Raw genomic sequence first — 58,587 nt, 5'->3', positions numbered from 1 at the left:
AGGTGAAATGATGCAAAATTTATTTTAAAAGACACATTTTTTCCGAGCTACAAACATTAGGCCAAAGCTGATTTTAGGAAAGAAGTAGATAATGGGCTGTCTTGTGAGACAGCAGCCATGACACACAAATTTTGATTTGACCACAGTCTACCCTGAACAGCTCAGTGCTGATCTCCAGTTCTACCGCTCTACTGTGTTTGTACATCAAGGATGAAATTCATTCAAGTGCAGAGGACCCATATAAGGTCCTATGCACCATTTAGGTCCTCTGAATTCACTGGGTGGGGAACCAAGCCGTGCAATGTGCCCTCTCTGCTAGCTCTGTATTTACATAGGTCTACTGTAACCCAAGCCCTACATTGGGGATGCAGCAGGCAGTGGCTGCTATTCCAGCTCTTAGGCTGAAATAGTAGCAATATAGATACAGAATGGCAGCCTCATACCTTGCCCATAGGTTTTGAGGTGTGAATTCCAACCTCTCCAACCTTCAGCACATCAGCCCATTTATTCTGTCTGGTACAGGAAGAAGTAAATTTCACTCTCATAACAGAAAAAGGGGAATAATTAGAAATAATGGAGCATTCCAGGCAAAATCTGAAATTTTACAAATCCAAACCACCCAAAAACACACAGAATTCTCCATCCAATCTGACAGCCCATGCTAGAATTAATCGAGAAAACAGATATTAAAGCATTAAGTACTGAACAAGAAATAAAAGTAATATTGGATATAGTGGGTCACAGGTCAACGCCTCATGTCTCACTGGTTGTCTAATGAAAATACCTCTGCAGTAACTTGTCTTTCAACCTAAATTTTGATCTTAATTCTGTAGTTGTAATGTTAGCCTCACTTTCCACATAAAAAACACAACAGTAATTCTTACTGTAGTAAAAAGAACAGATCTGGTTCTTAGAACCTTGGGCAACTACATAAGTAACATAACACTGCTAATAGTACTTCGATATTTTAGTTGGCTATACAGTGATGAGCCTCAGTTGCATGTTTCATGAAGATGACTCGTACATCCTTTCTTTGAAGGCATCAAATTACAGAACACATTTGGAAGGGAAAACATGTTTTACTTAAAACATTTACAGAAATATCATTAGGATCAAGGATGTATTCCTGGGGAAATAGCGCTTCTGAGTTGCTTTAAATTATGGTGGTGGTCCAGGATATGTGAAGATTGTCCTTTTTTTGCCATTTTCTGGCAGTGTGCTACTGTTTTAAAAAATTGGGCCCAGATCCTTTTATGATGTTTGATGCCTTGCAAATGCAGATAAATCATAATGGTTACAGTGATAATTAAGAACAGCTTTGTCTTAAAATTCTAGAGCCAGATTGTTGTTATTCTTCTCCATCCCCCACAGATTGCCATATGGAAGGTCTTTTCTGTGCATAGATCTCTTTGTTTCTGTACAAAAGTAGGGGGTCAACCCTGCTCCATGGCACACATCCTTAATCTCTGGTACATGGAAGTTCTCTGCAGGGTTTGGAAAGCAGAGCGGCAATGTAAGATGTACATTGTCCCTCCACCAACCTCATGCAGAATCTGCAGAAAAGTTAATACAGTCTGAGACTGCAGCAGATATGGGAATCCATAACAATCTACATGAATTGTAAGATATTCAGATTTCTATCCACCTTACTTTAACTGATCACTATTCTTTGAGAAGTTAATGAAGATAAATTTTTCACCTGGGAATTTCCTTTCTTTTCCTTTTTATTTTTTAAAGGAGGAGCATCTCATAGATAGGATCGGGTGGGAGAGATCAGGGATATATTTGTTTTATCTGGGGAGAGCAGTATAAAGTTGTGAGAACAGAGTTGAAACTGTACAAACATTTGTCTATGTTGAAACCCAACATTTGCAGGAATCAATCTGTATAATGGGATGGGCTAAATTAATGTACAACTGCTACTGGTGCATTCCCCTTTCCTGCACCTTAGTGTAACTCTTTGCTGAAATACAGGCCAGAGTTCAGTCTTTGCAGGATTTTTTTGGAAAGCATCCCACATGGGGTTCAGCAAAATTTTTCAAATAGTTTATTCCATGAAAAATGCAGTTTCAGTCAGCCTGAAACTATTAATGAATTTGCTCAATAGTTTTGGTCATTTTTTAAAAAAACTAAATTTACATGGGGACCTTGGTACCATTCACAGAATGCACAGCTGAGTTAGTGAAGTCCCTTGGATATCCTTTAGCCCAGTGGTTAGGGCATCCATCTGGAAGAGGGAAGACTCAGGTTCAAACCTCTGCTCTGGTCTGGAGCAGAGATTAGAATCCAGGTCTCCCCTTCCCTCACCTGCATTCCAGGTGGGTGTCCTAACAACCAGGCTGTAGGCTATTCTTGGGTGTGTCCCTCTCAGTTTGTCATGTTGAAACTGTTCCACTTTGTATAAAATACTTGAATATTCATTGGGACAGAGATTTGAACATGGGGTTCCCACCACCTGGGTGAGTCCCTAACAACTGGGCTGTGGAATATTCTGTACTGGATTTTTCTCAATCTCTCCTGTTGAAGCTGTTCCACTCTGTAGAAAATATTTGAACAGTTTCTGGGCCAGAAAGAGAGAGAATTGCTCTATATCCCTTTTGTTTCTGTTCCCAACTCTGACACTGACCCACTGTGAGAGCTAAGAGAAGCCACAAATTACTGTAAGACAAGCCACTTAACCGCACAGTGCCTCAGTTTCCCCTATTTATATATTGGATATGTTAATGATCTGCTAGAGTTCAGACACAACACAGAGAGATATCCTGAGCTAGCATCTGATTAGGTGCAGCTAACTCCCTTAAAAGAAGGGTGGATTAGTTCTAGGCAGAAGACAGCAGTACGAGCATTCTGTGTTCTAGAAGTCAGGGCAAGGAGTGCTGAGGAAATACAAGAGCGACCCAGTTTGGTTTGTATTTTGTCGTTTTGAGTCTACTACTTTTAAACCGTGTGGAAGAATGCAGGTAGAAGCTTTTGCCAAGTTGGACATCATACAGAACCCGTTCAACAAAACCCAACCCAGAAAGGGTGACTGTCAAACACACCTCAGCCTCCAGTGGATTTTTCTTGTCACTCAGCGACTGGCCTTGCTACAAACCCAACATCACCAAGACTACTTGCCCATACTCCCTCCAGCCAAGGAAGACTGGCCCTTGTTTTGTCTGGAACTTCTGCAGTACCCCTATATTCTGCTGGCCCAGGAAGTGAGGACCTGACCTTGGACCCAGATGTTAGTCTTCCACATGACAGCATGTTGCATTACCAGTAGCCTGCCAGGCCATTATACTTCAGAGATGCTCACATTGTCCTGCTGCATCTAATTATGCTATTATAATGCATAACTAGTAATAAACGCTGCATTGTTTGAAGTCATTACAACTTACAATGTTGTTTTTGTAGGGGTGGGTACAGGGAAGTTGATTGGTTTAGCAGTATGGATGGTAGATGACACTGATATTTATCCTTCCTCAGAGAGTGAACAAGCTAACTTTAAGAAAGGTCTTGAACTAGCTAATACACTAACAAAACCAAACAAAAACGTTTAATCTAAGTCAAACTCCTATGATAGAGAGGACAATGTGTAATAAGTACTATTACAGCAATAACTTCACCACACCCATCAGCTGGTTGATCAAAAGGTCAGCCAAGCAAGAGTAAGGGTTTTTTCCTCCTTTTGTATAGTTTTATCTGTTCCCATAAGGAGATTATTTTCAGAATATTTACATGGATTTGTCATAGTTGCCTCCCTTGGGTGGCCCTGAGAAGAAGTTATTCCACAACAAGCTAGAACAGGAATGTAGTCAGTTACAAGAAGAGCACTGCTTGACTGAACATACATACTGAACTGTCAGAGAGAAGCCGACAACTTAACAATTGATATCAGTCACTGGAACTTTAATAAGAGTGTTTCTTCTGACTGTTCACCAGGCTCTTGATTTAAATTGGGGCTAAAAAACAAAGTGGTTCACATAGTCTGAACACAAATCACTTCCTCTCTCAGATAATCAGGCTGGAATTGCATGGTATCTCATTGTCACAAACGCACTAGTTCTCCCAGTCAACCATGGAGTCTTCCAGGAAAGACAAAGTGAACAAAACTTGAATACCTAGTGTAAAAAGAAAGAAGGGAAAAATTAAATACAGGTGTTCCTGCTACATTATGAAGAAGCAAAAGAGGGCACGAACCCACTTTTCCCCCACACCGAGGTCATTTTTACAACTCCAGTGCTATATAAACAGCTAGAACCAACTTCAGTTGCAAACTGCAGCTCAGATTGCTGTAGCAGAAAAGCAGTTCCCCTTTTTCTTTGGTCACAGACTCATGAGCTATAATTGCGTAGGAAGAAAACTAAGGAACTATTTCTGCAAGAAAAAGGAAATAGAAGTGTAGAACAAAGAGTTCTACAGCACTAAAAACAGGCAATAAGTCATTTATTCAAGGTAACAATGAAACACCCATTCAAGACAAGCCATTAGAAAAACTTTTAATAACAAATTGTGCAAGAAGGAGTATGCCAGTTCAACCAAGAAACATTGTTCAAATACAAATCCCCTTAGATCTCAACACAGTTCAGAAAGGATCAAGAGAGATGGGGCAATGATTTTTCATGGGGAGAGAAAGTTGCCACCCATCAACAACCTGCTCCCACAAAGACTGCTGTGCAATTTTTGATATTTTTAAATGTGCCTGTGCTCAGGCAGCCACTTCCTAAGCACCTCCTCATGGCCTCAGGTGGCTTTACAGCATTCTGCCTCAGTTTTCCCTCCCCAGGGTCTTTTCTCTCTCCCAGGAATTCACAGGGCTCAGCTCTCCAGCGAGGTCAACATCAGAGTTCCATTCCCTTTCAGGGTAACAAAAGTCCCAACAAAGAAGTTCTTTTGCCCCACTTGGGCTCATCAGCTTGTCTTCTGGCCTCCCTGCTGTGGGACAGAGCCCTAACTCCTAGGTTGCTTCCCTAAATCCCTCTCATAATCTCAGCCTTTCTAGGCTGATTTAGATGTTTCTACAATGCTATGGATTAGAGGTTATTGGAGTAACCAAACAATGTACACTTAAACATTTCAGGATACACAAGAATAATGCACAAACCTGTTTAGCAGCATTAGTTGAAAGCTCAAAATGTAACATGATGCAGTTCTTAAAACTGCTCTGAAAAAGATGTCATTTGTGCCAGTCCAACTACTTTCCCACCCAATCCTGTGAATAAAATACTCTTTTGGGAGGATCTAAACGTCTCTTATAACCTCAAAAAGAAAAGGAGTACTTGTGGCACCTCAATTTATTTGAGCATAAGCTTTTGTGAGCTACAGCTGAGCTGTAGCTCACAAAAAGTTATGCTCAAATAAATTGGTTAGTCTCTAAGGTGCCACAAGTCCTCCTTTTCTTTTTGCGAATACAGACTAACACGGCTGTTACTCTGAAACCTGTCTTATAACCTCAGTTTGTGGATTGGAGTATAAGACATAATTAATGTTTGTACAGGGCTTTGAAAACATAATGTGCCATACCAGTGCTAAGTATTATGATAAAATTATCTTAATTTGCATAATATACTAATTTACACTGCAAGTTGCCTATTTCTTTTTCAGCTAAATTATCTGACAATAATTTCTTATTTTTGTATGGCTAACTCTATCACTTCTACCATTTCCAATCAACACGACCAGCACAACGCTTACATGATGAGGATCTATTGTGCTGAATGTCCATGGTCACATTGTACAGCTTTATTCCAGGCCTCTGAAAGCTTCATAGGGTTATCACTGATCTGGTGCAGCCAGGTTAATCGCTGAAGACTGCAGCTGCTACCAGCCTGTGGCTGGACAATGTCCCCTCCTGACCTCAAGTGTGATCTTCTGGGCTCAATTTGCGAGCACTTTATCTCCGATGGGGGCTACATAACCAAAAAGTGCCTGCCGGTGGTGACAAATTATTTCTATCCTCTCAAGGGCAGTTCTCAATAATATCTCCCTATTACTGATAAAATCAAACCATCTTATGCCCTGTAATTGCCGCTACCAATGCATATAAAATGCCTCCAGCCTCCTGATGAATTCTTTAAGCAATGTCCATGTTTCAGATCCATATAAGAAGATTGGAAGTACACAGGTATTCTTCCACACCCCACGCCAAAATTCTGAATAAAAGATTTTCCATGGGTGCCTTATGTTGTACTCTTTCCCACGTTCCTCTTAAGACTGAAAACCCTACTCACATCATGAAATCTAGGCCTTGGCACACATTTTTTTCTTCATGAAAAAATGCCCCCCTTGTCTTTTAGTTTACTTTTATATGGAAAATGTTGCTATCTGGTTTTCATCAAAAGAGGAAGATGGAATCCATGAAGATCCATCTGTTTCTGATGCATTCCAGCTACTAACTTCCCTGTGTTCAGCTGTAAATATAAAACTAATCTCTTTGATTTATGGTAGGTTGTCTTCAATACATTATATACACACACAAAGCTCACTATGAACTAATAAAGCTATTTCTCCTGGTGGCTGGAAAGGAAGGAAGAGACAGAGATTGTTGTTTCTATTTTTAAATACTCTTCAGGCACTCAGACACTATGTTGATACAGGCCATATAAGTACTTAGATCGGGGTGGACAAACTACAGCCTGGGTGCCGCATCCAGCCCTCCAGACGTTTTAATCCGGCCCTCAAGTTCCCACCAGTGAGCAGGGTCCAGGGCTTGTCCCACTCCAGTGCTCCAGCTGGGGAGCGGGGTCAGCCCTGCTCCATGCGTGCCGTGGCTCCACATGGCTCCCAGAAGCAGCGGCATGTCCCCCCTCCTGCTCCTACCTGTAGGGGCAGCCAGAGGGCTCCGCACACTGCCCCCGCCCCAAGCACGGCCCCTGCAGCTCCCATTGGCCGGGAACCACGGCCAATGGGAGCTCCAGGGGCAGCGCCTGCGGACAGGGCAACGCGCAGAGCGGTCTGGCTGCGCCTCTAAGTAGGAGCTGGACGGAGGACATACCGCTGCTTCCGGGAGCTGCTTGAGGTAAGCGCTGCCCGGAGCCTGCCCGGGCCCCAACCCTGATCCCTTTCCTGCCCTCCAAACTCCTCGGTCCCAGCCCGGAGCCCCAGCCTGCACCCCCAACCCCTCATCCCCAGCCTCACCCCACAGCCCATACCCCCAGCCAGAGCCCTCAGCCCCTCCCACACCCCCAACCCCCAATTTTGTGAGGATTCATGGTCCTCCATACAATTTCCATACCCGATGTAGCCGTCAGGCCAAAAAGTTTGCCCAACTCTTGTGAGCTGTTTCAATAAGATTTCAGCCCACAATGGTGGAAATCTTGTGAGTTTAATTGATCTAGGGTTCTCCTCCACCACGAATGGCCACTATCACCAAGATCAGCTGCTCTTATGAGATTTCCACCATTTAGGACTAAATATTGGAAGAATAGCTGTTCTTGTGGATCCCAACTAGAAAATAGGCCTCTTTTGGTTTTGTTTATGTTCTGAAACTAAAATTTTACAGGTAGGTTTGGATCTGTACACCCTGGAATTTGAAAGGGGGATTCAAGATCTCAGTTTTGTTCCATTTGTAACATAATTGCCAGGATAAACTTGGGATGGCAGACTCAACATGGCAATGATATTATATGTACATTTCTTTTTTCTGTTTTTAAAATGTATTAGATAAAAGGAAAAGCCAGGTAATATCCCTGTCACTATCTTATCCTAGGGTGACCACCTACTGATAAATGAAATAAAGGATAAATGTATTAAAATACCAAATCTGATTTCTATAGTATAATATAGATTTCTATACAAAATAGTTTGTGTGCTACAAAGTCACACACGATTATTGCTGCAGCACAGGACAAAGTACATCATATAGTGACTTAGTATAGGATAAGGGTATTAGGCACCAAATATAGTACGTTCCTTAAACTAAAAGACAAAAGGTCATATATAAATCCCTTTCTCCTACAGATCACAGGGTTACTCAGTTATAAAACCTTGGCAGCACAGAATTAAAAGTAGAGCACTTACAAATCAAAGTGGGACTATCCTCTAGATAAAAGCTGTATCCTGCCAGTTTCAACCCCAACACCCAGATTTTCACTGATTCAAGAAGTCTAGCTGCTTCCGTTGCATCAAAAAACTCCAGAGTCCAATGCATCCTGGCATAACAATGCTGCAAAAACTTGGAACAGTTAGATTTTGTACCATGGTACTTTGAGATCTGTTTTCTTCTGGTGGATTAGGACATGCTGCATATCTATGTACTAAACTGAGATGCTAAAACTGGGGGAAGGGATAGTTATGCGGCCAAAATTAGCCATACCAGCAGAATACAAACACCAAATTGAAGTTAAATGTAAAAGGATGTGCTCAAATCCAGATTTTTTTTTGGCGGACTAGTCTAAAATTTGGCAGGATGCAGGCATTCATGGTATTATTGTTCCGGGATATATCAGAATTTTTGTTTAAGTGCAAGAACAGCAGCTACACTTGTTCTCAGTCTCTGGCGGGCGAATGGGATTGTGACCACAGAGCGGCTGGTTCCGTTTTGCAGTGGGGCGGTGCCCGTATGACCTGGGCTGGATTGAGGCCAAGCAGCGACTAGTTGTTTCCTCCATAAAAGGGAAGGGGATGGGGGCGGGGGACACAGGGACAAAGCCCGCCAGGAACCAGTTTTTACTTTTCCCCCTAAACAATGCATGCCTCCGAAGCGCTGCAGCTGGCAGCTCGGATAACACAGTAAAAGACGGGGGGTTTGCACAGCCCTGTTCCCCTCTGCAAAGCACCGACGCGCGCGCACCCACCCACCCACCGTGGGGTCCTCCCAGCACCTTCAGCCGTGCGCATGCGCACTGCGCACTTAATTCAACCCTCCTCCCCCGCCCGTTAATAAACCAATCACGTGACCCGTTCCACCTCCTTGTCCTCGTCGTTTGTTTGTTTGGCTCCAGAACGCCGGTGAGGGTAGGAGGAACACGAGAGATAGACCCCGCGCCGTTCTATGACGTCAGTGTGCGCCAGGCCGCTCCCTCCGCCCTGTTTGGGCATGATGTAGGAGCTTCTCCGGGAGCTCGTGTTCTATCGGTAGAACGCTGGCGGCTGATGTGTCGCGCGCCCCCACTATCCCCGGAGCGCTGCAGTCCGCGGGCCCCAGGCTGCGTTCCCAGGCGTCTGCACTAGGGGCTGGTTGGCCCTGCGGCTTCTTCTGGGGTCTGATCAGCCCTGCTCCTCCGGCTGCCGCGGCAGGTGATTGCCCAGGTGACTCGCCGTGCTGGCTGCTTGGTTGCAGAAGCAGCAGGAGGTTCTGCAGTGCGTGGTTGCGCAGCCTACTCGTCCGTCTGGGATCTTGGTTAGGGCAGTTTGGTGTGTTATAATTGGCCTCCTTTGGCTGCTGTGCATGGGCCTGTGTGGGTCCTGCCAGCCTTTGTTTTCTTGGTGGTGAGAGGAGGGGAGCATGGCAGCCTCTGGGTCGGAAAAAAGCAACAAGAAGAAAACAGAGAAGAAACTTGCAGCCCGAGAAGAAGCGAAACTGCTGGCGAGCTTTATGGGAGTCATGAATACCATGCGAAAACAGGTAGGGCAGGAGATACAGCTGAAGAAGTAGAACGTCCTGTGTTCTCTCGCTGTTCGTGGTGAAATCTGCCCTAGGAGCCAATATCCAGTGTCTAGTAGGCAACTTAATCATCTCCCAGTCTTAGTAAACTGATCTACATTAACCTCAAGTTTCCCAGTAATCATAGTTAGAACATGTCCTCATTAGTCCTGTCCTTTGTTTTTGGTTGCATATGTGGGTTTCTACTGAGTAAGCACCGGAAACTGTAACCAAGTAATCTACACGAGATCTGAATTCTTGTTCCCATTTTACAAGTATGCAAGTAGTTTTCCCAAGGGCACACATCTGGTCAGATGTTGAACCCAGGAATCTTGCTATCCTACCTGTATTCACTAGACAATCCAACTTTGTTTGATCTTTAATAGATGAGATGTCTCCATGTCTATAGGGTGGTTGCCTAAGACAACTTTCAGTGTTCTTGTGTTAAACCAATATCTGCTCTTAAATATTTTAATAGGGGTAATTCACCAATTCAGAGTTTGAGCCAGCCAAAGCTAGTTTTTCAACTAGGCTTCAGTATCCTTTATTAAACGACTATGTTCATATAGAATAAACTAAAAATCTTGTGGAGCATCTAAAAATCTTTTAGGGATGGACAATTTAATCCTTGCACATGCTTTGGGCATTCTAAAAATAATAAATAGCTGCTGACATACTTATGTGCTGTGGCACAATGAGCATCCTCCTGTGTTGAAAGTTCAGTTATTGTTATGCAGTGCTTGTTGCTGAAAAGAAAACAGGAAAAGTTATTGCAGTGGATCCACTTTCTTATCTGAGGACTTCTCCGCACTGAGCCAAAAAGTCAAGTTTGAGTAGAGGGCTGAGTTATTTCAGGTTGAAACTGTACTAACACAAAACACTTTTTCAGGTTTCAGAGTAACAGCCGTGTTAGTCTGTATTTGCAAAAAGAAAATGAGTACTTGTGGCACCTTAGAGACTAACCAATTTATTTGAGCATAAGCTTTCGTGAGCTACAGCTCACTTCATCGGATGCATTCCTTGAAGTGAGCTGTAGCTCACGAAAGCTTATGCTCAAATAAATTGGTTAGTCTCTAAGGTGCCACAAGTACTCCTTTCCTTTTTGCGAACCCTTTTTCAGAGACTGTTGGAATTGAGGTGGACATGCACAATCAAGATTTTATGCTTGGTGTAGGTGGAATAGGTGTTGAGTGTGTTTTAAAATGTATTCTCCCAATGTGGAGGAGAAATATGCCTCTTCTCAACTGAATCAGTTGAGACTCTGATAGAATTCTAGGTGGCAACCCTGCAAAATGTTGTTTTTTGTGCTACATGTCTGCTCTGACTGCTTACCTAAGAAGCCCATGCTTGTGTTTATAGCCTGGTAGGTAGCTACTGAGTTTACCTCTGTTCTTTTGAATTGCTGAATGCTGGCGCTAGATTTGTCTTCAGGTTGATCAGCCTCCTTGGCCAATAGCCTTTTGGGTATCCAGGCTGGCTGTCACTTGATGAACATTGTCCAAAATCATGACTCTGGAAGTGGCTTTCAGACAAAATGGCAGAATTCAAGAAGTGCCAGTCACTACTGGAAAAAGATTAAATTATTGCAGGTTTGGTCCAAGAGCATCCAGGATAACCAAAATGACTTCCTGATGCAAAGGAAGACCTATTTCTTTTTTAATGTGAGGAAGCGAATCATAGAATAGAAATGTAGGACTGGAAGAGATCTTGATAGGTCATCTAGTCCAGTCCCCTGCACTGAGGCAGGATTAAGTTTTAACTATAGAGCCCTGCAAATCGGTGGATATCCGTGGACCAAGTTTGCAGATAGCGGATCGGATGCGGATACAAATTTTGTATCCGTGCAGAGCTCTAATTATCTATATTGGGGTAGTCAATTATTTTTTGTCAAGGTCCACATTATTTTGGTCAAGTTAAACCCAAGGTCCAGACTCCAGAGACAATAATAATAAAAATGATAATAAGAAATAAATAAATAAATGATTTCAGGGTCCGTTCAAAAGCATTTGGCAATGTGGATTTGGCCCGCGGTCTGCCTGTTGACTACCCCAATATAGACCATCCCGGACAGGTATTTGTCTAATCCATTCTTAAAAACCTCCTGTGACAGAGATTCCACAATCTCCCTAGGTAAATTGTTCCAGTGGTTAATCACCCTTATAATTAGGAAGTTTTTCTTAACATCTAACCTAAATCTCCCTTGCTGCAATTTAATCCAATTACTACTTGTGCTGTCCTCAGAGGTTAAGGAGAACAATTTATCATCCTCTTCCTTGTAACAACCTTTTATTTACTTCAGAACTGTTATGTCTCCCCTTAATCTTCTCTTCTCCAGACTAAACAAATCCAATTTTTTTTCAATCTTTCCTCATAGGTCATGTTTTCTAGACCTTTAATCATTTTTACTGCTTCTCCTCTGGACTTTCTCCAATTTGTCCACAACTTTACCCAAGTGTGGTGCCCAGAAGTGGACACAATACTCCAGATGAGGCCTCTCGTGTCTTGCTTACAACACTTCTGCTAATACATCCTGGAATGATGTTTGGGTTTTTTTGCGGCAGTATTACATTGTTGACTCATATTTAATTTGGAATTCACTATGACCCCCAGATCTTTTTCTACAGTACTCTTTCCCAAGCAGTCATTTCCAAGTTTGTACATGTGCAGTTGATTATTCCTTCCTATGTGTAGTTCTTTCCATTTGTCCTTTTTTAATTTCAGCCTGTTTAATTCAGACCATTACTCCAGTTTGTCAAGATTATTTTGAATTCTAATCCTGTCCTCCAAAGTTCTTGCAATCCCTCCCAGTGGGATACCATCCACAAACTTTATAGGTGTACTCTCTATGCCATTCTCTCTATGCCATTATCCAAATTATCTATGAAGATATTGAATAGAACTGAACCCAGGACAGATCCCTCTGGGACCTCACTCAACATGCTCTGGCAGTTCGATCGTGAACCATTGATAATTACTCTCTGAATTTAGTTTTCCAGTCAGTTGTGCACCCACCTTACAGTAGGTTTGTGTATATATTTCTCTAGTCTGTTTATGAGAAGACAGCCTTACTAAAATTGAGATATGGCATCAACTGCTTTCCCTCCATCCACAAGGCTTGTTACCCTGTCAAAGAAGGATATTAGGTGGTTTAACATGATTTGTTCTTGACAAATCCGTATTAACTGTTACTTGTTTCTTATTTTCTTCTTGGTGCTTACAAGTTGATGGTTTGTTTGTTTTATTTTCTCTATTATTTTATGGGTACTGCAGTTAAGATGGCTGGTCTATAATTCCCTGGGTTGGTCTTATTCTCATTTTTCTAGATAGGTACTATATTTGCCCTTTTCCAGTCCTCTGGTATCTCTCCCATCCCATCCTCCATGAGTTCTCAAAGATAATAATTAGTGGCTCAGAGATCTCTTCAGCCAGTTCATTAAGTATTCTAGGGTGTCAGAGTAACAGCCATGTTAGTCTGTATTCGCAAAAAGAAAAGGAGTACTTGTGGCACCTTAGAGACTAACCAATTTATTTGAGCATAAGCTTTCGTGAGCTACAGCTCACTTCATCGGATGCATACTGTGGAAAGTGTAGAAGATCTTTTTATACGCACAAAGCATGAAAAAATACCTCCCCCCACCTCACTCTCCTGCTGGTAATAGCTCATCTAAAGTGATCACTCTCCTTACAATGTGCATGATAATGAAGTTGGGCCATTTCCAGCACAAATCCAGGTTTTCTACCCCCCCCCCCCCAAACCCACTCTCCTTATCTATAAGCTATTACCAACAGGAGAGTGGGTGTGGGGGGGAGAGAGAACCTGGATTTGTGCTGGAAATGGCCCAACTTGATTATCATGCACATTGTAAGGAGAGTGATCACTTTAGATGAGCTATTACCAGCAGGAGAGTGAGGTGGGGGGAGGTATTTTTTCATGCTTTGTGCGTATAAAAAGATCTTCTACACTTTCCACAATATGCATCTGATGAAGTGAGCTGTAGCTCACGAAAGCTTATGCTCAAATAAACTGGTTAGTCTTTAAGGTGCCACAAGTCCTCCTTTTTCTTTATTCTAGGGTGTGTTTCATCAGACCCTGCGGACCTGAAGACATCTAACTTGTCCAGGGGCTTGTCTACGCTGGCACTTTACAGCGCTGCAACTTTTTCGCTCAGGTGTGAAAACACACACACACACACACCCACACCCCCCCGCCCCCGAGTGCTGCAAGTTTCAGCGCTGTTAAGTGCCAGTGTAGACGGTGCACAAGCGCTGGTAGCTATTCCCCTTGTGGACATGGTTTTTTAGCGCACTGGGAGAGCTCTTTCCCAGCTCTGTGCCGCGTCTACACAAGCCACGTTAAAGCGCTGCTGGAGCAATGCTTTAACCTTGCTAGTGAAGACGTGCCCTAAGTAATTCTTAATTTGTGGGGTTTTTTTTCCTATTTTTGCCTCAGATCCCACCCAATTTATGCCAATGTTCACTCTTAGTCATCCAATCACTGCTAACCTTTTTGGTGAAATCTGAAACAAAGCAGGCATTTAAGACTTAGGCCATCAATGCATTTTCTAGGGGAACATAAATCAGCGTTCACATCCCACTCCTCATCAGTACCCCCAACCCAGGGAAGCCAACCAGCGGACCAAATTTGTCGATGAATCCTGGTCACATGCCTCCTGAGGCACATTGTGCATATGCTAGGACTATGTTTTCTGTAATTCTCTCCCTCCTCACTAAGTAATGGGCCTACATTGACCCTGGTCTTCCTCTTGCTTCTCATGTATTTGTAAAATGCTTTCTTGTTACACTTTATATCCCTACGTAGTTTAACCTTGTTTTGTGCCATGGCCTTTCCAGTGTTATCCCTATATGCTTGTGGTGATGTTTTATATTCATCCTTTGTAATTTGATCTAGTTTCTACTTCTGGTATGACTCTTTTAAGTTACAGGTCATTGAAGATCTCCTGGTTAAGCCAGCACAATGTCTTACCATACTTCCTGTCTTTCCTATGCAATGGGATAGTTTGCTTGTGTGCCCTTAATGTCTCTTTAAAAAACTGCCAACTCTGTTTAAAATAACCAGCCAATTCCACAAAAGCTAACTTAATTCTAGGATTCAGGTGCCATTGAGGATAGAGGCCAAAACCACAGCTGACTCAACAACCAGAGGTAGTGTGGTGACTGGAACTGGGGCATGAACAGCCCTTTGGCTAGGTGTTGTGCAGTACTATGTTTACTAATAGAAAGTATACTCCTCCAGCATGAACCTCCCTAAAGGTCCAATCCAGCTCCCACTGATTTATATGGGAGTTGGATCACTCCCCAGGTTGCCAATAACTGACATCAGGCTAGTGAATCAATTAACTTTTGGCCTTCACATCTTTCCCACTGTCCCTTTCTGTTCCCCTTCGCCCATCATCTGTGTGTTACTGTGGTGGGCCAGAAGTTATGAATTGATGTTGTAGAAGTCAGGGTTTTTTTTCCACACTACACTTGTTTTTTCCAAATAACCAAAAAAAAAAAAAAAAAAGCTTGCTTAAATGGAGGCTATATGCTGAGTTCTGGTACTCAATGCAAATTGAATTAATATGTTCAGCAAACCAGTCCTGCTTCGTAGGCAGACTAAAAGTATTGTATCTGGTTGTCCACATGTATGCTTTTGTTTGTTTTCATTTGGATAAACCATTTTTCAGTGTCTTACCTTCAAGTCCATAATTCAGAGGATGTGCCTTTCAGTTCTGATAATGTAGTACAGGTGGAGAGCATCTGGTATTAAAGTGGCTTTTATTGTTTATGTAGAGTGCCATTCACTCACAGCACCAATTTGAGGCCACTGAATGGTGCTATCCCTTGTTTGTAAGCAATTTGTGGCAGGGAACGTTTTCTCAATACATGTGCATCAGGGATCTCAAACTCACAGGCCATCTGTGGCCCACAAACCTCCCCAATGCCCTCAAAATAGTATCTGGGGTTGGGGAGGAGGGAGTTTGGGAACCACTGATGTAGAAGGTATTCAGGGTTAAGTTAGGAAAGTAGGTGGAGCCAAAGAAAATGAAATGCACATGTGCGGCAAGACGAGGGGCTAGTCTACACTGGCAATGTTAAAGCACGGCAGCACTTTAACGTGGCTTGTGTGATCGCAGCACAGCGTCCACACACCTCCACAAGGGGCGTAGCTACCAGCACTGGTGCACTGTCTACCCTGGCGCTTTACAGCGCTGAAACTTGCTGCGCTCAGGGGGGTGTTTTTTCACACCCCTGAGCGAGAAAGATGCAGATCTGTAAATTGCCAGTGTAGACAAGCCCTAAGGCTCTGTTGAAATGTGGATTTGCTCTGTATTTTCACAGTAATTTGATGGCTCAAGGGAAATGTTGTGGTCATTGAACCTGAGCTGCACCCATGCACTGTAAGTTCAAACCCTATCCTTGTCAGAAATCTCTATGCATGTTGCCACTGTTGTCTCTTTCAAGGTGGCTTATATATTTTTGGGAAATAAGCCCTAAGTAGTACAGCTAATTTAGAAGGGGTTCTAACTTTTCTGGGAAGTGTGTCTCGTTGCTCTTCCACATGTGAGCTGGCAACTGGGGGACTCTATCCCTCTGTGGAGGTCTAAGCCCGTTCTCCCTGCCCTGAGGTGTAACTATTGTCTGATGCTCAGAACCACTGAGTGGGAATGAATGTGTGTGGAAATATTTCTCCTCCCATAAAACTACCAATTGTAATTTAAAAAGAGACATTGTCAGGATTGGGAGGCTCCAAATATGACATCTTAAAATGCTCTAACAAGTGCAAGCGTGTGTGTGTGTGTTTGCAATAGAGGATAGAAGGCTTTGTATTGAAGCTGAAATCAGTTTCCTTCTCCTAGAGGGTTTTATTTAATTTTGTTTGTGTTCACACGCTCCATCCATCTCTGGGGTAGAGGGGGAAGGGTAGAGGTGAAGGAAAGCGTTTTAAGAGGAAAAAATTAACTACCATCTTTGAGTGAAAAATCTGACCAAGAAATAAAACTCATTTGTATAGAAGTCCCACCTTCTCTAGGTAAATTTCAAACGACAATGTGCTTATTTTTTATAACACCAGGGAGGGGTAGTCCACAACAGGTCATGTTTCCAAAGTGTTGTGCAAAAGTGTTGGCAGCTTTTAATATTGTCACTAAAAATCTTGGCTTTGGTCCCTGCTTGGACCCTACCATCTGAATTAAATGCAGAATATTACAGTTGTGCTTGTCATAAATCAGACAGCATTTCTGTTAAGCCAAATGTGTTCAGGAGTTTCTAATTCATCTGTAAAAGAACTTGCTCTGAAGCTTTGCCTACAAGGTCTTGGGTTTGGAGCAACTTTTTTAAGACCAAATTTGGTCTTTATTGCTTAAGTATTTTAAGATACAGATGTGCGAGGAGACTTTTTCTGGTGTACACTTGTTACTCAAACAACTTTTTTTTTTTAAACATATGCGTTATTTTTATGAATCTGTTGTTGTAGCTGTAGGTGCTTCTGATCTGTGGTGTTTCCTGAGTGAACCAAAAACTACTAAAAGAGCATTTAGGGATCTGATTGAAACTCAGATAATCGGATATTTAAACTATCGTTCTGTTTTCCCTATCTGGTTCTGACTATGCACACTTCCTTCCCACAATATTAATGGGTTGTTTCGGTTTAACTTTTTTGCAATAAGGGAATCTCCTTCCTTAGAGGTTTTTAAGATCAGGCTTGACAAAGCCCTGGCTGGATGCTTTCGTTGGGGATTGGTCCTGCTTTGAGCAGGAAGTTGGACTAGATGACCACCTTAGGTCCCTTTCAACCCTGATGTTCTATGAACTTCATGTACCTCAGAATTAAGTTCTAATGCTAGACAGCAATAGAATCATAGAATATCAGGGTTGGAAGGGACCCCAGAAGGTCATCTAGTCCAACCCCCTGCTCAAAGCAGGACCAATTCCCAGTTAAATCATCCCAGCCAGGGCTTTGTCAAGCCTGACCTTAAAAACCTCTAAGGAAGGAGATTCTACCACCTCCCTAGGTAACGCATTCCAGTGTTTCACCACCCTCTTAGTGAAAAAGTTTTTCCTAATATCCAATCTAAACCTCCCCCACTGCAACTTGAGACCATTACTCCTCGTTCTGTCATCTGCTACCATTGAGAACAGTCTAGAGCCATCCTCTTTGGAACCCCCTTTCAGGTAGTTGAAAGCAGCTATCAAATCCCCCCTCATTCTTCTCTTCTGCAGGCTAAACAATCCCAGCTCCCTCAGCCTCTCCTCATAACTCATGTGTTCCAGTCCCCTAATCATTTTTGTTGCCCTTCGCTGGACTCTCTCCAATTTATCCACATCCTTCTTGAAGTGTGGGGCCCAAAAGTGGACACAGTACTCCAGATGAGGCCTCACCAATGTCGAATAGAGGGGAACGATCACGTCCCTCGATCTGCTCGCTATGCCCCTACTTATACATCCCAAAATGCCATTGGCCTTCTTGGCAACAAGGGCACACTGCTGACTCATATCCAGCTTCTCGTCCACTGTCACCCTCTAGGTCCTTTTCCGCAGAACTGCTGCCTAGCCATTCGGTCCCTAGTCTGTAGCTGTGCATTGGGTTCTTCCGTCCTAAGTGCAGGACCCTGCACTTATCCTTATTGAACCTCATCAGATTCCTTTTGGCCCAATCTTCCAATTGGTCTAGGTCCTTCTGTATCCTATCCCTCCCCTCCAGCGTATCTACCACTCCTCCCAGTTTAGTATCATCCGCAATACTAGTGAATTCAATAAGAACCTGATGCTGTGTGTCCTCAGGACCCACTGAAGTCTGACATAAGTCAGTGTTCATGTTCTTAAAGTCAATCTTAAAGGAATGCAAACTTTAATTCTATTCATTTATATATATTCCACCCCCACTCACTATTCTTGCTCCAACAACTTTTCTAGTTTTAAAGGTGCTTTCTCTTCCTGCCACTGTGAAAGATCACACAAATGGGAAAAACTGTCTGACTAGACATTCAGTGCTGTCAAAATATACCAGGTAACCAAACTGAGTAAACAGAAAATTCTCAGAACAGTGATCTTACATGTTACATAGACAATGGCAGGTAAAAAATTAATTTCTTTGTGGAAACTTTTAAACTAACAACTGTCTCTTTTAACTTATTTTTGAGTTGATGCTTGGGAGATGTATTTGTCTCCAGTATAAAGGCGCAATATTGTCTTGTTAAACAGGGTAAACCAAGATTGTTACGTAAGCCTTAACTTTGATCGTTCCTTCACCTTTGTTTGGCATATCTAAACTACTAATTGTTCTTACGTTTTTTACATTACCATTGTGTGATGAGCCTGCTAGCTGGAGAGCAGAGAAAGCAATGGATTTCTGAAAACCTCTTTTAAGATAATATTCTTGTTTTGTATTTCTCACAAAGTTGCTCTTTATTTTTTTATTATTAGAAAACGCTCTGTGATGTCATTCTCATGGTCCAGGAAAGAAAGATCCCAGCTCATCGTGTTGTGCTTGCTTCAGCCAGTCACTTTTTTAACTTGATGTTTACTAGTAAGTCTTCTCAAAATTGGCTTATTTTAATGTTTTTAATATTTAAAATAAAAAGGTTAACGACTTTTTGCCATTGTCCAGGATGGACAGGGATGGTATCCCTAGCCTCTGTTTGCCAGAAGGAGGGAATGGGCAACAGGGGATGGATCACTTGGTGATTACCTGTTCTGTTCATTTCCTCTGGGGCTCCTGGCATTGGCCACTGTCAGAAGACAAGATACCTTTGGTCTGACCCAGTATGGCCGTTCTTCTGTACATGATTCTACGTTTGTAAGTTCAACTTTCATGATAAAGAGATTGCACTACAGTACCTGTATTAGGTGAATTGAAAAGTACAATTTTTTTTTTACAGTGCAAATACTTGTAATCAAAAATAAATATAAATTGAGCACTGTACACCTTGTATTCTGTGTTGTAATTGAAATCAATATATTTGAAAATGTAGAAAACATCCAAAATATTTAAATAAATGGTATTTTATTATTTAACAGTGCGATTAATTTTTTTTAATCACTTGGCAGCCCTGATAAGAACAGCTATACTGGGTCAGACCAAAGGTATATCTAGCCCAGTATCCTGTCTTCAGACAGTGGCCAATGCCAGGTGCCCCAGAGCGAATGAACAGAACAGGTAATCATCAAGCGAGCCATTTCCTGTCTTCTGGCAAACAGAGGCTAGGGACACCATCCCTGCCCATCCTGGCTAATAGGTATTGATAGACCTATCCTCCATGAAGTTATCTAGTTCTTTTTTGAACCCTGTTATAGTCTTGGCCTTCACAACATCATCTGGCAAACAGTTCCACAGGTTGACTGTGCATTGCATGAAGAAATACTTCCTTTTGTTTGTTTTAAACCTGCTGCCTATTAATTTCATTTGGTGACCCCTAGTTCTTGTGTTATGACAAGGAGTAAATAACACTTCCTTATTTACTTTCTTGACACAGTCATGATTTTATAGACCTCTACCATATCCCCCCTCCTCCTCCCTCCATTGGTCAACTCTTTTCCAAGCTGAAAAGTCCCAGTCTTATTAATCTCTCTTCATACAGAAGCCATTCCATACCCCAAGCATTTTTGTAAAATTTCAGAGACTGCAAGTCCACTCAGTCCTACTTCTTGTTCAGCCAATCGCTCAGACAAACAAGTTTGTTTACATTTATGGGAGATAATGCTTGCCTGCTTCTTGTTTATAGTGTCACCTGAAAGTGAGGACAAGCATTCTCGTGGCACTGTTGTAGCCAGCGTCACAAGATATTTGAGCCACAGGCGCTAAAGATTTGTATGTCTCTTCATGCTTCAACCACTACTCCAGAGGACATGCTGATGATGGGTTCTGCTCGATAACAATCCAAAGCAGTGCGGACCAACACATGTTCATTTTCATTATCTGAGTCAGATGCCACCAGCAGAAAGTTGATTTTCTTTTTTGGTGGTTCAGGTTCTGTAGTTTCCGCATTGCAGTGTTGCTCTTTTCGGACTTCTGAAAGCATGCTCCACACCTCGTCCTGTTGGATCATATTAAAGAAGTTCTGTATTAAAATCACACATGAGTTTGATTCCTCAGAGTTTAAATTCCAGGGTATTACTAATTAAGAGGTCTCTTGGTTTTTGGTACTGTTTCTCTCCCTCTGTGTGAAATCTGCAAGCTGCTAATTGTGTTAGTACATTCTAAGACAGTCTGTTCTCAAAGCAATTCGCACAGAGAGAGAGTATTGCTTTGAGTCTGTAACAACAGAAACAGCACCCAAAGACTCCCCGCCCTTTTGTTGTATTAACAATTGTGATTAAAATAGAGAGAGAGGATGTATGTGGATGGATGCTTGGTGTGGATAATAACTGAATGATCAGGGAGGTGCCAGCCTAAGAATCCAGTGTCCATCGGCTGAAGAAGGCGTCAAGTGGAAATAACCAGAGGACCCCTGGAGGGCAGACTGGAATCCACCCAACAGCCTCAAGAATGGGAGAACCAAAGAACAAGATGACAGGTTTCAGAGTAACAGCTGTGTTAGTCTGTATTCGCAAAAAGAAAAGGAGTACTTGTGGCACCTTAGAGACTGACCAATTTATTTGAGCATGAGCTTTCGTGAGCTACAGCTCACTTCATCGGATGCATACCGTGGAAACTGCAGAAGATATTATATATACACACAGAGACCATGAAACAATTCCTCCTCCCACCCCACTGTCCTGCTGGTAATAGCTTATCTAAAGTGATCATCAAGTTGGGCCATTTCCAGCACAAATCCAGGTTTTCTCACCCCACCCCCCCACACACACACAAACTGACTCTCCTGCTGGTAATAGCCCATCCAAAGTGACCACTCTCTTCACAATGTGTGAAAACCTGGATTTGTGCTGGAAATGGCCCAACTTGATGATCGCTTTAGATAAGCTATTACCAGCAGGACAGTGGGGTGGGAGGAGGTATTGTTTCATGGTCTCTGTGTGTATATAATGTCTTCTGCAGTTTCCATGGTATGCATCCGATGAAGTGAGCTGTAGCTCACGAAAGCTCATGCTCAAATAAATTGGTTAGTCTCTAAGGTGCCACAAGTACTCCTTCTTTTTAAAGAACAAGATAACATCTAGCAGCACGGAGCCGTCAGGAATGTGCTATCTGCTGATTGATTCAGCAAGAGCATGATGAAGCAATTCCCATAGACTGGCCTAGGAAGAAATTCCTATAAAAATGGACTCTAGAAAGTGAGAACTTTGGGGGTCTGATTCTGCAAACCAACTTCCAGGAGCATCAGATGAGCATCTGACAAGGCCCTGCTCCCTCCTCATGTCCAGGCCACCTGGCCAGTGGCTTGGCATGAGCAACTCTAAGGCTGGTAACTATGATAACAACCTTGCAGAACCTGTGTGTGTGTGTATATGAATGAATGTGTGAATAAATATGAGATTGAATGTTAAACTATAACTGCTTACTATGATTCTTTCTGTATTCACAATAAATGTGGTATTTTGCTTTTTCCCCTTTAATAAGATCCTGCTGGTTTTTAATTTATTGGTATAACAGTCCCTCTCAGATTTTGGAAGGCACTTCAGATTCTTAAACCTTGGGTCAAGGGCTGTAGCTATCTTTAGAAATCTCACATTGGTACCTTCTTTGTGTTTGTGAAATCAGCAGTGAAAGTGTTCTTAAAATGAACATGTGCTGAGTCATAATCTGAGACTGCTATAACATGAAATACATGGCAGAATGTGGGTAAAACAGAGCAGGGGACATATAATTTCCCCCCCCAAGGAGTTCAGTCACAAATTTAATTAACACATTTTTTTTTAACAAGCTTCATCAACATGGAAGTATGTTCTCTGGAATGGCAGCCGAAGCATGAAGGGGCATATGAATCTTTAGCGCATTTGGCTCATAAATATCTTGCAATGCGGGCTACAAAAGTGCCATGCAAATGCCTATTCTCACTTTCAGGTGACATTGTAAATAAGAAGAGGGCAGCATTATCTCCTGTAAATGTAAACAAGCATGTTTGTTTTAGCAATTGGCTGAACGGGAAGTAGGACTGAGTGGACTTGTAGGCTCTGAAATTTTACATTGTTTTGTTTTTGAGTGCAGTTATGTAACAAAAAAAAATCTACATTTGTAAGTTGCACTTTCAAGACAGATTGCACTACAGTACTTGTATGAGGTAAATTGAAAAATACTATTTATTTTATTTCTAAAGTGCAAATATTTGTAATAAAAAATAATACACACCAGAATACAATACATATGAAAATGTAGAAAAACATCCAAAATATTTAATAAATTTTAATTGGTATTCTAACAGTGTGATTAAATTGGTATTTAACAGTGTGATTAAAACTGCGATTAATTGTGATTTGGTTGTTGGTTTTTTTTGAGTTAATTGCGTGACTTAACTGCGATTAATCGACAGCCCAAGTTCTTATGTTCTTAAATGTGAGTAGAGTTTACAAAAGTGAAGTTATTATTGGAATATTAGCAATAAACTTTTATATGATGGTAAAGTATAAATTAATTTTTTTTTCTATTTAAAAAGTTCCTATGTGTGAATATTTAGGTTCTGGGAATGCTGGTTTTGTTTTTGTTTTAAGGTTTTTCCCCTTGGTATAGTTGCTTTACTGCTGCTTTTTGTGACTGGTGGAAAAATAACTGCTCAGAGAGTGATAGACTGATGTAGTTCTATTGTTACTTTTTTCATTGCAGCAAATATGCTTGAATCAAAGTCCTTTGAGGTGGAGCTAAAAGATGCAGAGCCTGACATTATTGAACAGCTTGTGGAGTTTGCTTATACTGCGAGGTACCTTGTTATTTAAAAGTTCGTCATTTTTTGCCAGAAAGTTGACAGCTTTGTGTGCCATTTATAAAAGATAAAATCTCCAAGAAAAAACAGTGTGTAGTTCAGCAACTTGTTACTATTCATAGCTCCTTATTTCAGTCTTCCTTAAAATTTGTTAACATTGGTAAACTTTTTTTCTCTGTACCATTGTCATTCAAATATTATTCCCACTAAAATGTTAGCGTGCCTTGATCCTGAAAACACTTAGGCCCATTTAGGATACAAGGTTTATGTGTGTCTATGTGTACACTAGGGCTCGTGTAACCATGCTTGCGCGAGCTCTCATCTGAGCTGTGCAGAGTGCAAGCTGAGTCGAGCTAGAAAATTACGTGTACGCGAGCAGGGAATCCACACCGTGAGTTCCATGTGTAGACATAGCTTCAGTGTGTGTAGTTAAACTCTAACGTGTTCGTGTGATCAGGGCCATAGTGAGGTAACTTAATAAAACAGGGTTTCTATTGTTCCAGGTTAGGAACCTTTTTTTTTAATTGAATATATAATTGGCAAGTTTTTGTTTTTGTTTCTAAATGAACATTCTCAAATGCCTAAATGTGCTGTTTGCATTACTACATGGAGTCTCTAAACATCAGTCTGAGAGCACCTAAAACTGATTGATATTTACCTCTGTGAAAGAGATACCAAAGGCTCGGATCCTGCAAGCTGCTCTCTGTGGGTAGGGCCCAGCTTATGCCCCGTTAACATCAGTGGAGCTCTGCTTGGGCACTGATCACCGGAGTCTGCTTATGCAGAATAGCTTGCAGGACTGGGGCAAATGTTTCTAGGAAGATTAGATGGGTAGCTCTGTAAACTTCATAACAATATTTCTTTTCTCTTCTGCTTTTAAATAGTACTTCAGTCATCTGGATTGTGTATATGGAGCTTATTTGGGCTAAAAGGGCTGTGGGGTGACACTTGATGAAGAGATGGTCCATTCCTTCAATCTGCTACCACTTGTATAAGGGCTAATTGTACAAATGAGGGTTGCAAGATCAGGCTCTTACAAATGTCCAGAGGTTAAGAATCATCCTTTAGAATTCAGGATCAGTGGTTCCAGCTTGTCTTTATTTGCTTATTGTTATGTAAGTTATTGTATTAAGGGAGGGCAGGAAAGGACCTAAAGGAAGAATACATCTCACACTTAAATGTAAGGTAAAGCTGTCTGGGAAATAATTTTACAAATGTTTTTGCATAACTTTGTTTAAATGTTTTAAACACCAGTAGCTTGGTAGTTTGTGGTGCTCATTTTACACTAAATGTGTTTTGCAGAATTTCCGTTAATAGCAATAACGTCCAGTCTTTACTAGATGCAGCAAACCAATATCAAATAGAACCTGTGAAAAAAATGTGTGTGGATTTTTTGAAAGAGCAAGTGGATGCTTCAAACTGTCTTGGTAAGAGATTACTTTAACACAGATGCGGCATTTTTCAAAGAATACTTTTAAAATGATAATGAGCGGGATGTTTTTCTTTTTAAAAGACAACAGAATTTGCACAAATCAGGTATATCTCCTTCAATATGCCATAAACTTTTGAGACTTCACTTGGAAACTTATGAACTGCAAAATATTACTAAAACACTTATCCCACCTAGATAAACTCAAGTTTCAGAGTAGCTTCTACAAACAATATTTCTTATAAGAGGTTCAGTGGATTTAAGTATAGGATCCTGTTTAACAGAAATGAAGATTATAGTGTCATGTTCGTGACTCTTCTTGAGGAACAGATGTCGTTCTCATTATAAACTGAGGTCCCAATTCTACAACCAGCCCTGCCTGTGAAGAGACCCGTTAACCTCATCCAATTATGGGCTTGTACAGGATTGGGAACCAAAAGTGGAATAGCATTCCATTGTGGTAGAAGTATTTCTTTCCCTTCTTTCCACTGAGATAAATCCATAAGTTTGTGTTTGCCTCCAGTTTCAGAAGAAGAGAAGCATTTAGTTCTTTCAGCTTGAATTGCAGATGAGTTGTGGGTGCTATGGGTAAAACTGTGTGCTATGTAAGTAATAAAAATACCATAATTTCAGGGATACTTATTCCATTGGCATATATGAAAACTTCTTGAAATACAAACTTTGGGAAATGTCTAACACCTTTTTATATTTTCCACCTCCCTGTATAGGTATAAGTGTATTAGCAGAATGCCTAGACTGTCCAGAACTGAAGGCCACTGCAGATGACTTTATCCATCAACATTTCACTGAGGTTTACAAGACAGATGAGTTTCTACAGCTGGATGTTAAACGTGTGACACATCTTCTGAACCAGGACACACTGACTGTAAGGGCAGAAGATCAGGTAAGACTCCAGTTTTCTTAATAAAATGTGTCTTCTACCAGCTAAATACATCAATTGAAATGATTAAACACTGATTTACACTGTATTACATTTACTATTTCCATAGTGCTTCACAGATCGTGGAATAACTTATGAATCCTGACCCAGAAATCTTTCAGTCTAATTCAGACAAAAACAAATACAGGGCAGCATTTCAGGTGTGGGAAGCTGTGTAGTTGTGAGGATGGCTTCAAGGAAATAAGGAGGGGATTATGGAAAGAGTTCTGTCTATCCAGGTCCATATATGACAGGGGTTCTCAAACTGGGGATTGGGACCCCTCAGGGGGTCACAAGGTTATTACATGGGGGGTCGCGACCTGTCAGCCTCCACCCCAAGACCCGCTTTGCATCCAGCATTTATAATGGTGTTAAATGTATAAAAAAGCGTTTTTAATTTATAAGGGGGGGGGGTCACACTCAGAGGCTAGCTATGTGAAAGGAGTCACCAGTACAAAAGTTTGGGAACAACTGATATATGGCCTCCATTGCTGTAGTTAAGGTTAAGATTTTTGTCTCAGGTATTTTTAATAAAAGTCACAGACAGGTCACAGGCAATAACAAAAATTCACTGAAGTCCACAATCTATCTGTGACTTCTACTAAAAATACCTGGGGGAGGGGGAAGACTAACACTGGGAGCCCCTCCGGGGACTGACCGACTGGCCTGTGCGGTGGGCTGAAGCTGTTGAAGTCATGGAATCCGTGACCTCTGCGACAGAATTCTATCCTTAGCCATAGTACATGAGCTGAGTTGGAAGAGGAATCTATGTAACTGGAATGGACAGAGCACTCAAGAAACCTGGAAATGGAGAAAGAAATGAGATTGACTAGATAGAAGATCCAAGACAATGCTTGTAGGCAGCTAAAAGGAGCCAGAAGACCATTCAGTAAAAAGAATTACTGCCGTTGTTGATGGCCCTAAAAGTTGTTGTCTTCACTCCATCCCATTTGGAATGTAGGACTCTGCAGATACTGCTTCTGCATGTTGTTTTCTAGCCAGTCTTTGCAGCTACATAAAACTATGTGAATTTGCTTGGGCAAGATTAAACAACGAAGCTTCAGTTTCTATCAAAGTCTGTGTGTGGTCTTTTGTTTTGTTTTTTAAATGTTGAGTGGTAAGAACATGAGAACTGACTGCTACGAATTGTGGAAATGAGTGAAACTTGAGAGTTCTAGCTGTGGGCATGGAAACACTGAGACCACAGAGTAACACCCTAGAAACTAAAAATGCAAGTTCCAAAAGCGTTGGAGTATTTTAGAGGGGGTTGGGTTTGGTTGTGGTTTTGGTTTTTTTTTGTTTGTTTGCAGGCTTAGCTAACTAATAGAATAGAGTTAAAGCCCTAAGCTGAGAGGGTGAGCTCCAGCTCAGCTAGGTTGTAAAAGATTTTGTGTAGGAAGAACTTAGCCTGCATAAAAAGCCTCTAGGAAAGTGGGTATGAAAAGATTTAAGTTGCATAAATTGTTCTGTATTATCAAAGGGAATTTACTCTCAAACTGTCTGCCAGCCAACCACTCCTGCATGAAGGGTGATTGTTGGGGTATCCGGATGATCTTTGTACACACAGTAGCTTGTGTACCACTCCAGAGTGCATTTAGCTTTAGCTAAGGAAAGTTGGTTTAGTTATAAACTACCTTTCATATTTTTCCTGTATGTTTCCATCAATAAGTGTATATCATGTTTTCTGTTCCAATTATACATCTGTTGGGTTTACTTAGTCTGAAGGGTTAGTAATAAACCTATCTTTTTTTCATTCACCCTTATTTTCTGATTTATAGTTCATAAGTAAAGATTATAACTGAAATGTTTTAGTCTGGTCACGGGGACAGTCCTTTGACCTTAGTAATTCAGAATGTGGCAAAGGGGTTTGGTGGCAGAATACTCATCCAATTTGAACTCTAATTACTTGTTATGGTCAGTTTTCAGCTCAAGTGTGTTGTGACAGCATGACCAGTCATAACTTTTATTTAAAGCAGAGACTGTCCAGTGTAAACACACTAGATAAAGCAAAGAAACACTTTGCATTCCTGTATGTAAATGCAGCAACTGTTTGTTCAGTTATTTTAGCATGCAAACCCTGGATGCTTTTTTCTTTAAACTTCACCCAAGGTGACAACAGAAAAAATGCCCACGTGTTGCATATTGGCATACTTGGGTTCTTTACCAAGTTAACTTACTGAAATGTTAAATTTGCAGTAATCTGCTGTTAATTGTTTTAAATAACTTTTATTTGAGGGGGCCCTCCTAACAAAGGTGCTATTGTAATGTGGAATAAAAATAATATAAATATGTTCCAAGACACAAAATTCCAGTATAATTGAAATCTCCCTCACATTGTAGACTAGAAACATTATTAAAAAAAAAAGTTACAAGGTATGTCAAGTAAGGGCAGGGTTATAAATCTTGTGTTGTATTATAACATCTGCCTTTTGCTTTGGTCCTGGTCATACAAATCCTTATGCTCATGAGTAGACTTGATATTAGTAGGGCTATTCAGGTGAATAAGAATTTTCAGGATTGGGCCTTTTATTTGAAAATAGAATTGGTTTTTATAGACCGCTCAAAATCTGAAGCCTTTGTAGGCTGTATTTATCCCAAAGTAATACATTTATTTTGTTTAGCATTAAAGTATGTTGGGTTTTTCACATTTTTGTGAAATTCACACATTGTGGAATCATAAATTAGATGAACTTTCAATGTAGGGTTGCCAGGTGCCTGGTTTTCAATCAGAAAGTTCGGTCGAAAAGGGGACCTGGCAATGTCCAGTTAGAACTACTGACCAGTCATCCAAAGTCTGGTTACTTCTGGCGGGGAGGCGCTGGGTCATCACCTGCACCAGCCCCTACTCAGCTGGGGCTGCCACCTTCCTGCGTTGGGCTGCTCCAACTCCTCGGCTCTGTAGGCGAGTCCATTCTGACCTGGGTGGCAGGGAAGGGGAAAAGCAACGAGCGACGTGGGGGAGAGGGAAAGAGGAGTGGATGGGAACAGAGCCTGGGGAAGAGGCAGGACGGTGAGGTTTCGGCATTCCTGCCAGAGTGTCCGGTTTTTAAATATTACCAACTTGGCAACTCTATTTCAGCTACACAAGAAAAACTGTTTTGAAGCTTTAGTTACTTTTCTGGGTTTTGTTTTTGTGTTTTAGGTTTATGATGCAGCAGTCAGGTGGCTGAAGTACGATGAACCTAACCGCCAGCCATACATGGTCGACATCCTTGCTAAAGTCAGATTTCCTCTTATATCGAAGAACTTCTTAAGTAAAACGGTACAAGCTGAGCCACTTATTCAGGATAACCCTGAATGCCTTAAAATGGTGATCAGTAAGTTGCCTCCGAGTTGCACATTTTAATATTCCATACAATCAGTTCAGATACATAACTCTTTTTTGCTCTCTGACTGTTGCTTAATCTAATGTGAAAATATTTTTCACTATATTTTAGTTTAAATTGGCAATAACTGTATGCCTTCTAGGGTGTCTCGTTTAGCTGAAGTTGATTAATTGCTTGTCAAATAAATAGCACCTATTAGAGTATAACAGATATAATGAGAAAAGAAATGAAAGTCGGCAGTAAATGATCCCAACTTAGTGATAAGTAATGAAATGTGGCTTCCTTGTCAAGATTATTAGGGATAATTGGGAGGGTTAGTGCACTTTTGAGACTAGCTAATAACTTTAATATTTCTCAGGTTTAGATTGGAATTAATAAGAAAAGTTTATGTCAAAATGTCTGAGCCTATGAAGCTTCCCTAGGTGACTTAAGAAAATTAAACCTATGCTCCACTATCTCTGGTACTAATGCAGGCTGACAATTGGGACTAAAGATACAGCATTCTAAAAGTGCTGAATGAAATATCTCTTTGACATAGTGTGTGTTTATTTAAATGAATACATTTAAAAAACAAAACAGGGAGGGGCAAATCCTCCTACCCCCACTTCCTGACATGGATTCCTAATGCAATCCCTAAAACTTCATCAAATGCCAGTGATGAATCCAGATATTCATAAACATTATTCAGGCTTTTGGAAAGAAAATCCAAATTTAATTTTAGCCTTTCAATTACTGCTGGAATAAACTACATAGCACTGCTTTAAAAGCAACACACAGCCATTCTTCTCCTGCTAACCTAACTCTTACAAACTTAAGTCTTCATCCTTCAGGGTGTTGAGTGATCTTGACTCTCAATAAAGCCAAATGGAGGTTAGAGCTTTTGGTATAAAGCAGGTGCAGGGTTGAGGAGACAAGTTATATACCACTGCTGATATTAGTAAAATTTTTGGACATACCAGAATATTTCCTAAACAGACAGTAAAGTAAGTGCTTGCATTATCTTTGAAAAGGTCTTATACTGTTGCCACAGGTAAACTAAGGTTTTGGTTTGGTTTGGTTTTGTTGATGAGAAGGGGAATGCAGACAGCTAGCTCTCCTCTGTGGTGTTAGCTGGAGACTAAAAACAAGTCAATGTCTTTCTAGCATGCTTGTATCCCCTATTTAAATTTTGCTGGTCAGGTTTCTCTTTTCTTATACTTCTACTTTTGGACTTCCCAGGTCTGCCTTTTCTATGCATGTTTCCTTCTGCCAGTTCCCCTGTGGTAACTTTCAGTTATGCCTTTAACTAAATGGATAGATTTTTAAACTGGAATAGAGCATGCAGGCACCTTTTATCCTTGTTTTATTTTGACATTGCTGGACCTGTCTGACATGGATCCTAAAACTGGGCATCTGTCCTATCCCTATGTTCCACTACAGCGTTTCCCAACTGGGGGTCTGCAAGCCCTTTCAAGGGGGCTGCAGGGCCCCGTGGCTGAAACCCGGACCCCGAGTCCTAGCACCCCCCATGGGGCTCAAGCCGGGAGGTAAGGGGCTGAAGCCCCAATCCCCGCCAGGGCCCCCCCCCCCCCCCAGAGCTGAAGCTGGGACTCCTGGGAGGCGCAGGGCTGAAGCCCCGATCCCCGGTGCCCCCGGCGGGGTTGGGGACCCGATGTATTGGCACAAACAGCTCCCTGGCAGAATTTCCTATCTAGGTTGTACTGAGCATGCTCACCCGAACGGAGCAGGCTCAGTAGATAACTGCTATTGGTGGGGAAAATGTGTTGGCTGCTGTTTTTGCCATTACACCAGGCAGTGCGGGGCAGCTGCTGCTCTGGCTGGTGCCATGGAGCAGGCAGCCGCAGTGTTCCTTCCTCAGGCAAGTGCAGCGTTCCTTCCTCTCCTGCTGGTGCCCCGAGTTAAAGCTGCTCCTCAGCTCCTGAGTCCCAGCCCCCTCTCCTCCCACAGAGGCAGCTGGTAAGAGCCGCCCGGGTGGGGAGAATCGACTCCATGGCCGGCAGACGCCTCCAGGAACAGGACCCGCCCCAGCACACAGCCCCTAGTACTCCTCCTCTTCCTGCACCCTGAGCTATGCCCCCCCCTGTACCCTGAGCTACCCCCTGCCTGCACACAGCCCCAGCTACCCCTCTCCTTGCACGCACAGCCACCCCCTGTGTGTACAGCCCCAGCTACCCCCTTTCTGCACCTTGAGCTACCCCATCTGCACACAGCCCCTAGCTACTCTCTCCCTGAACCCTGAGCTACCCCCCTGCCTGCACGCAGTCCCTAGCTACCCCCTTCCTGTGCCCTAAGCTGTTTTCAAACTTTTTGAGATAAGCTCCCACCTTTGAGTTATAATTTTTTGTTCACCCCACCCTGCCACCGCCACCAACCCAGACTGGTGGGTGGCCTGCTGAGGTGAGTCGGAGTGGAGGATGGCACTCCCTTTCTGGACCACTGGCCCCTGTCCCTTCCCCCCCAGAAAAAGAAGTGCCCTGAGCCCCCTCCCCCTCCTTCCCTTCTACACCCCCCCCTCCGCTGGGCCCTGGAGTGTTTATAGCATGTTGAGGGGGGCCTTAGAGAGGAAAAGGTTGAGAACCCTGGTTATACTATATATTCTCTCTTAAATGGAAAAAATTGGTGAATATTTTCATGAATGAAAAGTAGGCTTAAGAAAAATGCTGGATATTTGGAAAACATAGCTTAAAATTCGTTTCTCTTCAATTATCATATGCATACATACCTTTGTGCACAAACTGCATGGATTTCCTTGTAGGTGGAATGCGATATCATCTGCTGTCTCCAGAGGACAGAGAAGAGCTAGTGGAGGGCACCCGGCCACGAAGAAAAAAACACGATTACCGCATTGCCTTATTTGGAGGATCACAGCCACAGTCCTGCAGATACTTTAATCCAAAGGTAAACTGTTACGTCAAAATTCATGCAGTGTCTCTGTTGTAATTTGCGTTGGTGGTGGTATTAACAGAGCACTGATGACATACTTGGTGCTGTACAGATAGATACAGAGAAAGATGTGTGATGGGTTGGACCCCCCCTTCCTGGGGTGCCACCTGATGTGCTGGGGTCCCACTGAACCCGCCTGTCTCACCAGACTGGGTCCACCCCACTCTTGCTGCTGTGTCAGGCTCTCAAGCCCCCATCCAGCACACACACGGGTAGGGACACATCCAGCTGAAGAATAACACAGAGTTTGCAATCAGCTCTGTGTGGGAGGGCTCAGCTCAGAGAATTGCCCATCAGTCTGGTGCACATACCTTCTGGAGTGTAAACCCAAAATTCTACTGTATGGTGTTGTATAGAACTATACACAGCACAAGCTCATGAAATTCACCCCGTCGCTTAACGTGGAGGAAGATACGCACAGCTTCCCCCCCCCCCATTATGAATTGCACAAAATGGTTTTGGAATAAACAAAAAACAAGTTTATTAACTACAGAAGGTAAATTTTAAGTGATTATAAGGGATAGCAAACAGAACAAAGCAGATTACTGAGGAAATAAAACCAAAAGCGCAAACTAAACTTAATACACTAAGGAATACTGGCTACAAATAGAAAAGGAGTACTTGTGGTTAGTACCAATTGGTTAGTCTCTAAGGTGCCACAAGTCCTCCTTTTCTTTTTGCGAATACAGACTAACACGGCTGCTACTCTGAAACCTGTCATTATGCATGGCTACAAATAATAATTTCTCACCCTAAACGTTGTTTCAAGCAGGTTGCAGAGTTTCTTGAAGGTAAACTGCACTCCTTGCAGCTTAAATCTCCAGGGATTCCTTTTACAGGCTGATCTGTCTTGCCTGGGCTCACCCTCTCTTTCCCCCAGCTTTTAGTTCCTTTGTTTCTTCAGGTGTTTTCAGCAGTCTTCCTTCTTGGCCGGGGCGGGAGTCGAGAAGAGCCTAGATTAACTCACTCCCCAGCCTTAAATAGGATTTACATATGGCGGGAATCTTTTGTTTCCTAGCCCATCCTCTTTCCAGTGGAAAAATATCCGCTCAAGATGAGACCCTGTACCAGACAACATGACCACATGACTTTGTAGAGTCAAAGCAGCATCCCAGGAAGCTTCTCAGGAAGGTGGGAGATTAGTATCTTCAAAGCCCTATTGTCCTTCTTAATGGAACCATCCAGGCTGATTGCCTACTGTCTGGTGGGCATTTCCCCAAGTACACACACAGTTGTAACTGCTACATAGTCAATATTCCTAACTTCAGATACAGAAATGATACATGCATACAAGTTGGATAATCACATCAGTAAATCATAACCTTTCCAATGATATCTCACATGATCCATCTTGCATGAAACATATCTTAGTTATGACATATTCATATTATAACAATATTTTTATGAAGAATATGGGGTGCAGCATCACAATATGGTCCTGGGCCCAACAGCTTAATGTTTAAAGAGCAAGGTTAACTTTTTGATATTCTTAAAACTACCTATTTACATACAGTACTTAATTTTTATTAATGGTACCAAACTTATTTCTCTGCAGTAATTGATATAAAACTGATTTAGTATAACTATTCAAGAGCTTTAACAGCAATGCTATCCTTGTTGTTGGAAACAGATAAATACCGGGAAACACGAGCATAAAGCAATTAAGTAGGAATGCGTTGTGTGAGGAGAGATCTAAAGGGACATCGTCAATTTTAAAAATTGTACTTTTCTCTGCTTTTTTTTAAATTGACTAGAATTGAAGTTGGTGTCTCTTAGCCAATTTTGTATTCATATTAATTGTACCTTGTCACATTTACTGATCAACCTTTGATATAAAAAATTAAAAACTGATAGAACTGCATACTCTTCAAGAGCCAAAAAGACCTTTTTAGTGTAAATTAAGAGGTTTGAATGTATGATAGCACAACAGATTCCAGAACACTTTTACAAAATGCAAGGTGGGTTTTTTTTGTTTTCTCCCCCCCTCCCCCCCATCATTCTGATATTAGGTGCTTGAGCTCTGCATAAAGATGACAGGTAATTACTACTGAGTCACAGTGGTGGGTGCATCTTGTTAGTTCTAGCCAGCATCTAAGTGGAGTGGGAGCCTTTCTGAAACCAAGGGAACTAACTGTTGGGCAGAAGAGGATCTTTAATTAAAAATCTTAGAAACCAGCCAAGCTTGGAGATTCAGAGAGTCAAAGACTGAGGCCAGAATGGACCATTAGATCATCTATTCTGACTTCCTGTATACTCTAGGCACTTAAATTTCACCCAGTTATGCCTGCACTGAGCCCAACAACTTGTGCTTGGCTAAAGCACATCTTTCAGAAAGGCAACCAGTTGTGATTTGAAGACCTCAAGAGATGGGAGAATCCACTGCTTCCCTTGGTATTTTGTTCCCAGGATTAATCACCCTCACTGTCAAAATGTGTCTTATTTCCAATCTGAACTTGTCTGGCTTCAGTTTCTAGGCTCTGGTTCTTGTTATGCCTTTCTCCAGTAAATTAAAGAGCCCTTTAATACCCAGTATTTTCTCCCTGTCAAGGTACTTATACCCTCTAATCAAGATACCTCCCAGTCTTCTTTTTGATTAGCTACACAGATCAAGCTCTTTAAGTCTCTCACCGTAAGACATTTTCTCCTTAAATAATTTTTGTGGCCCTCTTCTTCACCCTCTCCAGTTTTTCAACAGCCTTTTTAAAATGGAGACACCAGAACTGTACACAGTACAGTCTCACTAATGCTGTGTATAGAATTAAAATCGCCTTCCTACTCCCCAGCATGCATCTCCAAGGATCGCATTAGCCTTGCTTGCCACAGCATGGCTCTGGGAGCTCATGCTAAGTTGTTCACTTCAGAGTCCCTGACTTTCAGGATACAGTCCCCAATTCTCTAGGTATAGCCTGCTTTCCTTGTTCGTACATATATCACTTTGCATTTGGCTGTACAAGTGAGTCTCATCATACGTGCATTTAACTTGCGTGAATTCAACTGTATGCGCTCGGCAAAAAAACAAAATAAAAAACAAGATACCTGTAAACAGTGCAGGTGATTCCACCCACCATTCCACTCAATGAGCGTATGCCCCGGAGTGAGTGTGAGATGGGAGACGTGAATCTACTGTTCCCTGAGTCGGTCTCAGTTCCCACATGCCTCTCATAGCGTGAGCATCTCGCCACGCTGAGTGTGATTCTAGTGTTTAAAAATATGTATTTTTTGTACAACATGGCCCCTAAATGCAAGCCAACTACTTCATCTGGTGCTCAACAGAAGAAACAGCGATTTGTTCCAACGCTGGAGGAAAAACTGGCTGTGATGGACTTATTGAGTGATAGTATGTCAGTCTCCAGTGTGGCGTGTAAATATGGCTGCAACAAATCTAGCATCCGTGCCTTCAAGATTAGTGAGAGAGAAATCCGTCAAGCCGTGGCATCAAGTGCTCCAATAACTGCTAAGGTGATGAGCCAGGTGTGTGATAAGACTTTAGTGAAGACTGAAAAGGCATTAAACTTATGGCTGGAAGACATGATCCGTAAACGTGTGCCTATCGATGGCAACATGTTGCGAGAAAAGGCTCTTAGCCTCTACGCGCTGTTCAGACCTCCCGCCGAAGAGGGACAGCCTTCTGATGAAAAGGAATTTAAAGCCAGCCAAGGTTGGCTTAACAGTTTTAGGAACTGCTTCAACCTCAAAAATGTGCAGACTACTGGTGAAGCTGTATCTGCCAATGAAGAGGCAGCCAAAGCCTACCCTGAACAATTAAAGAAAATCATAGAAGAAAAGAGCTATCTTCCGGAACAAGTTTTTAATGCTGACGAGACTGGGCTCTTCTGGTAAAAAATGCCCAACCGCACTTACATTTCAAAATCAGAAAGACAAGCCCCTGGCTTCAAAGCAGCTAAAGACAGTGTGACTGAGTTATTTTGTGGCAATGCGGCTGGGCATTTAATAAAGTCGGGCTTGCTCTGCTGCAAATCCCCGTGACCTAAAAGGCAAGAACAAAAATCTCCTGCCTGTGTTCTGGGAATCAAATAAAAAGGCTCGGGTGACGGCAGCATTATTTCTGGATTGGTTCCACAAGTGTTTCATTCTGGAGGTCAGGCAGTACCTCGAAGAGAAAGGACTTGACTTTAAAGTGTTACTGGTCATAGACAATGCTCCTGGCCACCCTGCGGCACTCCGATTTGCACATAATGACGTTGAAGTCTTTTCTCCTCCCCAATACACCTCCATCCTCCAACCTCTCGACCAAGGCGTGATTCACTGTTTCAAGGCCACATACATGAGACTTACATTCTCATGGATACGTAGCACTATGGATGCTGATCCTAATCTTAATGTGATGGAGTGTTTGGGAGTCCTTCAACATTGCCGATTACATCACTTATATTAAACAGGCAATGGATGCAATCAAGCCTGAAACAGTCAATGCATGTTGGCGAAACCTATGGAAAGAATGTGTGAATGATTTTAAGGGTTTACCAACCATTGACAAAGAAGTGAAACGCATTGTTCATGTGGCCAGGCAAGTGGGTGGTGATGGCTTCATCGACATCCTTGAGGAAGAAATTGAAGAATTAATTGAGACCCATAGAGAAACATTGACTGATGAAGAGTTAGAGGAACTGATAAAATAGTCTACAGAAGACGAAGATGACGATGAACAGGAAGAACCAGCAAACTGGAATCTTCATAAATTTGCTGAAGTGTTCCAAGCAGCGAAACACTTGAATGATTTAATTTCTGAATACGATCCCTCTGTGGAACGAAGCCTCAAAATCACATGTAGTATTACATTACGATTTGAGACCGTATCAAGAAATGTTTGAACAGCTCAAGAGACAACAGCGACAGTTGCCGATCACCATGTTTTTCAAGGAAAAACAACCAGCAGCAGATGAGCCTACGAAATCAACTTCTCGAGCTGAACCAGAGCCAACCTCTTCGTCTACGACTCGCTTTCCGTCACCCATGCTCTCCGTCACCTCCGTCTCCTGGATTGACGTCAAACCCTGATGACCCCCTGTAATTAAAAATACAGTACTGTAAAATTATATTTTGCATATGTACTCTTTATTATATATTGTATACATTATACATTTATACATTACTGTACGGGGTTGTATATGCAAAACCATGTGCAATATACTGTACTTTATAGGCGATTTAAGGGATTTTCAAGGGTAATTTTGACTATAGGCAATTTTTGCCTTACATGCTGACTTTAGAACCTAACCTCCACGTAAGATGCGACTCTACTGTATTAAGGTATATTTTGTTTGAATGGACCAAGCCTACCAAGCAATCCAGGTTGCTCTGTGTGACTGCTCTGTGCTCATCATTTACCATTCCACAATTCTAAGTATCATTAGAAAATGTTATCAGCGATGATTTTATATTTACTTCCAGATCATTGATGAAAATAATAGCATGAGGCCTAGTACTGATCCCTTTGGAATCCCACTAGAAACGTCCCCATTCAGTGATGATTCTCCCTTGACTAATTTTTGAGAACTGTCAATTAGCCAGTTCTTAATCCATTTAATGTGTGCTTTATTGATTTTTATTTATTTATTTTGGTATAATGCTAATTTTTTTATTTCAGTTACTAATAAATCCCAAACTGCAGGAAGAGAGTAAATTTGGATGGTATGCAGTGTATATATACTCTGGTAATCTCAGCTGCTTACAGAAAGATTATCTATGCTCTCCACTGTCACCTCAACACACACAAGAATCCTAACACACACTGATATCATCTATTTTAAAAATTTATTGGGGTGATGTGTTTTTATAAAAATACCACATAGCAATATACCATATCAGACTTATTGCTGTAAAATTGGCATATCAAATATATGTTACAGTTTCAAATGGCTGTATGCTGTGTGTGTTTTTGGTAGACTGTGAAGGGCCATTTGAGGCCACAGAATCTATGATTCAGAATGTAGGAGTCCCTGGGTAAAATCTTGGGTTCCATTTGAAGCGAATGGCAAAATTCTCATTGACTTCACTGGGATTAGGCTTTCATTCCATGTCTCTTCCTTTTTGTGCACAGATGTCTCCCTTGAAATCCAGGAAAATTTAACCAGACTTGCTCTTTCCTATACCTGCATCTGTCACTTGGCTCTAAGAGCACTTAAATTCTCTGTCTCCAATGATGTACTGCTATTAGGAACTGTGGACTCCTAAATAATTACACTTTACCCCTTCGATCACTTGATTCACATACTAAAAAAATATATATATGAACGCTGTCTTTGTAGGAAACAAGAGTGGAGATTTATATGGTAGGATATCATTTCCATTAAAATGATGAATTCCCAGCAAGGAGTTGTTCGGAAAGGTGCAATGCACATTTGAGACTATACCTATTTTCTTTGATCAGTCTATTCATCCTCTTCAAACAGTTACTTTTTTCTGACATTTTAACAAGGCTGTGATGTATGCAGTGTGCTTTGACTCTCTGTGTTAGATCAAATTGTTTCTCTTAATCTCAGATCACATAGGTAAAGTATGAAATTATTTTAAGGCAGAATGGAAACTGGCTCTGAGTGCTACAGGTTCAGTCATTAATTGGTAGTTCTGTTACCTTGGCTTATCCAGTCTCTTTGCCAACATTAATAATAAAAAGGCTAAATTCCATAATAAGTACTTCCTGTTAATTGAGGTAAAAGGGGGGAAGACCCATTAATAACTATATAAACTAGTACAGAATCCCTAGATATTTTTTTTTGAAGGTTTAATCTTGTAAAAGCCCCTGATATATGTTCTGTGTGTGCTGCAAGGCAATAACTTGCAACTTGAAGAAAGGTTGTGTTTGCTGTCAGGTGATCTTCAACCGAAACCTAAATGAGATATTACAAGTAAAATGGTTTGAGTCAGACCACATGGAGCCTTTTGAATTTTCCAATGTTCTGCAACAATTACTCTGACCCATCACAAGGTCAGAATTATTTGACTGTGGATGGAGCTTTGTGTAGCCCTGCTTGGTCAGAAGAACTCCTCCTGAGTTATATGGCCTTGAAGGTGTCACATTAAAGAGGAGTGACAAGTGGGTAATTGGAGATCTGAGAATTAAAGACTGGGTAAAAGCATTCTGTGAACACTGGCTGCTGCTCATACACTTGTGCTGCTAACTAGCCATATATTAGATGTTCCATTTGGTATATGTTGAGCAGTTCTGTATTTACTCAACACCAACAATACCGAAAGAGCTTTTAATAAGTCTCTCAAGCAGCACTGTAATTAATCTTTTATTAAATTAGTATTGTGGTATCGCCTAGAAGCCACCAAGCAAGGATCAAGGCCCCAGTATGCTTGATGTGGTATATGCACACGGACAAAGCGTTTGCAATCTAAGGCTCTAATCCCGCAAAGATTGGCGCACATGCTTAATTTTACGTATTGCCAGTGATCTCATGGAAATCAGTATGACTGCTCTCAGTGCAAAAAGTTAAGCACATATGTAAATCTTTACAGGGCCTTAGTAAAGAATGAAACTCAGTTATATGCAGCCTGCTGCACACAGGTTTGATAGAGAGGTAGTCCTTCATATTTAACTTTAATGTAGAGAGTTTCTTCCTATTGAAGAAACACTGCTAAAGGTTGTTTCTATTCCAGTAATTTGGAAGGGGAAGCTATTTGGTGGGAAGGAGCATTGTCTTCAAAGAGGGTGATTAAGCATCTTCCTCAACCTGTCATCAATATTTAAAAACAAACAAAACCCCACCATGACTTAGGAAGGAATTTCAGATGACAAATCACAAAGGAATTAAGTTCTGTGTAGGAACCAACACTGTTGTTAATGCCCTCATTCAGCAAAGCTGGTACTTAAGTGCTTTGCTGGACTGGGGCTTTAGAACGTTATCATTAAATAAACCCACAGGGATCCCAGTTAGTGTCTTCTACAGGTTATAGAAGGATCATTGAGTCCCATGTTGCTATCCTTTTATTTTGGGATTTAGCTGGTGTTTAACCTTGGAAAGTCCTGCCTTTCCATATGTCTCTGAGTCATCCCTTGCTGTGATTATATAATACTTCTCCAAACTAGATTGTTGAGTAGCCTTCTTGGAGTAATACTAAAAAAATGTAATAGAGTAACAACATGGTGGTTGCATGACATCTGCTATTGTAGGAGATAAAATATCATTTAAATCCCACAAAAGTGAAGAAACTTGAGTGTTAAAGGGACACAATCAACTTGCAAAAATTGCACTTCTCCGTAAAATGTTTTCTCTACTAGTGTTACAAATAAGTGTAAAAGGTGCAAAAGATTTCTTTCAGGTTCTTTATTTAGTACACAAAGTGCTATCAAATGCAGAATTTCTCCTGTACAAACTTCTAGTCAGTTTTCCTGTTTGTTTTTTCCTTTTTCATAAAATGGGGAAGAGGAAAACCATTTAAAATAAAAAAAAAAAAAAAAGTGATTGCACACACTGGCACGGAAATTAGGAGGAGTGGTTGGAAGCTATTTCTACCTTTTGTCAACATGCTATTTAGTCAATTAAGTGTCCTTTTTAAAGTTAAATTCTGCTTTCCTAGATGTACCATGGCTGAGGGCTCCTGTGATGCATGCCCTTCCCTCACTAAGAGGGGGAAAGAATGGTGCATCATTAGGATGACCGGACAGTCCCATATTTGATCCCTCCTGCAGGTGTCCCAACTCTTCCTTAAAAATGGGTAAATCATCCCGTATTTTCTGTCTCGCCCCTCCCCATCAGTACTAGCTGGATCCCTGCTGCCAGCCCACCAGCGGGGTGAGGGGAAGGGGTCTAGTGGCCAACGGTGGGGGAGGGTGTGCAAGTTTGGCGGTGGGCTGAAGATGCAGCGCGCGGGGCCGGCCACTCCCCCTGCTGGTCTGTCAGCACAGCCCCCGCTGTGTGCCGGCTCTTGGCCAGCAGGATCCTACCCTCCGTCCTGTTTCCAGGAGGCACTGGCTATGAGCTGCGATGGTTGGTGAGTGTGAGCAGGCGCCAGGTGGCATCCGGTTACATGTCGCCTCTGCTGCCTACGCATCGGCCCTTTATGTGCTTCCCCTCTCGCTGTCCTCTCCCTGCTTTACCCATAAGCGCCAACTTTGTGGGTGCTCCAGGGCTGGAGCACCCACGGGGAAAAATTGGTGGGTGCTCTACACCCACCAGCAGCTCCCCGTCCCAGCTCACCTCCGCTCTGCCTCCTCCCCTGAGTGCTCCCGCTTTTTCCCCTAGCTCCCAGTGCTTTCCGCCGCGAAACATCTGTTTCGCTCGGCAAGCCTGGGAGGGAGTGGGGAGGAGGGGGAACGCAGCGCACTCAGGGGAGGAGGTGGGGCTGGGTTGAGGATTTGGGGAGGGGTCCAGAGGGGCAGAGTTGGGGCGGGGACTTTGGGGAAGGGGTTGGAAATGGGGCTGGGCAGGGGTGGGGGGTGCACGAGCACCCACAGGTGCCATGAGAAGTTGGCACCTATGGCTTTGCCCCATCATCCCCACCAAGCCCCGCTGCTCCTCCATATCCCCTCCAGCGGGGCACGTCCCATTCGCAGTGCTGTGTGGAGAACCAGCCCCTGGTCGGAGCTCTCAGCTCGCCAACAGCCTGGCCTGCAGGCTCCTTCCTTCCCCCGCTGCCTGTGGCTGGGCCAGAGCCCTGGGAAAGCCCAGGCCCAAGACCCTAGGGCCCGGGGCGCTGGCCAGGAGCTGAGCCCTGCATGTGACAAAGTCCCACACAGCGCTGGCATGTTGAAGCCTCTCCTCATGCTGCATGGGGTCAAACCCACTAGATCTCCTCTGCGGTTGAGGGAGAGAAGCTTTTTGCAATGAAATCAGGTAGAAAACAGGATGATCTTACACAAAGCAGCAAGAGAACTTGAGGTTTGAGTATTCCTTACTTAGGCTAGTGTTTTTCCAATGCTGTAGCATACCTTCTCTGGAAGCTGTTGGGAGGGTCAGCCTAAACAGCATCCTCTCATGTGACTTTACTGATTGTGACCCAGGGTGCCTGGGGCAGCCCTCACTGGGAATGCCAAGGTCAGGGCAGCCTGCAAAAGGGAGAGCAGATGCTTCCAAGACTGGTGGGTAACACTGAAGTTAAACTCCCCAACCAGTCACAGACTCTGCTTCCTATCCCCCACACTGGTTATCAAGAAGCAAAAAAAGAAATCCCACAACCCCTTTATTGCATTCCAGTTCTCTGGCTCCCAGTCAGCACCTAGGTCCGGTACAGTGAGAAGTTACTTTAAAAAAACTCTGCTCACATATACAAAAATGTTCTTTTGACCCCAAAGGGTCAGCCACGTTACCAGGTCAGAACAGGTTTGAATCTTACCTAAAATACCACGCTGCCAGCCAATCCTTTAGTGTCTAAACCTAAAGGTTTATTATAAAGAAAAAAGAACAAGAAGAGAGTTGTTAAATGGTAGAACAGTCACATACATACAAAGATTCAAAGTATTGGTGAGTTTGCTGGCTTGAAAGTCCCTCTGGAATACATCCACAGCTTGGATGGATCATTCAGTGCTTTGTTCAGAGCTTCAGTTTGTAGCCACGTTCCTCCAGAGGTAAGAAGCAGGATTGGAGACGATATAGCTGCCTTTTATAGTCTTTTGCCATGCGGCTTGTGCTTCCTTTGTTTCAAACACAAGCTGCCCAGTACGTGGCTTGGAAGCCTTTTCTGTCCATAGGCATGTCACTGTATGCCTTGCTGAGTCATAAGGTGTATCTGCCTTCTCTCAATGGGTCAGTTGTATAGCTGATGGTCTTTAATGGGCCATCAAGCAGGCTAGGCAGTACTGATGCCAAACTGTCTGGGAGTGTCACCCAGAAGCATAGTACAAGTTTTGTAATACAGACATACATATCCATAACCCATAATACAAAGGTGATTCAAATACATAAATGAGATTATCATATTTGGCAAATTATATCATTTTTGCAGATATCTTACATGACATATCTGGCACAACTCATTGCAATTTTACAAAATTAATGTTTGTAATATCCATAGTGTCCCCCAAATTCCATACAGCGTCATGCTGATAAACAGTAGTCCCACAGGTAACATAAAATAGAATGGCCTTCCACCACCCTTGGGAGGGCCCTTCTGTCAATGCCCCACAAGAGTGGGGCAGATTTTTCTCCCCAGAGGCCTACCTCCGATCCAAGCTGCTGACCCGCAAGGCTTCTCCCTGGAGCCTTTCTGAGCAGACTGGATCCTGATTCCTAATCTCCCTCCTGGCCATCTGCCTGGGTTTTGGCCCTTTCCAGGGCCTGCCAGAGGAACCTCCTTTCCTGCCACCTTCTCCCTTCAGGGCCAGTCACAGCACAGAACTTTCCTCCTGCGGCTCTTCTCACCAGCTGAATACTCCCAGCCCTTTATTTCAGAGTTGTAGCCGTGTTAGTCTACATAGGCAAAAAAAAACAAGGAGTATTTGTGGCACCTTGGAGACTATCTGCCCTCCCAGGTGGGTCCTTCAGCCACCTGATCCACTTGGGGGAGAACTGATCCATCACAGGCAAGGCTAAGCCTGACTCCCCATAAGGGGCGAGCCAGCCTGTCACATAGGCTCAAGAAATTAGTGCTAGCCCATTACTCATTATCACCAAAGTCTGCGTGCATCTTGTCAACCTTTGATGTGCGTGAAACTCCTAAGGCAGATTGCAAGATTTTTTGGGCTGCGGTCGTCAATATATTGATTTTACTTAGCTCTGTTATCTTTACATTGAGTCCAGATATTGGTAACATTTCTTTCTCCATGTCTGACCAAAGTATCATTCATGCTACCTCCTTGAAATACATATACTTAAGGTTATCCTGAAGACCACCCAGCAACTTTAGCTAGTGCAGAACGCTGCCACCCTTCATCTGAATGGAGTAGGGTGATGCATGTGTAATCCCTATGCTCAAATCTTTTCACTGGCTCCCTGTGCACCACTGGGTGCAATTTAAGCTGTTGGTAAAAATCTTTTAAAGCTCTGAACGATCTGAGATGTAGCTGTTCAAAAGCTGCCTCTTGTGCTATATGCCATCACTGTGTGTGGTCAGCTCCTCGGTTGGATGTTTCTAGGACTTTCCGGCGAAGGTCCCCCGCTCATTACCACCATGTTTGGTGCTTGTGTCTTCTTGCAGTCTGTTAGAACTCAGATCCCTGACAGTGTGGCTGCTAACATTTCTGCCCACAGCATTATCAGTTTTTATTAGTGCTATCCACTGTGGATAGCTATGTATAACGTGTTGGTAAATATTGTAAACAAGCTCCTAGCTGTCATAGCAATTAGAGCTCTATGTGAGATACAAACTTTTAACACTCTCTTTTGTAAAATTGGGCATATTTTTATTCTGTAGCGTGTTTTCTCTGTATCAGATGTCTTCTTCCAGTCCCATAAAAGAAATACATAGACAAGATGTAGTTTCTGACATGATGGTGGTAGGAGGTCAAATCTGTTTTTGGGGGGTTTTTTGTGCTTTTATTAAAGTCTCAATTCTCAGGAAGCTGTTTTGGGTGCACAAAAGGAATAAGAAAATAGAAATTGGTACTGCCATGGTTCATTGCAGCTAACTGCATGTGTGTCTAAGAGAATTTTTCAAAATGTATGTGCCTGAGGAGTGTTCTTCAATTCACAGTACTGGTGTTTTGTTTTGAAAAGGAAACTTAAAATTGATCATGTCTAAATCTCTGTGAAAATCTTTGTTTTGAAAACTCTCACTGCAGGTAGACATTACCTGTTCTTTATAATGCAGGATTACAGCTGGACAGACATCCGATGTCCCTTTGAAAAGCGCAGAGATGCAGCTTGTGTCTTCTGGGACAATGTAGTTTATATTTTGGGTGGCTCCCAACTCTTCCCTATAAAGCGAATGGACTGCTACAATGTGGTGAAGGATAGCTGGTATTCCAAACTGGGACCTCCAACGCCTCGAGATAGCCTTGCAGCCTGTGCTGCAGAGGGCAAAATTTATACATCTGGTGGTTCAGAAGTGGGTAAGACACAATCTTTTTAAAAAAAAAAAAAAATACATTAAATGCTTTTTAGTTGCATGACTTCCTTGTTTGAATAGAATCTATACATGTTGCTGTAATACTAGACTGTAAAGTTCTTCTGTTCAGTAATAGGGTCTCTCTTTTCCCAGATGCTGAGAGATTTTATCAATTTCTATTGCATTTTTAGATGATATTTTACTGAGTAAAAATTAACAGTCTATCTTTTATCTGTGTCAGAAAGAAATTACTGCAACTGTCTGGAGTAAATTAGCTGCAAGCAAATACATTTTGGGGGTCAAATTCTGTTCTCTGTTTACTAGTGTAACTCCCAGTGAATTCCACTGACTTTTGGTTCAGTAATAGCAGAATGTAGCCCAAGATTTCTTTGTCACCGCGAATGCAACACCAAGACATTGCATTTGGGTAGCTAGTGTGAATAAGATTTCTGTTAATAGTCTTACCATAATGGGGCTAATAAATATGAAGCCCAAATATCAGCCATCTTAATAATGCCATTTAATGTAACTATATAGTATTTTCAAATGCTGTCTGTTTTTATTGGAGGGAAAACCATACTTAACTGTTCATGGAAACAGATTTCCTATCCCCCAATTTTAGGGGATTATTTGTTGAAAAAAGTTGCTTCTTGCTGTTTTTTTTTCTTTCATTCTCTGTTAACTTCAGTTAACGAGGCAGAAGTTAATTTTCTCCTTCAAAAACAGATTTTTGACTGTGTAACAGTCAAAAAGATCCTGTAACCCATAGAGGAAGATAAAACTATTGCCTAGACAAGTGCCTTGGTTCTGATTTCAAAGTTTAGTATTAACTCAATGTATTTCAATTGGCTTATGCCTAATTTACCCTGATGTAAGTAAGGTCTGCATCAGGCCAATTGTTGCAATGTAATGTATGTAGAATCACACAGATTATTGCTGTGTAAGAACTAAAAGCTCTGCAGTCTGCCAAAATATCTAATACTGTGACAGTACCATTCATAGTAAGTCATTTTGAATTCTGCTTTGCTACAGAATAAAGCAAGCAGAAGATAAACCACCATCATCATCAATGCTTAACACTGAAATATTATTCCCTTGATAGGAAGTTGTGATATTTAGATAGCATTTGATTTTAAAATACTTCCATCAGGTTTGACTTTGCAATTGATAAGGCAACAGTTCATAGCTGCCATCTAGTGTTGTACATATGAAATAACTGTTTTCCCTCTTTCAAATCATTTCCTCATCTCATGCTGTGATATTCAGACCCTAGCCTTCTCTGTCCAAAACAGTCCATGAAGGTAGTGTGACCGAAACTTTGACTGCATAGGCTTTTTTGCCCAGCATATCATGTCAAGTTAATACACCTGTAATAGGAAACTCTTCTAGGATTTCTGTGTTTTCAGTTAAATAAAATGTATAGTTCTCCTTTTCTCACTATAAACATTCAAGCTAATTTAGTTCTCCTCTTACTATTCTGTTAGAATTAATTTTGGCAGTGTATTTTGGAATCTTTGACAAACATTGGCCAATTGTCCAGAAGAATATTTTTATTCAAACTGTGACAAACTTTTACCATCCTGTTTAAGATCAGCGTGAATAAGTAACATTTTAACCTGTCTTATATCTAAAGATTTTTTTCCCTAATCTTCCTATAATACTTAGTTGTAAATTACAGAATTTTCAATAAACTCAACAAGCTAGTACCTTATTGTGTGTTGTGGGCTTGGCTATGATAAGAGTCTGAAAAACATGGGACCAATTTAATCCAGGTTGAGCATTTCACTGGCTGATTTCTATTTATTCACTGTAGACTACTTTGGCTAATATGGCCTCTTTCCCCCTTATTGCTTTGGTGGGAGTGCATTTTAGTTTTAACTTGAAAATTTGTGTTAGCTATTACAAGTGATGGAACTCTGTACTTTATTTAGACAGAGAGAGAGATTCATTTATATTGCATTGATAATGTATTCAGAACTGAAGTTGTATTTCAGATTTTTTTAAATAAAGTTCTGTGGCCATTCCCTGTTAATGCTAACTTGCACAATTCCCATTAGTGTTAATGAGTGTGTATATTTATATAAAGGAAGAATATGCTCCATTCTATGTGTAGTTTAGCTTTATGATTGTTATTATCCCATGTTGTCCCTGCTAAACGGAACTAAGGTGTGACACAGCCTGTTTCATAATTAGTTAATGTGCAGTTTGGCTAGTCTGATATGTACAATATATGTATATGTTTCATAGACGTCTATGCAGGCCTGATGGCCTAGTGAAAATGTAATGCTCTGCCACATGGGTTCCTAGGGTTTGAATCCCTACCTTCCAAGTCAGGAAAGAGTTTGGAGTTCTGCAGAAGTAGCAGGCTCAGTCCTGCTAGAGTGGTAGAGTGGAAGGGGAAATACCTTGCCTTCAGTTGAGTGATGGTATCTGATGGAATGAAGAGTTAAAATGACTGAGTAGCTAGAGGAAACCATATCCAACCTTCTTCAATTGGGCCGTGATTCAGATAAGCACTTAAGCTGGTGCTAAAGTATCATTGAATTACTGTTGCAATCAATAGGACGCTTTCTGTTGACTTCAGAAGGAACTGGATTGGCCCTTTCAAGGGAAGGGCACTGATACATGACCTTTAGAAAGTGAGAGGCGCATGCCATCTTGCCATGCCCAGAAAAGAAGTAAAACATCAAATTGTAGCTTTGTAGTTAAGTGGTTACTAATCACATGGAAGTAAGCTGACATCAGATAAACTATCATTTTATCAATTACGTGTAAATGTAGTTTCTCATGTCTCTGTTCATTTCTTCTTTTAATCCACCTCCCTGAGCTATCCAAATGACTTTCATTAAATTTTAAAGTACAGATATCAAAACTTATCCCAGGTTTAAGGCCAGCTAGTTTTGGGGGGGATTTTTAGGGAGGCGAGGTAGAGAGGAGTGGGATAGAAAACAGCTTTCCCCTTTTACTAGTGATTGAAGTATTGACTCAGTATTGTTCGGTTTTTCTTTTAAATTGCGACCGCTCAAGTATTACTTTGTTTTCTTGAAGGAAATTCTGCTCTGTATTTATTTGAATGCTATGATACAAGAACAGAAAGCTGGCACACAAAGCCCAGCATGCTGACTCAGCGTTGCAGTCATGGGATGGTGGAGGCAAGTGGCCTGATTTACGTATGTGGAGGAAGTTTGGGAAACAATGTTTCTGGAAGGGTCCTGAATTCCTGTGAAGTTTATGATCCAGCAACAGAAACGTATGTACCAGTGCTAATGCCCTTTGTCACTAGCAGCTCTTGTGGACTTGCTCGCTTTTTAAATAGCTAAACTATAGACAACCAGGAAGAATTGTGCAGTTACTGAAGAAGGGACAGGAATAGTGAATAGGAACACGGGATATTTGACTGACTGGCTGCAAACTGGAGGTCTGTGCTTTAGGCAGCTTTCCTCCTCCATATCTTGCCTTTCCCCAATCCCAGAAGATGGGAAAGAAATGTAAATAAATGACCAAGAACTAGGTGAGTAACTCTTCATTTTTTTTATTTTTTTCAGGTGGACTGAGCTGTGTCCAATGATAGAAGCCAGGAAGAATCATGGGCTGGTGTTTGTAAAAGACAAAATATTTGCTGTGGGTGGACAAAATGGCTTAGGTATTCAGTTTTTTTAACTCTTGGATTTATCCATAAAATATTGTTTCTGACCATATTCTTTACACGTACAAGTTATTAATGATTAATAATCATGTTTTATTACAGTAGTACCTAAAGATCAACCAGGAATAGGGCCCCATTGTGATAGACACTGAGTGAGCAAACAGAGTAACAGATACTCCTTGTCCTGAAGATCTTACAAACTAAATAGACAAGACGGACACAGGGTGGGAGAAAAGATAAAACACACTAGCAGAGTGAACAATGTGATAGTGGCAAACAGCATATAAGTTCCACAATTTTTGGTGGGGGCGGTGGATTTACTTAAGAAGGGGATCAACTGGAGGGATCAGGATGGGGTAGAAGAGGATTAGAGGGGCAGGTGTGGAGTGAAACTAAGATAAAGAGACTGTGAGGGAGGAGGAAGGTTGAAGCAAACAGCTAATCAGTATTGGACAGAGAAAGTTCATTGCAGTCATGTTCACGTAACTGAAGGACTCTTATGAGCAGACGAATAAAACACTGGTTTCTAGTCTTCCAGCTAAACTAGTGGATGAGTTATCTTGATAACATGAATATTAAAATTGGAATTATGCTGCTTTGTAACTTGGAAGACCATTTGTTAGTTTTTGTTCATACATCAAATCACTACAATTATTGATAAAGCTACTTCTACTATTTTTGGAATGTATTGCTTGGCAGCATGGCAGTCGTGCAAAATAAGAATAGAAGTGATCTCATATTCACTTTTTTGTATACTCACACTGTAAAATCCGATCTAGGTCAGAAATTAGAATACAGTCAACCTATCGTTTAGAACTTTGCCTTATGCTTAGTAGAAATCTGGTACCATGCAGTCACATAAAGGTATTATTAAAAGGCTGAAATTAGAATTTAGTCAGGACACAAGGGTAAGCACCCCTCTGATGTGAAAAGAGCTCTGGGATCTGAACAACCTCAGGTTATTAAGGGCCCTCATTATTGCATCATATGCAAAAGATGGCAGCTTCTTCAACAAACCCTCTTCCCTTGTTTTCAATTCCCTTCCTTTACTGCATCATTAAGAATAATTAACCTACCTATTTGTTTTGTTCAGCACTCTGTTCCCCCCTCCCTCCTGTGCGGTTTCTCTGGATATGCAAGACATACGCTTGCTCAGTTTAAGAGCGCTGACAGGATCACAGCTGAGGGAGGTTTCCCTTGCAGCTAGGTTGGAAGAATTGCTAAATCTCTAGTTGCTTAACTTGAACACTGACAGTGTCAGAAACTGCATTTTATATTGATCTCCATTTCTTCACTTTTGGGGTGACAGCAAACACATACTCTCCTCCCTCCATTGTTGCCTCCCTTCCTGCCTCCGTGTATCCTAGATACTTCCCAAACTTTCCTACTTGAAATTGGATCTGGGGGAACCGCCAGTAGTAAGTACTTTGTGGAAGCTTGTTCCCACTGTTAAATGAAACTATTCTAGAACAGGTTAACTGGATTAACTTGTCATTTGACAAGAGGGTAACTTCATTACTTTTCATTACATATTTTTGAGAAGTGGCAACAGTGTGCTTAGCTCTATGAGAGAGAGAAAGATACAGTCACTCCCCTGAGGATTTTACAGTCTAAAGGATTATTACAAATCAATAATTAAAAAGGGTGAAACTACCTGTTTTGATTGCCCTGGATACGTAACATAGGATTTGCTGGGCAGTCTTGGGCAAGTCACTTATCCTCTGTCTGTCTCCCCACCTGTAAAACAGAAAATAAGAATATTTATCTACTTCACAGAAGTGTTGAAATTAATTAGGTAATGTTTCTAAAGTGCTTTGAAGATGAAAACTACTCAAATGCTAAATTTATGATTACTTATTCATGCTAACAACTGGAATATTTTGTTTCAGATTAATGTTAATTAAATGGCAAATTATAAACTATCCCAAAATATTTACTAATGGTATTCCAACGTAATGAGTAGTTTCCAGTGCAAAGTAGTATATGTAGGTGCATCTTACATGCACGCAATAAGACAATCAGAGTTAGAAACTCCACTCTCTGAGCCTACTAGTTGAACACCCAATTTGAAAACATACACCACTTACCCAGTAGGCCAAAATACTATTTTGCAGTTAACTTTTTTAGTGAAAATTGGCCTGATTGACTAATTACTTCCTTTCAGTGCAGTCACTGTGGTATAATAACAGTGCCATTATCATGGATTCCATATCTTTTCAGGTCATAAAGTGTTCTTAAAAAGAAAAGGAGTACTTGTGGCACCTTAGAGACTAACCAATTTATTTGAGCATAAGCTTTCGTGAGCTACAGCTCACTTCATCGGATGAAGCTCACAAAAGCTTATGCTCAAATAAATTGGTTAGTCTTTAATGTGCCACAAGTACTCCTTTTCTTTTTGCGAATACAGACTATCACGGCTGCTACTCTGAAACCTGTCAAAGTGTTCTTAAAATCCCATGTATCTAAATAGTTAGAATTTGGGACTGGGAATCAATACTCCTCTCTGCCTTGGGGGTGATAGTGTTGAGAGGTACTGTTTGTAAAGTGCTTTTTAAGATTTCTGGATGAGATGCTATAAATTCAAATTTTTTGTGATCTTGTAACTACTTTTCAGCACTTCCCCTGTCCCCTTCCCTCTTTTGAAAGAAAAAGAAACTAATCCCAATTAAAGAATATGTTGCCTTCTAAGAAACGGGGGGAAAGGGGTTGATTTTTAATTTAAAAAAAAAAATAGGATGTCAAGCTTCAGCCCAGAGTGCAAGCTTTAATGAAGAATTATTAAATAGCAATGTATAACTGGAAATGATATACGACTGGAACTCCAGCAGCACAAACATTACCCACATGTGTGGTTATGCCCACACTACACAAATATGTGTGTTCTATAAATACTCCCACAGGGAGAAGATGTATGATAGATTAAAGAGCCCTCTACTACTATCGGTCAAAGGCATTTTCTGTGAGATTTTTATGTAACGATGGCAGTGTTCATATTGCTGTTAATTGTTACTTTGATTCATTTCAAGGTGGCCTAGACAACGTGGAATATTATGATATTAAGATGAATGAATGGAAGATGGTGTCACCAATGCCGTGGAAGGGTGTAACAGTGAAGTGTGCTGCTGTGGGCTCTATAGTCTACGTCCTGGCTGGGTTTCAGGGTGTGGGCCGATTAGGGCACATCCTTGAGTATAATACTGAAACAGACAAGTGGGTAGCCAACTCCAAAGTCCGTGCTTTCCCAGTGACGAGTTGTTTAATCTGTGTTGTTGATACTTGTGGAGCAAATGAAGAGACGTTAGAGACATGAAGGCCTCAAGGAGAGGTCAGGACATTTTTCAGAGACTTGGAAAAGATGGCCATTGGTGCTTTGCTTCTATGTTTTATTGATTCTTGTTAAACTGAATAATCTGAAAAACTGAGATGCAATCCTCATATTTGTATATACAGTATGTGACCAGTTTAATTTTTACAGTTTGTTTTAAAAGATGGGATGTATTTCAAGATTCCACTAACATAGTTGAGAACACATGACCAGTTCTCTTGAAAATATTTTTTGTGTGGCTCTGCCAAAAAACAAACAACCTCCACCCTCGCCCCACCCAGTTACTTAGAAAATGTTAGTGCATTTTATGTAGTTTAGCCTAAATCTTATCTTTACTTGACTCAAGATAGTTAAGTGAAAAGCAGACTGTGAAGAGTTACAAAGGGATCTCTTAAAACTGGATGACTGGACAACAAAACGGTAGATGAAATTCAGTGTTGATAAATGCAAAGTAATGCGTATTGGAAAACATAATCCCAACTATACATATAAAATGATGGGGTCTAAATGAGCTGCTACCACTCAAGAAAGAGCTCTTGGAGTCGTTATGGATAGTTTTCTGAAAACATCCACTCAATGTGCGATGGCTGTCAAAAAAGCTAACACAATGTTGGGAATCATTAAGACGGGGATAGATGATAAGACGGAAAATATATTGCCTCTATATAAAGCAATGGATCGCCCATATCTTGGATACTACGTGCAGATGTGGTCACCCCAGATATATTGGAATTGGAAAAGGTTCAGAAAAGGCAACAAACATGATTAGGGGTATGGAACAGCTTCTGTATGAGAAGAGATTAATAAAACTGGAACTTTTCAGTTTGAAAAAGAGACGACTAAGGGGAATATGATAGAAGTCTATAAAATCATGACCGGTGTGGAGAAAGTAAAGATGGAAGTGTTATTTACTCCTCATAACACAAGAACTAGGGGTCACCAAATGAAATTAATAGGCAGCAGGTTTAAAACAAACAAAATGAAGTATTTTTTCACACAGTGCACAGTCAACCTGTGGAACTCTTGGCCAGAGGATGTTGTAAGGCCAAGATTATAACAGGGTTCAAAAAAGAAATTCATGGAGGATAGGTAAGGCTGTGTGTCTGTCACAGAGGTCATGGAAATGATGAATTCCGTGACTTCAGGGTCCGATGCGGCTGGCTCCAGGGCTGCCCGAGCAGATCAGGCAGCCCCTCAGCCAGCAGCACTGGCCGCTGCTGGGGTAGTTTGGGTGTGGGAGAGGGCTCAGGACTGGAGGCAGAGCTTGGGGTGTGGGGTGGCTCCCTGGAAGCGACTGGCACATTCCTGCAGCTCCTAGGTGGAGGGACCGGGGGCTCTGCACGCTACCCATGCTCACAGGTGCCGCCCCCGCAGCTCCCACTGGCTGCGGTTCCCAGCCAACGGAAGCTATGGAGTTGGAACTCGTGGCAGGGGCAGTGCGGGGAGCCCCCATGGCCTTCCCTGCCCCAATGGGAGCTTCAGGGACATGCAGAGCTGGGTAGGGAGTCTGCCAGCCCAACCAACTCCCCCCCCCGGCCCCCCCGAACCAACCGGGGTCCTGGGCTGCATGCCACTGCCCACCCCGCAGCACCAGTGGGGGTCTCAGACCATGTGCTGCCCCCCCCCAGCACCAGCAGGGGTCCTGAGCCACACACCCTAGCACCCCCGGACCACCACCACCCCTGAGCACCCGCAGCCCCCCCCCCCCTCCTGCCCAAGTTTTAGTTAGGGGTACAAGTCATGGACAGGTCACAGGCTGTGAATTTTTGTTTACTGCCCATGATCTGTCTATGACTTTTACTAAAAATACCTGTGACTAAAACGTAGCCTTAAGGATAGGTCCATCAATGACTATTAGCCACGATGGACAGGGATGGTGTCCCTAGCTACTGTTTGCCAGAAGCTGGGAATGGGTACAGGGGATAGATCACTTGATTATTACCTGTTCTGTTCATTCCCTCTGGGGCACCTGGCACTGGCCACTGTCGGAAGACCACTTCCTAGGCTAGATGGACCTTGGGTCTGACCCAGTATACCCATTCTTATGTAATTTCTACAGCTCGGACACAGAGATTCTCCAGATACCAAAGGTGAGTGAATATAGCTTGGGTCACAAGCAAAAATGAACTTGCTCATACTGTTCTTTCTCATTGATGCACATTGCAGAACTACGATTCTACTTATATAACTGTAAGTACCCGATCTTGCAACACAAGGGTATAATGGATTAGGAGTGATGTGCAGATAACTTGCACAGTGCCTTTCTGTACTGTGGCTGGTTTACTCCCATGCTGTTCATTCCTCACCTTCATGACCATTTCACTGCATACTGATTTTAAAAATTAGACAGGCCATACGTACATTACAGAAACACTGATGCCTGGATATTTGATTTGGTACTTTGAGGGCCTTATACAAAAAACCCTCTAAATTATCACAAAACTCAGAATCTTGAAGTTTGATGGCATATTTAATTCATCAACAATAATAGTGTTCTGTACTACCAGGTTGGGCACTTGGGATCAATTCCCAATCTGTTTTCCCATTCAAATGTGCTGTAAGCACTGTGGAGGCCAACCCATTTGTGAAGATTTGGGGTGGAAAAGTAGTCAGTAAGATAGTTATATTGACTTTCTTCCTATTGGAATTGACTGTATAAACATAAAATTCCTTACAATAATTTTATAGAAACATAAAGTTGGAAAAGATTTTGAAAAATCTGTGGACTAGAAGCATACAGTACTGTAAATGTATCCAAATCATCAAAAACTTCACTGTAAACATGGCAACAATATATCTTCCAGTTCCCCATGCTCCAGTTTACAAGACAAATAAGCTAAAGTGTTAATGCTTGTCAGGTAACCTCTCGTACACTTATCAAAGTCAATACTGTATACACTTTCCCACTTTGAAAAACTACAGACTGGTATGCATAAGTTTATACTGCTGTGCACATTAGTTCAGTTAGTTCATGAGTTTTCATCCTAATTTTATCAGTTCTATAACCTATCCTTTTCAGACCCATCCCTGTTAGACTATTAAGAAAGCAATGACTTAATAATTACATTGCTACATACTTTTTAATGGATACTCTGTCAAAAGGAAAATGGGATGTCCAAAAGATGCTCTGTTCCAAGTTCTTTATAAATTTGGTAAAATCCCTGCTTCCAGATCTCCCTGTCTTTCAAGAATCTCTGTGTGCTAAAGTATCACATATACTCTCATAAACTGGATTAAATCCTACATTTTCTGGGTTCAAAGGCTGATTTTTATAACTGCTAGTATGTTTTTAAAATTCCAAAGCATATGTTTCTAATTTTATTTTCGATAGATTGATGATTTTCTTAAACTACTGACAAATTTATAAATACAAAGAATGAAAGAATTTGAACAAATTTGACTGTGGTGTAGCACAGTTAAAAAGCAGCTTCAGCTGGATATTTTGTTGGACCTGCTATACAGTATTTTTGGTTTTAGCCTTTTCTTTGTCTTTTCTAGAAGATCAATCCACCTCTTATTAATCAGTCAATCTCAATGCTTTCTATAATTTATTGACTTAAACTAGTGTAAAGTAATGAAGATCTTGCTTATGTACTTCATCTGTTAGAGCTTATTTGGGTTTTCTCATGCTATGTAATCTAGCCTGTAGTCTAGAGCATGCTAAACCTGGTTTATTGTCTGAATTATTGGTATTGGTATTTGAACATTACTGAGAGTGCAACAAAACTTTTCTTTGTAGATAATTCTGTGTATCAAGCACATGTACTGATAAACTTTAAGTATGGCTTCTGTGTTCAGTATCAGAAGCACCTTTTGAAACTTCCTGATGGAAATGAAACAAATACCTCAGTGAAGCTTGTGGATCAGTAAACATTGTTCAGTAAATGTTTTCTTCAGTACTACCAGTAAAGTGTTAATGCTTGTCTTATCTCACCACAAAAACTTAAAAAACCACAACTGTTTGTCACTTAGTATTGTAGTGACAAATCCATATGCCCTACTTAGGCCCTCTCTACACTGGCAAGTTTCTGCGCAGTAAAGCAGCTTTCTGCGCTGTAACTCCCGAGGTGTACACACTGCCAAGCCACTTAGTGTGCAGAAACTACGCAGTTGTTTACACTTCCCAAAAAAAACCAAAACACCCCAATGAGAGGCGTAGAGCTTTCTGCACCGGGGCTACAGTGCTGCGGTGCCAATGTAGACACTGTGGTGATTACAGCGCTGCGATTGGCCTCTGGGAGGTGTCCCACAATACCTGTTCTCGCCTCTCTGGTCCTCGCTTTGAACTCTGCTGCCCTGCCCTCAGGTGACCAACCGTCATCCCCATCCCATAAATTCCTTTGCAAATTTGAAAGTCCCTCTCCTGTTTGCTCAGTGATGCGTGCAGTGGTCTCAGCACATCTTTCCAGGTGGCCACGCCTGCTCAATGCACCAGGTGATCCCCCGCTTGGAGCAATGCTGAGCTGACAGCCCAGGACCTCATCTGTATTTGGGGAGAGGAGGCTGTCCAGTGCCAGCTGTGCTCCAGCAGTAGAAATTATGATACCTACGGACAGATTTCACAATGCATGATTGAAAGGGGCCATGACCAGGACACGTTGCAACGTAGGGTAAAAGTGAAGGAGCTGCAGAATGCCTACCACAAGGTGCGGGAGGCAAACCGCAGCTCCAGTGCTGCGCCCACGAGCTGCTGGTTCTACAAAGAGCTGGACGTGATACTTGATGGCAACCCTGCCTTCACTGCAAAGGCCCCTGTGGATACTTCATTTGCTCACATGCCAGTTGACAGTGGACCGAACCAGAAGGAGGAAATCTTGGATAATGGGAGGGGGACCAGAGGCAGAGGATGACTCCGGAGGCCAGAGATGCATGCAGCTAGGAGCTCTGACAGCAGTTGGATCTTGGCGAAGTGCAAACAGGAGAGGAGGCCCATGGTAAGTGGATCTGATTTGGGGACTTGCTGAAGCGAGTTGTCGGGGGCAGGTGGATTGCAGAAAGCAGGCTTGTCTCCCACCACATGCCTAGTCTGTTGATTGACTCCCTCACTTCATGAGAATCTCCCTCAGAGATCTCCAGGAAACTCTCGTGGAGATACTGGGCAATCCACTGCCACAGGTTCTTCGGCAGAGCTGCTTTGTTTCTTGCCCCATTAACAGTAACTTTCCCGTGCCACTGTGCCGTCATGGGGGGCGGAGAAACATTGCAGCACACAGGTGAGCTATGTAGGGGCCAGGGGAGAAGCTGCAGGCTTGGAGAAGGCCCTCCCATGATTCCCTGCTCACCCTCAGCAGTGAGATATCTTCCATTATGATTACATCCTGTGGAAAGTGTGGGGACAGGAATGATTATCAGCCCTCCCCCGCCCTCCAACAGTGCTGGCTCTCCCCAAGAGCCACATGCCCAGTGTACAGCAGGGTCTGGGAACAGTGATTTACCCTGCCCTGTGGCTACTCACCATTTTGGGGGTCTTGTGGCTCATGTGTGCTTGCCTGGGGTCAGCCAGTGAGTGACAGGTGTGTGAGTACTGGCTGTGTTTTAAAGCACTGAATCAGTGTTGTCTGTGTTGAAAACAATACTGCTTCCGTAAAATGTTTTAAACTTCGCAGAGATGACCTTGGAAGTGCAGCCGCCCTCTTTGTAGAACAGCTGTGCAGAATTAGAAAGTGGCCAAGAAGAACTGAGGAGGACTTTCTGGGTGAGGTTATGATGCCCTTTGCCACAGAGAAACAGGCATTGAAGGAGTGGTGGGACAGTGAGAAGAGGGACCGAAAGGAGAATGTGGCACACCAGAAAGAAGACATGGAGCAGCTCTTAAACGTTATGGAGTGCCAAGCAGACACGCTCCAGGCGATACTAGCTCTTCAAACCGAGCAGCTCCATGCCCACCCTCCCTTGCAGCTGCTGTTGCAGAACTCTTTCCCATGTGCCCCACAGACATTGCCAACACACTCGTATCAACCTCCTCTCTCCAGTCTCTGCCCACAGCATGCCACTCCTCCCTCCTCACAATCCAGCACTGTGAACTCCCACTACCAACTGCACTCAGTACCCATCCCTCTGCATTTTGGCCCAACTCACATACGGAGAAGGTTGGATATGATCCCTGGACATACACAAATCTTTAGCCGTACCGGGATTCCCCCCCCCCCCCCCCGCCTTTCCTGGGACCTTCCCCTCCCCCCTCCCTGCTGATGTATTTTTTTGTTTGAGACTCTCCTCTGATGATTGTCTTTTAATAAAAGAATTGTGTTGGTTTGAAAGGAATCTTTATTCTATTAAGTCAAAGCAAAAAGAGCACTGAAAGGAACATATAATTATGTCAAACCCCCTTATGCATCATGTGCACCAATCACCTCTTAGCATTACAAGCACTCCAATCCTGAGCACAGCAACAACTATTAGTGGCTTTCAGCTTCAAATTGCTGCCTCAAGGTATCCCTGATCCTTATGGCCCCATGCTGTGCCCCTCTAATAGCCCTGGTCTCTGGCTGTTCAAACTCAGCCTCCAACCACTGAGCCTCTGCGATCCAGCTCTGAGTGAAGCTTTCACCCTTCCCTTCACAAATATTATGGAGCTTACAGCACGCGACTATAAGCATAAGAATATTGCCATTGGCCAGGTCCAGCTTCCCATACAGGCAACAC

At 42.1% G+C, this 58,587-nt stretch overlaps 1 protein-coding gene and 1 long non-coding RNA gene across 5 annotated transcripts; one reads left to right on the top strand and one right to left on the bottom strand.

The window, feature by feature from the left end:
• Window positions 1-3,885: 3,885 nt before the first annotated feature.
• Window positions 3,886-9,178, bottom strand: LOC140907541 (uncharacterized). Its single transcript, XR_012157523.1, has 3 exons — window positions 8,890-9,178; window positions 8,002-8,146; window positions 3,886-4,103 (listed from the first exon to the last, which is right to left on the bottom strand). It is a non-coding gene; the product is annotated as an uncharacterized lncRNA (long non-coding RNA).
• KLHL7 (kelch like family member 7) lies at window positions 8,921-58,281 on the top strand. Of its 4 annotated transcripts, none has more exons than XR_012157521.1 (12): window positions 8,921-9,219; window positions 18,992-19,094; window positions 23,286-23,379; window positions 24,685-24,809; window positions 25,540-25,715; window positions 28,894-29,068; window positions 31,833-31,975; window positions 44,735-44,975; window positions 48,020-48,221; window positions 48,517-48,614; window positions 51,644-56,876; window positions 57,549-58,279. XR_012157521.1 is itself a non-coding variant. In XM_073333725.1 (11 exons), exons 1-11 carry the CDS (start codon window positions 9,428-9,430, stop codon window positions 51,925-51,927), a joined length of 1,761 nt encoding a protein of 586 aa, XP_073189826.1. In that variant the 5' UTR covers window positions 8,921-9,427; the 3' UTR covers window positions 51,928-58,281. The 4 variants fall into 4 exon arrangements, 1 of the variants encoding a protein (XP_073189826.1); XR_012157520.1 differs by having other exon boundaries at window positions 8,921-9,231; XR_012157519.1 differs by having other exon boundaries at window positions 8,921-9,547; window positions 57,549-58,278.
• The last annotated feature ends 306 nt before the right edge of the window (window positions 58,282-58,587 follow it).

Source organism: Lepidochelys kempii, chromosome 2 (assembly GCF_965140265.1).
Source record: "Lepidochelys kempii isolate rLepKem1 chromosome 2, rLepKem1.hap2, whole genome shotgun sequence".
Taxonomy (NCBI): Eukaryota; Metazoa; Chordata; order Testudines; family Cheloniidae; genus Lepidochelys; species Lepidochelys kempii.
The sequence above is the reverse complement of the archived record's forward strand: the minus strand, read 5'-3'. Positions and strand labels throughout refer to the sequence as shown.

Coding starts and splice junctions, on each gene's coding strand:
- KLHL7 (XM_073333725.1), top strand. CDS start 9,428: ATGGCAGCCTCTGGGTCGGAAAAAAGCAACAAGAAGAAAACAGAGAAG. Junction 23,380..24,684: donor GAGTTTGCTTATACTGCGAG/GTACCTTGTTAT, acceptor TGTGTTTTGCAG/AATTTCCGTTAATAGCAATA. Junction 48,222..48,516: donor TATGATCCAGCAACAGAAAC/GTATGTACCAGT, acceptor TATTTTTTTCAG/GTGGACTGAGCTGTGTCCAA.